Source organism: Engystomops pustulosus, chromosome 11 (assembly GCF_040894005.1).
Source record: "Engystomops pustulosus chromosome 11, aEngPut4.maternal, whole genome shotgun sequence".
NCBI classification, from domain to species: Eukaryota; Metazoa; Chordata; class Amphibia; order Anura; family Leptodactylidae; genus Engystomops; species Engystomops pustulosus.
Genome location: NC_092421.1, coordinates 9,128,889 through 9,189,836, shown reverse-complemented (window position 1 = coordinate 9,189,836; position 60,948 = coordinate 9,128,889). Strand labels below are relative to the sequence as shown.

The following is a 60,948-nucleotide window of genomic DNA, read 5'->3' as shown; positions in this document are numbered from 1 at the left end:
CGCTCAGGTCCGCCGGAGTTCACCTTCTTCTTCCTGGTGCATGTAAGTGCTTGGGCTTGCAACACAATTTGAAAATTAAATCCTGCGCTCAGTCCGAATCAGTCAGATCGCCCAGCGGCACCGCCTCTCGATTTGTGTCGCATAAAAGCGACACAATCGGATCACGTAAGACACAATCCCAGTGCAAACCCCTGTTAAATACCTGTCAAAGCCATGCAAATCTCGAGAAAAGGAGCAAAGTCCGTAGTGTGACCCTTAGTAAATAAGCCCCATTGTAACGACTTTAAATGAACTTAGACAGTGTGGCCATAGATCACAACCAGTGGCTGTGCCTACAACACTGACACCAAGTATCAAAATATCAATACCTCTGCTACTGGGTACATTAAAGCTAATTATCTACCATCACTCCTGCTACTGTGAATGTAATAACCAATCATTTACAGCATCTTAGTTCCCTAATTATCGCAAATTATGTATAGACCTTATCACTGGGCTAATACAAATAATAAACAAGCCTTTTCTAGTAACAACTGAATTACACACTATAGAATGAAATTGTGCCAAAAAAATGGTGCAACTGTGTGCAAAACATGAAATACATGTTAATTTGTGTGTGTTTTGTGTATGGCCTGTTTTTTTTATTGTTTTAGTCATTTTTTTTTTTTAAAGAAAGAATTAAAAAAAATAATTTATGCAAATAATTATGTATATATTATATTTTTTTGAAAAATATATTCCTTTACATGGTGGCAAAACTTTTTTTTCCTGAGTTTTTTTTGTGGTTTCTTTATTATTTTTTGGAAAAATAAATTCTTTTAAATAGAGGCACAACTTTTTAAAAATGTATTTACTTATTTAATTTTTTTTTTCTTTAATCGCCTTCAGTCCCACGCATAATCTGGAAGGACGTTTCGGATATTGGCGGGCGGAGTGTATGCGAGGCTCCTGCAGGTGGCGCTGCTGCGCCTTGTTGTGGGACGGTCCCTCCGCTCTGTAGTTTCTGTGTCCTTGGACTCTATGGTGCCGGAAGTCGCCGCTGTCCGTGTGATGCACGTGCTTCCGGCGCCGGCTCCTCTGCAGGTGAGTGCCATGTCCTACAGGTAGCAAAGACGGCGGCGCGGAAATCCCGAAACTGCTTCACTTTGTATTGGGTGTGGAGCTGCGGCCAGTGGGGTAATAGTGTAACTCGTAACATGTGCGGGTGTAGTATATGTATAGGGAGGGTAGTATATGTATAAGGGGGATAGTATATGTATAGGGGGTAGTATATGAATAGGGAGGGTAGTATATGTATTGGGGGGGGGGTAGTATATGTATTGGGGGGGGGTAGTATATGTATTGGGGGGGGGTAGTATATGTATTGGGGGGGGTAGTATATGTATAGGGGGGGGGTAGTATATGTATAAGGGGGGGTAGTATATGTATAAGGGGGGGTAGTATATGTATAAGGGGGGGTAGTATATGTATAAGGGGGGGGAGTATATGTATAGGGGGGTGTAGTAGTACATGGAGAGCAGGGGGGGGTGTAGTAGTACATGGAGAGCAGGGGGGGGTGTAGTAGTACATGGAGAGCAGGAGGGAGTGTAGTAGTACATGGAGAACATGGAGAGCGGGGGGGAGTGTAGTAGTACATGGAGAGCAGGGGGAGTGTAGTAGTACATGGAGAGCAGGGGGGGAGTGTAGTAGTACATGGAGAGCAGGGGGGGAGTGTAGTAGTACATGGAGAGCATGGGGGAGTGTAGTAGTACATGGAGAGCAGGAGGGAGTGTAGTAGTACATGGAGAGCAGGAGGGAGTGTAGTAGTACATGGAGAGCAGGAGGGAGTGTAGTAGTACATGGAGAGCGGGGGGGGCAGTGTAGTAGTACATGGAGAGCAGGGGGGGAGTGTAGTAGTACATGGAGAGCAGGGGGGGAGTGTAGTAGTACATGGAGAGCAGGGGGGGAGTGTAGTAGTACATGGAGAGCGGGGGGGAGTGTAGTAGTACATGGAGAGCAGGGGGAGTGTAGTAGTACATGGAGAGCAGGGGGAGTGTAGTAGTACATGGAGAGCAGGGGGAGTGTAGTAGTACATGGAGAGCAGGGGGGGAGTGTAGTAGTACATGGAGAGCAGGGGGGGAGTGTAGTAGTACATGGAGAGCAGGGGGGGAGTGTAGTAGTACATGGAGAGCAGGGGGGGGGGAGTGTAGTAGTACATGGAGAGCAGGGGGGGGGGGGAGTGTAGTAGTACATGGAGAGCAGGGGGGGGGGGGAGTGTAGTAGTACATGGAGAGCAGGGGGGGGGGGGAGTGTAGTAGTACATGGAGAGCAGGGGGGGGAGTGTAGTAGTACATGGAGAGCAGGGGGAGTGTAGTAGTACATGGAGAGCGGGGGGGGCAGTGTAGTAGTACATGGAGAGCAGGGGGGGGGGGGAGTGTAGTAGTACATGGAGAGCAGGGGGGGAGTGTAGTAGTACATGGAGAGCAGGGGGGGAGTGTAGTAGTACATGGAGAGCAGGGGGGGAGTGTAGTAGTACATGGAGAGCGGGGGGGAGTGTAGTAGTACATGGAGAGCAGGGGGAGTGTAGTAGTACATGGAGAGCAGGGGGGGAGTGTAGTAGTACATGGAGAGCAGGGGGGGAGTGTAGTAGTACATGGAGAGCAGGGGGGGAGTGTAGTAGTACATGGAGAGCAGGGGGGAGTGTAGTAGTACATGGAGAGCAGGGGGGGAGTGTAGTAGTACATGGAGAGCAGGGGGGAGTGTAGTAGTACATGGAGAGCAGGGGGGAGTGTAGTAGTACATGGAGAGCAGGGGGGAGTGTAGTAGTACATGGAGGGCGGGGGGGAGTGTAGTAGTACATGGAGAGCAGGGGGGGAGTGTAGTAGTACATGGAGGGCGGGGGGGAGTGTAGTAGTACATGGAGAGCAGGGGGGAGTGTAGTAGTACATGGAGAGCAGGGGGGAGTGTAGTAGTACATGGAGGGCGGGGGGGAGTGTAGTAGTACATGGAGAGCAGGGGGGAGTGTAGTAGTACATGGAGAGCAGGGGGGGTAAGGGAGATAACCAGGGTCTGGTAGGGCACATATGTGATGAACCTATACACCATATAGATCCAGAATGGAGGACGTCTGCTGTAGATGTGTGGTGGCTGGGTCCTCCATGCAGGAGATGACTAGCTTGTGGGTTATTGTAAGAAATGCATATTTTGATCTGTGAAATATGATGATTTTATATTTAAGTGTAGATTTATTATTACGGAGAGCAGGGGGGGAGTGTAGTAGTACATGGAGAGCAGGGGGGGAGTGTAGTAGTACATGGAGAGCAGGGGGGGGGGGAGTGTAGTAGTACATGGAGAGCAGGGGGGGGGGGGAGTGTAGTAGTACATGGAGAGCAGGGGGGGGGGAGTGTAGTAGTACATGGAGAGCAGGGGGAGTGTAGTAGTACATGGAGAGCAGGGGGGGGGGAGTGTAGTAGTACATGGAGAGCAGGGGGAGTGTAGTAGTACATGGAGAGCGGGGGGGGGCAGTGTAGTAGTACATGGAGAGCAGGGGGGGAGTGTAGTAGTACATGGAGAGCAGGGGGGGAGTGTAGTAGTACATGGAGAGCAGGGGGGGAGTGTAGTAGTACATGGAGAGCGGGGGGGAGTGTAGTAGTACATGGAGAGCAGGGGGAGTGTAGTAGTACATGGAGAGCAGGGGGAGTGTAGTAGTACATGGAGAGCAGGGGGGGAGTGTAGTAGTACATGGAGAGCAGGGGGGGGGGAGTGTAGTAGTACATGGAGAGCGGGGGGGGCAGTGTAGTAGTACATGGAGAGCAGGGGGGGAGTGTAGTAGTACATGGAGAGCAGGGGGGGAGTGTAGTAGTACATGGAGAGCGGGGGGGAGTGTAGTAGTACATGGAGGGCAGGGGGGGAGTGTAGTAGTACATGGAGAGCAGGGGGGGAGTGTAGTAGTACATGGAGAGCAGGGGGGAGTGTAGTAGTACATGGAGAGCAGGGGGGGAGTGTAGTAGTACATGGAGAGCAGGGGGGGAGTGTAGTAGTACATGGAGAGCAGGGGGGGAGTGTAGTAGTACATGGAGAGCAGGGGGGAGTGTAGTAGTACATGGAGAGCAGGGAGGGAGTGTAGTAGTACATGGAGAGCAGGGGGGAGTGTAGTAGTACATGGAGAGCAGCGGGGGAGTGTAGTAGTACATGGAGAGCAGCGGGGGAGTGTAGTAGTACATGGAGAGCAGCGGGGGAGTGTAGTAGTACATGGAGAGCAGGGGGGAGTGTAGTAGTACATGGAGAGCAGGGGGGAGTGTAGTAGTACATGGAGGGCGGGGGGGAGTGTAGTAGTACATGGAGAGCAGGGGGGGAGTGTAGTAGTACATGGAGGGCGGGGGGGAGTGTAGTAGTACATGGAGAGCAGGGGGGAGTGTAGTAGTACATGGAGAGCAGGGGGGAGTGTAGTAGTACATGGAGGGCGGGGGGGAGTGTAGTAGTACATGGAGAGCAGGGGGGAGTGTAGTAGTACATGGAGAGCAGGGGGGGTAAGGGAGATAACCAGGGTCTGGTAGGGCACATATGTGATGAACCTATACACCATATAGATCCAGAATGGAGGACGTCTGCTGTAGATGTGTGGTGGCTGGGTCCTCCATGCAGGAGATGACTAGCTTGTGGGTTATTGTAAGAAATGCATATTTTGATCTGTGAAATATGATGATTTTATATTTAAGTGTAGATTTATTATTACTGATCAGTCCTCCAGCAATCCCTGAACCTTTCAGGAGAAGACCACCTGAATTTGCACTTTTCACAGGAAAATTATACAAAATTCAGGATACAATGTCCAGACACACACACAACCTCAGCAACACACAAACAATGATAAAGAGCCAAAAAGACGTCATTTATCTTTGGATTACATCAGTGTGTTACATAGAACCCAATCTATAACTAATGAGATGAGATGCGCCCTGTGTCTTGGCCATCATGCTGACTTAGCCCTCTTCATGTTCAGATTTGCAGATTGCACTGTTTCAGCCTAATATAAGAAAATTCAGGGTTTTTTTTAGTATATTAAACCCAAGATGAAGGACCAGGTCACACCACGGTCATGACAATTGAAACTACACAATATGAGGGACAAATAGTATTAGGGGTTGATTGGTTATAGGGTGGTAACTGGGAGGCTTGTGCAGCCCCGTGTACGGTTGTTGTATTTTCCATAACCTACATATTTCTTTATTTTCTCAGTGTGACATAGACCATAAAGTGCAATAATATGGACCCTGTAAGAGCCCAGCAGCTGGCAGCAGAACTTGAAGTGGAAATGATGGCAGATATGTACAACCGGTGAGGAAGTTCTCTTCTTGTTTTTTCGGGATACACAGAATGCAATGGAGCAGCTGCTAATAGTAGACTTTCTAATATACCTTATTATAGAAAGAAAACAATCCTATAGTTTCCTATAATTTCCTGCCCTGCAGCAAGTCGTATATATGTGATTTCAGTTCTTATCAGGTAGATAAGGAGAGGAGGCTTAAGGTTTAACTCTTTACATACCTAGAAAATGCCTTACCAGATAATTCAGCTCTGTTAGTAGTTTATCAGACTTGTCTGTAAGGATATTCCCATTTCAGGAAATGAATGTTATTGTATCTATTGTAAGAAGTTATACAACTTCCCAATATACTTTCTGTATCAATTCCTCACGGTTTTCTAGATCTCTGCTTGCTGGCATTCTATAGAAAGCTTCTATGTTTACGTTGAGTGGACAGAAATCTGACCATGATCACACAGGTGCACGGCTCGTTATATCACACAGCTCCGATACTAACGAGCCGTGCACCTGTGTGACCAGGGTCAGATTTCTGTCCACTCGACGTAAACATAGAAGCTTCCTATAGACTGACAGCAAGCCATGAAAACCGTGAGGAATTGATACAGAAAGTGTATTGGAAAGTTGTATAACTCTTTATAATAGATACAATAACATTCATTTGCTGAAATGGGAAGAATCCCTTTAAGCATTTTAAACTTAAGCTACTTCGCATTATTTATCTGCATATAAAGGGAAAGTGTTGAGTGGAGTAAGAAAGGGAGAATTAAACGGGTTATCAGAGTTTACTAATAATTTATGGCTGGGCTGGGGAGGGCTATTTAAAAATAATAGTGTACTTACCTCCTCCGGCGCCGCCGATGTCCCGCGCAGTGGTCTGTCTGACCCGTGCCCCTACTGTGGCACAGAAGCCGCACACAGGGAACTCCCGGCTGGCGATGTGGCCAGCTCCTCCCACCCGTCACTACCTCTCAGCGTTGTAAGCACTGGGAGAAGGTGTTGGATGGGAGCTTCCGGCCGGTTGTAAACAAACCGGTGCACAGATCAGAGGGCAGCGCCCGAGGAGGTAAGTACATGTTTATTAATTTTAAATAGCCTGCGCCAGCCCGGTCCTTTATTATAAGTAAACTTGTATAACCCCTTTAATATATGACAAAGAAGTATTTTCCTTTAATGAATGTTTTTGTAATGTTCATGTAAACTACCATCAGATCTACCTTAAATGGGTATTCCTCCCATAAAGACAAGATTCTTAAATATACTCAAGATAACAAAATAACACATTCTCTAATTCACTGTCATTGACAAAAATGCAGCATTTCGCATATACAATTCCAACCTGCCTCTATCAGTCAATTGTATACAATTTTAGTTGCCCCTGGATGCGACCATAAATCTACTGACAATGGTTGGATTCTTCTCATGAATAGCTTCTCCTGTCTGCACACTGCAGTGCTCTCTGCCTCCTACCCCACAGCTCAAACATAGGCACTTCCTGCCGGTCAGCAGCAGTGTGCAGAGACTTGCTCTACTAGCTACAGAAAGATAAGGTCTTTATCCGGAAAGGAGGGTATGTTGCAGAGTTGACTGTGTGTTCTAGGTGAGGGAGTAGAGATGAGTGTCATTGTCTTTTATATCCATCTTATGGATCTCATCACATTTGATCTCTCATCTCTTTTTCTCTGAAATGAATGTGTGTATATAAACCCTGTACATTGATAATCTTAGCACATTGTCAGCACACAGCATCTCCCAGCACTAGAGGAATCATGAAGTGTCTGCTACTCTTGAATTTTATACTGACCATCACTGAGAGTTAGGAGCTCAAACAGCTATAAAACTCAGTAACATTGTAAAGTAAGGGGTCAAAAATTGTCTTTATTATGTAAACTTCACTAGGGGATTGAGATGCACACAATCCCTGGATATACCATCCAATCGGATAACATTTTGTCGGTTATTTGGAGATCACATCGTGTCTGTGTGATCAACTCATAAATTTGTGTTTACTATCTCATCTAGAATGACCGGTGCTTGTCACAAAAAGTGTGTCCCCCCTCACTACAAGGAACCGGAGCTCTCCAAGGGGGAGAGCGTGTGCCTCGACCGCTGCGTCTCCAAATATCTTGATATCCATGAACGAATGGGCAAGAAACTGACAGAACTTTCTATGCAAGACGAGGAGCTGATGAGGAAGATGCAGCAGGGAGTGGGACCTGCGCAGTGACCCTACTGGACCGAGCTCACCTGTTCCTGTGTTTTATTAGTTGTTTCTTTTTATGGTTGTACATTATGCAATGTATTTAATTTTTTTTCATATTTTGGTTGATTTGTTGCAAATCAATAGAAAACAATAAATATTTTATGTGAACGTTATGAAATGGTAATCGGTGTGTAACACACCGATGTCTTCTCGTCTGCTGCGGTCTCTGCAGGGCTGTATAATACAACTGCTGCAGCAGATTTATTTGTCTTTGGGTTGCGTACAATGTCATATAATTATGTCCTTTTTTTTTTTGAGTGAAGATGGATTAAAAGTCTCAATTCCACCATTTATTGATTTTAGTATGTTTGAGTGTGTTGTACAGAAATTCTTAAAGAGAACTTGCCAAATTTTTCAGCAATACAGCTAGTGACAGGACCATCCATTAATATTTGGGAATTGCTTTGTTTGCGCCAAGTTTAACATGTGAAAGGAAATCTCCCATCAAAATCCTTCCAAGCAACGTGATGTGGTAATCTTCTCATATTTGTTATCCATGGCCTCCTTCCTCCAAAAAGCAACTTTTGCAATTATGCTAATGAGCCAGACATGCTATGGGTGTGGAGACATTACCTGAGCCCCTCCGTTCTGCAGCTTCACAGGCTGTTATACTGTCCATCCTCCCTCTGCGTGGTGTAATCTCACACAGTAGGAAACAAGTGCTCCTGCACAGTGTAACAGCCTAGAAAGCAACAGCACACTATGGTAACACCCCCAGGACTCCTTCAGACTCATTAACATAATTTTCACAGTTTATTTTAGAAGGAAGGCGGCCATGGATAACATATATTAAATGGTCACAGTGCATGGAACTATGAGTAAGTGTCCCTGGTGTATCATGATGGATTATGATGGAGGTTTCTTTTAAAGTGCATCTACCACCAGGATGAGGAACTGTATGCAAATAGGCCTGAGGGGCTCCAGCCCCTCCAGGTGTTAATGGAGCCTGGTGCCACTCAGGCTCATTTGCATACACTCTTTCATCCTGTTGGTAGAAGGCTTTTAAATGAAATTGGTCGACGCTACAGTCGCCTACGGATTAAACTTGTGGCCTTGTATATACAGGCAGTCCCTTACTTAAGAACACCCGACTTACAGATGACTCCTAGTTACAAACGGACCTCTGGATATTGTAAATTACTGTACTTTAGCCCAAGGCTACACTAAACATCTATCACAGGAGTCTCTAAGCTTTAATCCTGCCTCCTATCACAATCCAACATTTGTAAGATTAAAATAGTCACAGAGACCAAAAAAATCTTTCTGGGGTTACAATTATAAACTATACAAATCTGACTTGCATACAAATTCAACTTGAGAACAAACCTACAGAACCTATCTTGTACGTAACCTGGGGACTGCCTGTATAAGCATGCAGAAAATTCATGTTGTGAAAGCAGGGAAACATAATTTTTGTTTATAGGTAAACTAGATTGTGGTGTGCCACGGGAGCGGCTTTGTGCTCTTTTGCCCCCAGGTATTGCAGGAGGAGAATAAGTCAGGAGTTGTAGTAGCCTGGCTCCCCTCTTCTGCAGTACCCGTGTAGCTATGCTGGTACTGGTACTGTGAGATGCAGAACCACTGTACCCAGGCAGCGTCACCATCCCCCTATACCCAGACCACATTTTCTACAACAATGTTTAATCCAGTTGGGAACCTTCATCCAAAGTAAAATTTGTTGATTCCTGGGAGCCTCGGTGATTAAAGTCAATGGGGCACATTTACTTACCCAGTCCCTCGGAGTTCCTGAAAGTGCATTGTCCGTGTGTAATGGCCTGTGCCGTGATTCACTTATATTGTGCGCCCGATATCCTGCATGTGTCGCTTCCCCGCTCAGGTCCCCGGAGTTCACCTTCTTCCTCTCAGTGTATGTAAGTGCATTGTCTGTGTATAATGCGCTGTGCGGGGAGTCACTAAGATCGTGCGCCCGATATCCTGCATGTGTCGCTTCCCCGCTCAGGTCCCCGGAGTTCACCTTCTTCCCGGTGTATGTAAGTGCATTGTCCGTGTATAATGCGCTGTGCGAGAAGTCACTAAGATCGTGTATCCGATATCCTGCATGTGTCGCTTCCCCGCTCAGGTCCCCGGAGTTCACCTTCTTCTTCCTGGTGCATGTAAGTGCATTGTCCATGTATAATGCGCTGTGCGGGGAGTCACTAAGATCGTGCGCCCGATATCCTGCATGTGTCGCTTCCCCGCTCAGGTCCCCGGAGTTCACCTTCTTCCTGGTGCATGTAAGTGCATTGTCCGTGTATAATGCGCTGTGCGGGGAGTCACTAAGATCGTGCACCCGATATCCTGCATGTGTCGCTTCCCCGCTCAGGTCCCCGGAGTTCACCTTCTTCCTGGTGCATGTAAGTGCATTGTCTGTGTATAATGCGCTGTGCGGGGAGTCACTAAGATCGTGCACCCGATATCCTGCATGTGTCGCTTCCCCGCTCAGGTCCCCGGAGTTCACCTTCTTCCTGGTGCATGTAAGTGCATTGTCTGTGTATAATGCGCTGTGCGGGGAGTCACTAAGATCGTGCACCCGATATCCTGCATGTGTCGCTTCCCCGCTCAGGTCCCCGGAGTTCACCTTCTTCCTGGTGCATGTAAGTGCATTGTCCGTGTATAATGCACTGTGCGGGGAGTCACTAAGATCGGGCGCCCGATATCCGGCATGTGTCGCTTCCCTGCTCAGGTCCCCAGAGTTCTCCTTCTCCTTCCTGGTTTATGTAAGTGCATTGTCCATGTATAATGTGCTGTGCAGCAATTCACCAAGATCCTGCGCCTGATATCCTGCATGTGTCGCTTCCCTGCTCAGGTCCCTGGAGTTCACCTTCTTCTTCCTGGTGCATGTAAGTGCATTGTCCGTGTATAATGCCCTGTGCCGCGATTCACTTATATTGTGCGCCCGATTTCCTGCATTTGCCGCTTCCCCGCTCAGGTCCTTGGAATTCACCACGTTCCTCTGTGTATGTAAGTGCTTGGCTTGCAATACAATTTTGAAGTTAAATCCTGCGGTTTGTCCGAATCTGTCGGATCGTCCGACGCCCCCCTGATTTGTGTCGCGTGAAAGCCAATATGCCAAAATCCGATCGCGTGCGCCAAAAACCCCTTTTAAATCCCTGTCCCAGCGGCGCAAAATGGAAATCGTCGGGATGTCTGCTGAAAGTGCGGTCCGCGGGGCCCTTAGTAAATGAGCCCCATTGTCCGAAACTCAGTTATCCATTTGTATCATATACATAAGGAGGGTTGTCCAGGATTGTAATAGAAATCCCACCCGAATTGAATTTAACATTTCTTTATTATATACCACTACCTTTCTGCATAATAATAATAAGATAAACAGAAGGGGGCGCTATATAGCAGTTGTTTCTAGACAAAGATCCTTTTATTGTTAATTATACCATTTGAGAAAGTTTCCTGCATTGTGCCATCTTATAGTAAATGATTGTATGGGGTCCGTCTAAGCCCCTCACTACTATGTGTGGACTGCTCGTGCAATGCTTGACTCATCAGCTAAGTGAATAGCTCCAGGGCAATGAGCCACATTTTTTCACATCTCAGACCCAATCCTTGTTCTTGGTTAGCCGGCAGGAATTTACTATTAAATTTGACCTCCTATCAAAAGGTCAAATTTTTCCAAAGTTTCTTAGTTCTGAGAAGAGAATTCTTTAATGTTCCATCCTTCTTATGCCGTGCTGTAAGTTTGAATCTATGTATTGGAGAGAAACAATGTTTCATTTTGTGAAAGGAAACAAACGTGATCTCTCTGTGAAGTTAGAAGGTGGAGCTTATTCTCCTCTCCACATATAGAACATATGGACAATAGGTATATAGGGTCAGGTGAGAGAGCTGCCGGCAAAACAAGTGATCACCTGACAACTTGCAACTCGGGACAACACAGGTTCCTAGAAAACCCATTACATGCAAGATAGGGTCCATAGGTTTGTTCTTAAGTTGAATTTGTATGTAAGTCGAAACTGTATACTTTATAATTGTAGATCCAGACAAAATTTTATTTTGCCCCAGTGACAATTGTACTTTAAAATTTTTTTTGCTGTAATTGGACCAAGAATTATCAATTAATGTTCATTACAGACACTTTACAGCTGATCATTGTAGTCTAGGACTATATTAAAGCATCCAGGGAGCTTCCCCAGAGATCACAGTGAGCACAGGGGGTCCGTCTTTAACTATGGGTCGTCTGTAAGTCGGGTGTCTTTAAGTAGGGGACCGCCTGTAGTTGCCGTTAGACCAAGTGCCCATGAAATCTCCTTCTAAATCGTGAATGAGATGTTGAGAGCGGTCATGACCTTGACATACATGCCGCCTTATGCTTTATGACATTGGTCCTATGGACTTGTGAAGACGTCTTGCATATCCTTCCGAAATCCTGCAGTATATTTTGGGAACAATGGGGACATTGTGTGACCTCTCTATATCTAATGTCCTTAATAGAAGAACATTTGCACATATTTATCGCTGTTACGTCACTTCCTCGCTGCTCTGACACTGTGTCACTTTTCGGGCAGTTGTCAGTTCTCCGTTTTTCTTGTCTCTGGCTCTCTTCTCTCTTCCACGTGTTAGTAGCCTCCGTTCTGTCCAGCACTCTTTCTTTCTTTCCTCTCTCCTCCCTTCCTTACCCTCCCACCCCTGTCCCCATACCTTATAAAGTAGTGTAGTTGTTTCCTGTGCCTGTTACCCCCCCTCCTCCCCTCCTTTTTCTCACTTTGTAGAAGCAGAAATTGGACATTGTAAATCCAGCGTGTGCTGACATAGGTAAGTACATGATGGACACTCTCTATGTTTTATTTGACATCCTCTATCAGGTTTTTCTTTTTCTTTGCTTTTTCATTTATTTGACTTTGTGGCAGAACTGTTACTGACTAGTATGTAACAACTTTGTATCACACGTTGCAAGCAGACAAAGACGATACTGTAACCGTAGGGACTGTGTTGTCCGGTAGTGAGTATAAATCAGAATACTTTTTGTGGCGCTGATGTAATGCTGTGGAGTATTACACGTGTCACTCGGGTGCATGTGCCTTTGTGTATAGACGCTCTTATCTCGGTGGAGGTGTTTATTTTACATGAGGCGGCTTTGACTTTCCTTCGCAGGTGGGTAAAAAAAAAAGTTAGAAAGTGTGAAATCGTATGGCCATTTGTAGCGTTATTTAGGGATTTGTGCCACGTGTTGGCAGTTGTGCGGCTCTCCATAGTTTCTGTACACGGTGGTGAATTTCTTGGCAGAACCTGTCTCTTTGGTGGGAGAAGGCGAAGGGTGTGTGACATGGTTGGAATGTGGGGGAGTAGAAGATCTAGTTTCGGCCACATGGGGATAGTGCAAGCCTTTCCATCTGTTACACTAATAACTAACCGCTCTGCCACTTTCTTCAGGTCAAGGAACTCCAAAATTGCTCATAGCTGACTTGTAGTATTGGAAAAATGTCGATTAACTTGCAGCACCTATTGAACTTATTACCTAGTGTGCGGCGTTTTTCTTTCGGAAAACAGAACTTTTAACCCTTTCCGTCCACTGAGGACTCCCTGTATATGTTTCATTCCATCGGCTTATGAAGTTGTGCAGCAGCTGCTTGATGTAGAGTGTAACTCGCCCCCAACCTCGCCGGGCAAACGGGCCGTCCGGTACTGAAGTAGAACATCTGTTTCACACGTTCCATTAAGATTTCATATTGTGTCAGGTATAAAGCTTTACTATTTTATCTAGTAAAATGACACACGATTATAGAGATCTGACTGTTTCCAGTGCTTGTTACAGAAATTGGACATTGTATAGACATCTGACTGATTCTTTGGGGTCCGCTGTGGGACGGTTTTGTTGTCATTTGTCTTGTACCCCATGGAGCGGTACGTCCCTTGTACATTACAAATATCCTTGGTCCTTCAAACAGCAGCTCTGCGTCTAAAAGAAACAAATTATAACTCAGGCTGATGCCACACATGGCGTTTTTGGTCCGTTTTTAGTCCGTTTTTCCCAATTATCTTAATAGATAAGCAGGTTGTAAGCAAAAAAAAAAAAAGCAGCCAAAAACGGACTGAAAATGGATGTTTAAAAACGGACCAAAAACGCCATGTGTGGCATCACCCTCATGGGGGGAATTGTTGAGAAATGAGGGGTTTTCCCGAGTCTTTAAAGGGAAACAGTTGGAAGAAATTGACCTAATAAACCCCAACCACTAAGTCATGAAACGGGTAAATATCTGTCAGTCCTTGCTACTTTCATGGCATCTTCCAAAAAAAATCATCTTTTGAAGTGGGAAGCAAATTAGTTTTTATAAAGTCATGGAGGCAGAGAGCTCAGCAAGGTCTAATTGAGGGTTTTGTGTCAAGGGACATTACTAAGCGGCTCTCCTGAAGTTTGGTACAAGATTACAATGGAGAGAGGGTGCTGAGGGGAGGAGAGCTTGACTTCAGTGCTGTGCTCTCCGCCTCCATGACTTTATATAAACAATATACATCTTTTCTCGATGATGGGCCATGAAAAGACACATGATCTGGAAGGCGTTAACCTGCTTCACAAAATTTGGTTGTGGTTTAGTAGGTTAATTTCTTCTGACAGGTTCCCTTGAGGGCGCATTTGTGGCGTTTTAGATGCACGCGTCAGAAGGCACACGTTTTCATGTTACATGCATCTGGCGGCTGCTTTGAAGACTATAGTGATGAGATGTAAGACGTTATCTCTTCTCTACATCCCAGTAATGGACTATGAGATTATAACCAAATACTTAACTATAATAAACAAACTCAGACAACAGAACGAGGGGGGTAAATATTAGGCCGCAGCCTTTACTTATTACCTTACCAAAGCAACTTTGTAAAACCTTTGAACAAACTTTATTAAAACTTCAAAAATTAATAAGCCACTTTATTTAACCAATGACAAATAAATACAAATATACATAAAATACAAATTTACAGGAAAAAAAAGTTATGGGGAATGCGACACGGTCCAGATGTCCGGGGGTTTCAGGGTAATAACATCAGTGAGTACCACAGCACAGCAGTAACCCCAGACATGTGACACAAATAAAGCTAGCCAATCACCTACTGTCACTGGACGGAGAGGGAAATCTCCCCCAGCGACAGGTGCCCATTGGCCCTAAGGCCCGACCAATTAGAACTGCTACCCTCCTGACAGAATCTAGCCAGGGTGGCAACAGCTTTCAGGCGGGAAAAAAATTCCCGCCTAAACTAATTGTGAGGTAAAGTATGGATGTCTAATAATCCCATGAGGAACTCTACCTATCTTCCGGGCTCCATACATTCTAGAGAGGCAAATTTTCATTCAGGCCTTGTGATATCATAGGCCCTGAGAGTGACGCAGCCACTTTAGGTAGCCAGGCAGCAGGGGGGTTGGCTTAGGCCTTAATTCACAACTTTTTTGTCAAAAACTTGCCCAACATGCTCCAAAGCTAAATCCCTTATCCTCCCTGTACATACTGCATGTACTGCATACTGCATGTACTGCATACTGCATGTACTGCATACTGCTGAGGTAAGTTAACCCTGACTTACAGTCCTAAAAACAACATGCGGACTTTCCTCTGAGAATCATCAGGAACCAAATGGCTCCTGGTGGGCTGAGGGATCAGCGGAGGCTACAACAGGGAGACACAAGGGACAATCACTGTGACTTTCCACTTACTGATGTTTTATTTTGCTGCTATGTATGGGACCTTATAATCAGTGTGTGAATTTGCCCTATAATTATGCGGCTGTTGCTGTATTCCTATGACCACTACAAAAGAAAATGTTTACCCTGAATGTCCATTAAAAGCTTCACATACAAATGTCTTCTAAAGCAAACACTTATATGGTCCTGTAAAAAAGTGGTCCCCAACCTTCTTTTTTTTTTGAGTGGTTGTAAACATAAATTTTGGGGGATGCAGTCTCGTTTCATAGCCAAAAATGTATCTTTGGATGCCACACCATAACTCCCTATGTGCCTAGCTTATATTGTCCCATCTCCTGAAGAAGCGCCCCCCCCCCCCCACTTATATTGTCCCCTTTCCTGCAGCATGCCCCCCTCCAAAGTCCCCTTTTTTGCAACATGCCCCCTCCCATGTCTCCTTTCCTGCAGCATGCTCCCCTTTCCTATAGCTGCCCCCACTCACTGCATCCAATGTCTCCTTTCCTTTCCAATACTCACCTTCCCCGTTCCCCTGCTGCAGTCTTCTCTTCCTTCACTTCTCTTCCGCATTATTGCATTGCTCCATTGTCGGAAGACGCGCCTGCAATAGTGCAGTGCATTAACATGGAAATGATTGAAGTAAAGGAAGAGAAGACTGCTGCAAAGGAACAGGGAAGGCGAGTATTGAGGTTTTTACAGAGATCAGCCACGGCCCGGTACCAGGCGTTCCACGGCCTAGTCTTGGGTCACGGACTGGTGGTTCCAATAATAGCCTGACCACTCCCCTGATTTGAGAAATCACACTCTATATACTGTATTAGAATACATGCAGATGAATTTGGTTGTACCTGAAAGTTCATGAAGACATAGAAGCGCCATTGGCAAGCTCTGTGCAGCGCTGCGTAATCCCTGAGTGCTATATAAATAAAGGGATTATTATTACTTATATCAAATGAGTTTCATACAAGAAATTCTTTCTTTATAGGAAATCTACCATGAAAATCCATCCTGATAAACCAGGGACATTACTCATAGATCCAGCACCGGGACTGTGGTAATCATTTTATATGTGTTATCCATGGCCTTCTTCCTTCTAAAATCAACTACCTTCTGCTCCCATTCTGTGCAGTGTAACAGCTTGTGAAGCTACATCATGGAGGGGCTAGAGCCCTTGTGGCTCTTTACTATAACTTTAAAAGTTGATGTAAGAAGAAAGAAGGCCATAGATAACAGATATAAGCAGATGACCTCAGTCACGGTGCCTGGATCTATGAGTAAGTGTCCCTGGTTTATCATGATGGATTTTGTTCCTTGTATGTGTGAATGTAGCGGTGATGAAACACATGCAAAACTGCTCCATTCCTTCTCCGTGGGACTGATGGAGACAGACAAGTAACAATGACCAGTGTCATTCGAAGAGGGGGCATAGTTCTCTTAATCACTGGGGGTCCCAGTGATCATAAATTTATGGCAGGTCAATCGCTTCAATCCTAGTAAAGAAAGAATTGCTTTATAGCCAAGCATCGTGTGATTTCAATGAGAATCATCTAACACTTACCTTGTGTGTGCCATGTGACATGTCTTTAGGGAGATACTTTAAGGAAATCTACCATCAAAATCCATCCATGATAAACCAGGGACACTTACTCATAGACCCAGGCACCGTGACTGTGGTCATCTTCTTATATTTGTTATCCATGGACTCCTTCCTTCTAAAATCAACTGTGAAAATTGTGCTTATGAGCTAGAAGGGCTCTGGGGGTGTTACCAGAGTTCTTCCATGCTGCATCTTCACAGTCCGTTAGGGTGTGTTCACATGTGGCATTTCGGGATGCCTCTAAACACATTTTACCATGCGTTTGGCTGCTTTGAAAGTATTTTTCTTCATTGCTGTAGGTGTAAGCAGCTGTGTTAACAATTTCACAGCTGCTTACAGTTCTACCAATGAAATAAAACACCTTCAAAGTAGGTAAACACATGGTAACATGTAAAACACGTGCCAAAACTCCTCGTGTGAATGCACCCTCACAGTGCCTCCTTGCTCTTTAGCACTGCCCCCCCCCCCCCCAACTGCTGCAATCTCAGGCAGCAGGGGAAGTTTCAGCACACAGTGGGAGGGGAAAAAGTGTAACTACACAGTGTAACATCCTGTGAAGCTATAGAATAGAGGGGCTCTGGTTACACCCTATCTTTTAAGACCCCTTGCCCACAAGCAAGTGCAGTCAGTATAATCGCTCTGTGCGATGAATGGATCTACCGACCCGAACTTCCGATCAGGAATGATCTCAGCATGTCAGTTCCTTACAGTCATGAAAGGTTTAAGTCAGAAGATCCCTTCTGTGTATGAAGCCATTTTTACTGACTCGTTCGTGGGCAAGAGACATACATTTTAGGAAGGGCTCTTTTCAGGTTGTCTAACAGTAAAGCGGCAGTAAACGGTAAAATACTACAAACATGGATTTCATTTCGGAGTAAATCAATGCAATTGATCAGAGAAAGCTTAAAGGACATCTACCACCAGGATGAAGAATTGTAAACCAAGCACACTGACATACTGGTGTGTGTCCCCTCTGGAAGGATCTTCTCTTCTTTTAGCTTCTTATGCCCTTGTTTTTTTTTTTTTTTAGAAAAAAGGCTTTAGAATTATGCAAATGCACCTGAGGGGCTCCAGGCTCCAATGGTGTTAACGGAGCCTGGAGCCCCTTGGGCTCATTTGCATAATTTTAAAGGCTGTTTTTCTTAAAAACAAGAGCATAAGAAGCTAAATGAAGAGCAGATCCTGCCAGAGGGGGCACACACCAGCAGGTCAGTGTACTTAGTTTACAGTCCTTCATCCTGGTGGTAGATGTCCTTTAATCAATAATAGATGTTATGACATAAAGCCAATAAAATACAAACACAATGACAAAATTCAGAGTGATGCTCACAGCACATCGAGTTCTCTGTTTACTGCCAGACATTGTTGAATTTGATCAAAGATCTGTTTACTCATTTCATTCCAAACCCATTGACGTCAGGTGTGTAACGGGGAAATCCTATATATATATCATAGTTTATACGGTTGAAAAAAGACACTTGTCCATCAAGTTCAACCAAGGAAGGGAAGGGATTGGATGAGGAAGGGATTTAGGGGAAACAATTCTATATAACATAACCATCAATGTTATTTAGGTGTAAAAATGCATTCAGACCCTTCTTGAAGCTCTCTGCTGTCCCTGCTGTGACCAGCGCCTGAGCTCTCTGCTGTCCCTGCTGTGACCAGCGCCTGAGCTCTCTGCTGTCCCTGCTGTGACCAGCGCCTGAGCTCTCTGCTGTCCCTCCTGTGACCGGTGCCTGAGCTCTCTGCTGTCCCTGCTGTGACCGGTGCCTGAGCTTTCTGCTGTCCCGGCTGTGACCAGCGCCTGAGCTCTCTGCTGTCCCTGCTGTGACCAGCACCTGAGCTCTCTGCTGTCCCTGCTGTGACCAGCGCCTGAGCTCTCTGCTGTCCCTGCTGTGACCAGCACCTGAGCTCTCTGCTGTCCCTGCTGTGACCAGCGCCTGAGCTCTCTGCTGTCCCTGCTGTGACCAGCGCCTGAGCTTGGCTATTCCACAGATTGACAGTTCTCATAGTAAAAAAGCCCTGTCACCTCCGGTGATTAAACCTTGTTTTCTCCAGACGGAGACAGTGCCCCCTCGTCTTTTGATTTGATTTAATCTGGAACAACTTTCCCCCAAATTTTTTATGTATGGGAAATTCATATATTTATATAAATTAATCGCCTCGTAGTCGTCTCTTTTCCAGACTTAATAAATCTTGTGTGTATATATATATACATATGTATGTAACGGTACAGGACTGGAAGGGTATTTGAGTCGAAAAATAGGTGCAAACATCCATGTGTGACCCTGTGACTGCAACTTAGTAGTTGTTTCTTATACAATATGCTAGACGTATATTGTGCTCCTCAGCTTTAACATGTTAAACCCTGCGTCTGGCTGGGCCCAGGACATATACTTGGCATTTCTGGAGGCCATTGTTAGGTTTCCAGCTGCCATAACAACCCCTTGGCACCCCACGATCACAGAGGGGGTAGAATCAGGATCTCCCACCAGCTAATCGCCTATGTGCTGTGATCAGTTTTTACTACGGTATTCATGAGGTTAATCTGATGGAATGAGATTTACTTGTGTATAATCCAGCAGTGATGGCACAAGCCTTGTACTAGGCCGTGTAATAGGAGAGGAGGATATTCTCACCTGCCTACAGTTTCCTGGCTCGTGTTTTACCCATTTTCAGAACTGACACCACATGACAAGCACCAGTCCTGTGGAACCGAACCTTTTTCCGTAAAACCTTTGGAAATAGGTCTCTAAAACTGAACATTAGGCCGGTGACATGCATTGCTTTGGGGGCTGACTATATACTGGTGGAGCTGGCTGGCTGTATACTGGGCTAGCTGCCTGGCTGTATACTGGGGGCAGGCTGGCTGTATACTAGGGGGGCTGGCTGTATACTGGGGGCAGACTGGATGTATACTAGGGGGGCTGGCTATATACTGGGGCAGGCTGGCTATATATTGGGGCAGACTGGCTGGATATATACTGGGGGGCAGGCTGGCTATATATTGGGGCAGGCTGGATGGCTATATTGGGGGGCTGGCTGTATACTGGGGGTCTGGTTGCTATATACTGGGGGCAGATTGGCTATATTCTGGGGCAGACTGGCTGGCTATATACTGGCTGGCTGACAGGCTGGCTATATTCTGGGGCAGACTGGCTGGATATATACTGGGGGCAGGCTGGCTGTTTATATACTGGGGGGCTGGCTAGTTATATACTTGGGGGGCTGGCTTGCTATGTACTGGGGGGCTGGATATATACTCGGGGTGGCTGGCTATGTACAGAGGACTGGCTATATACTGGGGGGGACTGGCAGGCCATATACAGGAGACTGGCTAGTGGTGTTATATGGCATAGTAGAAGTAAAAGTACAGGTGGTCCCCTACTTAATAACACCCGACTTACAGACAATACCTAGTTACAAACAGAACTCTGGATGTTGGAAACGCATTCAGATTTATCTATTGGCATCTCCTTCCTGCATGTGTAGATCACGGAGGGCTATCTCTGTTGTTCAGCACCATGGTAATAATTTCTATACTTATTTATGCTTTGTTTACACTGATACATCATAAGTGTGTAAGTTTACACCATAAATTTTCATGTTTATGGGCCCCTATAGAATATACCTCCCAGACATCCCGGATCGAACAGGGCAGGCGCAGGTTTCCCGCTGTCCCGCCTGGCGGGAGATATATCCCAGGACATTAAATTTGTGGGTGTCTACCGGACACTAAGTTGAATAAAGAGATATGGTAGAGAGTTGTTGGCATTATCTCTGAGCTTCTGCTATTGCTGTGTGCAGCAGATGCTGCAGGTGCCATGTGATGATGTCATCTGCCTGCGCAGGAGGAGATGCACTGCGCTGTTAATAACAATGAGTTATCACGGTCACAGTGACTGGATCTATGAGTAAGTGTCCCTGGTTTATCACAATGGATTTTCATTGATTTTAAAGGACATCTACCACCAGGATGAAGGATTGCAAACCAAGCGCATTGATGTACTGGAGTGCCCAATCTAGCAGGATCTGTTCTTTTTTAAGCTTCTTATGTTCTTTTTTTTTTTTTTAAGAAATGTATGCAAATGAGCATGAGGAGCTCCATGCTCCAATAAAACCTATGGAACCTGGAGCCCCTCAGGCTAATTTGCAAAATAAAAAGTCTTTTTTTGTAAAAAAAAAACAGGGCATAAGAAGCTAAAAGAAGAGCAGTTCCTGTCAGAGGAGGTGCACACCAGTATGTCAGTGCGCTGAATTTACAATCCTTCATCCTGGTGGTAGATGTCCTTTAAGCCATTTTTTTTTCCACTTATACTTTATTGCCAAACTGTAACCTAAGAGTCTTTGCCATATTTTGTTCCTTCCATAATTTCCATAAGATATTTGTATATTAATATTCACTTCTTTTTGTTTCCAGATACCATTTGTGCCTCTTCTTTCCCACTGCTGCTTTTTGCGCTGCAGATATGGCCCCTTCTCTGCAAACAGCTTACGCCCGCCGCTGGTGGATTGCTTGTACTGCAATTCTGGAAAATCTCTTCTTCTCAGCAGTTCTATTTGGATGGGGCTCCCTGCTCATCATGTTACAGCAGGAAGGATTTTATTCGCATCTATGTGCAGGTGGGTGTCATAAATCTGGAAGGAGAATGACGTAAGCTCCCCATGGAACGGAAAATGATGGTGGTTATGATTGTCACTTTAATTTTTTAAAGCATTGTTAACATTGATAAGGGGATCACATACATGACATGTAAGAATTACATGAATTAGTACGAAACACACAAAACTGAACTGATACAAGATAAGGGAAGACCATGAACACTCACAATGTAAATGGAGGTTATGGAAACAAAATGGGGCAGATTTATGTACCCGGTCCTGTCGCGATCCCGCGGTGCTTTGTTCGTCGAGGATTCGGGTCCGGCGCAATTCACTAGGCTCGTGCGCTCGAGTTCCTGCATCCATTGCTTCTGCACCAAGCTCCGCCAGAGTTCACCTGCTTCTTCTCGGTGCATGTGAGTGCACGTCTTGTGGCACATTTCTATATGTTAAATCGCGCGCGTTGTCCGAATCCGTCGGGTTTTCCGTCAGCCCGCCCCCCGATTTCTGTCACGTGCAAGCCGGCGCCGATGCGACAAAATCCGGTCGCGTGCGCCAAAATCCCAGGGCGCACAACGGACCCTTAGTAAATGAGCCCCAATGAGAAACAGCATAGCAGATGGGTTATGGTGATGTAGGCAATTCTCAACAGGGGGGTTTTCAGGTTATGTATGAAGGTCTGGAGGGTGGAGGACAGACTGACATGTTTTATTCCATAGTATGGGGGATGTATTGGCTGCAGGGACGGATTATGTCTTCCATGGCCATGGGCAGTATGAATATTATAGCCCCTACTAATCTGGAATCACTTCCTACATCTGGTGCTAGAAGCAGCTTCTTGGGGAATGGAGGACGTGTCCCTTCTGCTGCTTTCAATCTTAGGTTTCAGGACCTTTGGAGGACCTTCAAATGTCTGGAAATGGCTCTCGTGTACAGGTGTATTGAGAGCAGGAACAAATTTAGAAGGATTTCATTGGTGAAGGTCCTTCTCATTATAAAATTTGGATGGTGGTTTGGGTGCCCGTGGGCTCCCCAGAAGACTTGGGCCCTGGGCTATCACCCGAACTGCCTATAGTATAATCTGCTACTGATCGGCTGTGAGGAGAGCAGATGGTAATAGAGTGAAGCAGAAGGTCTTGTGAGAAATTGAGATATTGGGGGTCATTTACTAAGGGCATGAATCACGTTTTTCAGTTGGGTTACCCGAATATTACAGTTTTGTGCCAATTTTCCATGAATTGCCCTGGGTTTTTTGGCACACGCGATCGGATTGTGGCACTTCGGCACTGGCATGCATGCGACGTAAATCGGGGGCGTGGCTGTAAGAAAACCCGACGGATTCGGAAAAACCGACATATTTTTTTTAAAAAAAAAGTATCGCTTGACACGCACTTACCTGCACCCAGGATAGCTTGGTGAACTCCAGTGAACTCCGACGGACTTCAGCGCAGCAGCGACACCTGGTGGACATCGGGTGCACGACCTTACTGAATCGCCGGAAGACCCAAATCCTCCAAAGAGAACGCGCCGCTGGATTGCGACAGGACCGGGTAAGTAAATCTGCCCCTATATGTGCATTTTCCAGGTTAATTAGTATCTGAGATAAATGGAGCAAAATGTTTTGGACGGCATGTAAGTCCATCAGTATTTTAGTATGTTAAACTAAATTGGTTGTGCACGGGTAACCATTGGAGAGACTTGCTCAAAGAAGAGGCAAAGGAGAAGGGAAAGGAAAGATGGATTAGGAGAGCAATAAGGATAATTTGTGGTGGTGCTAGAGAGTTAGCTGGGAGACCACAGAGAAGAATATTGCAGTGCTACAAGGCTGAGACGATGAGGGCAAGGACTAGTAATTTGGAGGCACAAAGTAAACCTACCCCCAGTGCTTTGTAGAGGTTAAAGAGGACCTGTCACCCTCAAAAACTGCACTAGTCAAAAGATGCACCATAACTTGCATAGGGGAGATTTAGAAGATATACTCTGTTTTAGCTAGTGCTTAGAAATATCTTCACGTGCTGTAAGTGATTTGTGTTATCCCATTTATTTTCCAGAACCGAACTCATCTGATTCCTCACCTATGTCTACAACCGAATCAACGCCCACAAATGACTCCTTACCTAAGCCCTGGCTTTCTTGTAAAGAACAGGAAGCGATGCTGAACTTGGGTTTCACCATTGGTTCTTTCCTGTTGAGTGCAGCAACCCTGCCATTAGGAATTCTGATGGATAAATATGGACCTCGTCCACTGAGGTTGGTGGGAAGGTAAGTATGAGCTGCCTGCTTTGGAAAATGCTTCCAGTGTATTAAAGAAATGTCTACAACTTAGGCCTCTTTCACATTTGCGTTTTTCCCGTGCGTGTTCTGCGCGTGCTTTTGACGGGCAGAACTTGCATTGCACTCTGACCCATTGGGGCACATTTACTTACCCGGTCCCTGTGCAATCCCAGGGGTGCGTTGTCCGGCGAGGATGAAGTCTTCCGCGATTCAACAAGATTGTGCGTCCGATATCCTGCATGTGCCACTTCCCCGCTCAGGTCCCCGGAGTTCACCTTCTTCTTCCCGGTGCATGTAAGTGCATGTCTTGCGACACAATTTGAATTGTTAAAACCTGTGTTCAGTCTGAATCCGTCGGATCGTCCATGCCCCCCCCCAATTTGTGTCGTGTGAAAGTGCGAAAATGCGTCGAAAATGTGGCCGTGGGACCCTTAGTAAATAAGCCCCATTTTATTCAATGTTTTTTTTCAGACTTGCATTTTTTTCACACACATGCGTTTTTTTAATGCACGTTTAAATCTCAGCATGCTCTACTTTTGCAAGTCACGCGCGTGAAAAACGCACCATACAAGTCTATGGAGATACATCAAAAACGCATTGCACTCTGAGACACAGGCAAGTCCAATGCGTTTTTCACTGACCAATTGCCGTAGAAAAGATAGACCTCGGTCCTGCGTTATCTGCGTGTGAAAAATGCATTGAAATTGCATCGAAAACACCAAAAAAACGTGTGTGAAAAACTGAGACACTTAACAAACTCTGACCGAAAACTGATTGTACTGATGAAAAATGTCCGTTTTTCACTGACCAAATCCTGATCGCTCCCTGATCACACTCTGACGTCATCTGCAACGCAAGTGTGGAAGAGAACTAACTCTACTTCATAAGGTTTGGTGGATAGTCAGGGACATGCAGGGCATTCAGGGATTCTCACAATACTCCCCATTGTGGGATAGTTCTCAGCTTCCAAGTCTTCTCCTCCCTGGAGGAGTCCATAGGTGGAAGCAGAAACAGGTATGAAGGGTGTCAGACCTCTTTTTATCTGATGGGCTCAAAAGCTGCAGTGCAACCTTGAATTGCCCTCTATGGAATATTTTACTTTTCTCCAAGTTCAACACACCTGTAGATCTGATTGCACAGGGGAGAAGGAGAAAGTAATATCTAAGAATAAAATGATTCACATTATTGAGAAGGGATTAGATTCATCCGGAGTCATCTGTGTAGTGTATCAGTATATACCGGACCTCATTCTGGAAAGATTCCCTGACTTAAGTAGGGGATGTTGGGAGGAGGACGTAGGACCTATCAGTGGATAGAAATCTTTTTCAATTGTATCTACTCCACTGAGTCTATAGGACCTCCAAATTCATGTTCGACAGGGCCTGATGCCCATATGATACTATGTACAATTTGCTCTTCTATAACATGTTCTATAGCATGTAGCTTTCCGATAGGACTATATGTACAATCTATTCAGCTCCTCCTGCTCTATATCATGTTTATTGCACATTACACTGCAGTTTCAAGGTGTTTGCTTTGCCCTTAAGAAGTAGTACCACTAGGATTAATGTTCCAAAGTGAAAGTTGTGTTTTATGTGATTATTTTTCTGATTTATCGCAGCTTCTGCTTTGCACTTTCGTGTGCCCTGATCGCTCTTTCTGGATATGATCCAACTGGTATGTATATATGGTTTATTTTATTTTATATTTATTTCACATAAATTATATTCTGCCACCCCTGCATAGAAGTAAAAGCTGCTCATAAACAGTCCAACACATGTTGTGGGTAAAAACATGAACAGGGAAGGGCTGTATGTTATTTATCAAAACTTTCTTCATGTTCGGCTACTTTCACATAAACGAGAGCATTTCTCGGACGGCAAGCAACACTATGTGAAATCTGATCAGCTCTACAACATGCTACATACAGATAGCACACTGTATACAATGTCCTCAGCTCTGCTAAGATGAGCCGGCTCTCCTGGCTTTAACTATATAAGTTACTTCCAAAATATGACAGACACTCCCTGCTGGGTGGAAAATTAGGTCACAGCTTTATTTATTTTATATATTAACCCGTAATATCTAAAATCAGGCACTTGGAATAGAATCACGTTTTTGAGTTCTGGATGCTGTATGCCCAGCTGGCAAGTCGGCCAACCGAGCAAGCACCATCTCACATCTCCCTCCATTCCACCTGCTGTGACTTGAAACTAACTATAAAATATAAAGGAAAAACATTACAAAATGACATAACATCTTAATAACATAGGGAGGGAGGGACAGCTTGAGTGTCGCCTAAAAGAGGGAGTTTACATTGAGTCATCAACCATATAAACCCCCACGTCCTGTAGGAGGGGAGGATGTCATAAGGTAACAGGGGAGGAGTAATAACGTTAGCCCCCAGACATGCAAAGTCTGACAGAATTGTGTTGCACGGCCCATGTTAAAGGTGCACCAAAAACAAGTTGTGCCCTCTGTCGGAGCTATGCAGGGAACACCAGATTCATGTAGATCGTGCACCAGAAATTGTGAATCTGGCGCCCCCTGCACACTACACAGGTAACTGCACATAGTACACACTGCACTGTTCTTAGTAAATGTGCCCCAGAACAATTTGCTCCTCCTGTTCTAGAAACAAAAATTGTATTGTAGACAACGGGCATATATGAAGGAGAAACAACCTTCAAAGGGAACCTGCCATGACATATGAAGCCCTTCAACTACGACCAGGGCTTCATATAGAATTATGGTAATACCGCCCACATGACTAGTTACTGCTACGTTGTGCCGTACATTGTCTCCCTGTTGCTGTAGGTAACAGTTTAGAGCGTGACATTGTTACATAGTTATTACATTCCTGTATGACAATGTGTCGCCTCTTTAGTGGCTTCATATTTGAAAGTAATTTCCGTTTTCTGTCATTCGGAAATTCTCCTACGACTTGTCATATTGTCATGTTACTCAATGAAGATTTTTTCATCTTTATATGTTTGACACCATAGATACACCCGTCGTCAGACATTCTTATCTTATTAAGAATATGTTGTGTGTGACTCTTTTCCATCCATATTTCCATGTTTTTGTACAGTTTTGGCCCCGGTCATATTTCTTGCTCTGTCTCTGAATGGATTTGGAGGCATCTGCTTGACCTTCACATCTCTAACAGTAAGTACTTATTCATGCCATTGTGATGCCTGTCATGTAACTTGACTCTTTTTAATGACTCCGGTGACTCAAAGGACATCTACCATCAGAGGTAGACTGTCCTCACTTACCTGCTCGTCCTGTTTCATGTTCTGGAATGGTAGAATTCTTCTGAAAATAACTTTATAAAATCTGGAGCGCCACTTGGCTCTGCCATCTTGTGATCCACGCACGCCCCCATTCTCTTAATATAGCCTGGTTATTCCCTTCCGAAAGACGTCAATGGCAGTGGGCCCTTCTCCTTCTTCCCTGGCTTCAGAAATGGCAGCTCTTCCCTTCTCCTTTGCTTCTTTTACTGCAACCAATTTACTGCGTAATTTTAGGGGGTGCAGAGGTTGCAGTCGCCCCTGGGCCCATATGAGAAGCATATTACTATAAACCATACATTATAGTCGGGGGCCTGGCACTTTGCACTGGGGCCTATCAGCTTCTAGTTACCCCACTGACTACACCGTTTTGGTGACTGTAAACCTGCCGGTGCACATACACACACACATTCATTCAACTTTAAATAGATTAGATTTTCAGAAAAAAAGATCCATTCTAGAACATGAAAAAAAACCCCAATTCCATTCCCTAGTAAACAGGACAAGCACGTAAATGAGGACAGCTTATGGAAGAATTAACCCTTTAGGGCCAAAAAATGAGGGGCGAGATTCTTCTATAAGCCTAGCTGTGACTACCAACAAAGCAGGAACAAAAAAACAGCGAAACAGCCTGTGAATCTACAGCACGGAGGGGCTCTGGGAGCCACCCTTGTAGCCCTTCAGGCTTATTAGTATTATTTAATTTAAAAAAAAGTTTTTGAAGGAAGGTGACCATGGATAACACTTATAAGAAGATACCACAGTCACGTTGCCTGGATGCATGAGTAAGTGTCTCTGGTTTACCATGATGGATTCTGATGGGAGATTCCCAGCCACAACTAATAAAAAAGGGATTGATTACACGCCTAAATAAGGCTACATAGGTATATTTATATAAGAGAATGTGTGGAAATGGTAATGTACCATGAGATGTATTCATTTCTATGTAGAAAAATAGGAATGACTTATAGGGCTTTACCCCATCTCCTCGGGAAGTGGTGGATGCCATTATAAATGAGTTGCTGACAGGTGGTGTAATCCATGTTCTATCTCTGTATTTAGTAATCCTTGCATCGCTTCCGCAGAGTACAGGCTGCTGACACATACTAGTGGAGCAGTGAGCATAAGTTTTCTTACTGAAAGTCCAGTCTATCTCATATAATTGAGTAGCTGGTTGGCTCACACACTCTTCCCTCTGCTCCGGCTCCCTGCTGGAGCTTCACTTTCGGAGTTGTTGAGGCGATATTTACAGACTTTGCTTGACATTATCAGTTTTGTTTACTCTGAAAATAGTCAAGCTCTTTTTCTCTTTCATCATAAGACAACGCTCCTGATCTTGGTAGCGCTGAAGATTAGAGAAACTTTTTGCTCAGGACATTAGTTCGTATGAGATGCAATGTTATTGCTACCTCCAATGAGCGGAGGAACTCTAGGGTCCAGAATTGGGTTAGAGCCTGGGTCCAGCAGAGGATCTTTTGGTACTCTGGTGGGCCAGTCCGACACTTTGTTAGATCACACCTTGGATCTAGAATCTGAGAACTGTTCCAAAGAATCAGGGGACATAGATTCCAGATAGATGAGACATCTATATAGAAAAAGAGATCATCTGTGAAATACAGCATTTAGAAAAAGGGGTAGATTTTTCATTACAAACTGTTATTCAGGGTTAAAATTAATCAAAGAAGGAATGTTGTGTCATGGCAGATCTGTTAGAGTTCTTGCTACACGTTCTAGTAATTGGAAGTCCGGAGGTGAATGGTTGATCCATAGATTATTTAAAGGATTTGATTCATTATGAAGCAAACATACCTTGAGAACGCTGTAGCTACACTGATGCAGGATCATATCTTGGTTAATCCCTGTGCTGAGTGGTTTTGCTGATAAAACAGATATAACATTATGATAATGAAGCTCTGACACTTCTATGTCTGCTCTGGCGCTTGCTTTGCTGCTTCTCATAGCAGGAGAGTTTCTCTCTGATTGCATCTTCATCTCCTGCAGTTGTCTTCCTGCCAGACAGAATAATCAATTGCTGCACCATCCCCCAGCTGCTGTGTATGAGTGATCCAGCTCAGGTTCATTAGTCATGTCTTGACTAACTTCCATTTGTAATTCCAAGCTCCCTTGTGTAATGTGTTGATCGAGACAGCCATACTGACCCAGCTTTCCCAAGGTCCTGAATGTTATTATTGTTTTTTCAGCAAAACCACTCAGCTCAGGAATTGTTCCTGCATCAGTGTAGCTACAGCATTCTTACGGTATGTTTTCTTCATAATGCATGAAATCAAATGGTAGGTTTCTACCATTTGTTTTTGTGCATTGTGATGGAAACATATCTTGAGAAGGCTGTAGCTTCAGTGATCCCTGTTTCGTGGCTGCTCCGGTGCTCTCCTCTTAACCTTATGCGCTGCTCCAGCCTTGTCTTGCCCAGCATAATCCCAGAATACTGTGTTGTCCCTGACAGGCAGAAGTAATCAATTGCTGCTCCATCCCCCAGCTGTTGTGTATGAGTCATCCAGCTCACAATGATTAGTCCTGTCTCAGTTCAGGAAGCTCTGTGTGATATGTTTATGTAAGCATCTTGGCAAACCCAGCTTTCCCAAGCTCCTGAATTTTATAATTGTTTTTATGAGCAAAACCACTCGGACCAGGGATTAAACAAGATATGTTTCTGCATGAGTGTAGCTACAGCATCCTTAAGGTATGTTTGGTTCACAATGCATACAAACAAATGGTAGATTTCCTTTAATAGTATGATTGGTATCATAGGTGTTTTGTCTTTCTTTGAATCAACCCTGTGAAAAAAAAGGATCTAAAAGCGATCCTGGAAACTACAGACCTGTGAGTGTAACTTCTCATGTGGGGAAAATATTTGAGTGGTTTGTTAGAGATGCTATCCTGCAGTATCTCACAGTACGAAACCTTATAACCCAGTATCACCATGGGCTTACGAGTAGATAAGTTCTAGACTGGACCTGGGGGAGGCTATGGATGTTGTGTATCTGAACTTTTCCAAGGCATTTGATACAGTGGCGCATAAAAGGTTAATCTCTGTATTTAAAGTTGCCAGTGGTTTTATATCTACAATAAGGCTACATTGACACTAACACATCGGCGCACCAGAGCGGAGTTGGGGTTGAGCGCTCACTGTACTAAGCTTGTGCGCCATAGCCGTCTATGGGGGACATATGTACGGCCAAAAGCTTGCAGCCCTACATTTGTTCCCCCGACAGTCATGTGAATGAGCCTTAACTGAAAGAGATTGAGAGAATCTATTTTACTGACACAGAGAGGTGGGGGAAACAGGATGAGTCATAACTTTCCTGCTACAGCTCCTCCTATTCATCAGAGCTCAGACGTGTAAACAAAGATCCACAGAGAGTTTGGTAATGCTGAATCACTTGATGAACATACAGGGATTGTTATTAAGGCAGTAAAGGCACATTGGCAACGTATGTAAATAAGTGGCCAACCCGATTAATGGATTTAAAGGAAATCTACCATTTGATTTGATGCATTATTAACCAAACTTACCTTGAGAATGCTGAAGCTATACTGATGCAGAAACATATCTTTTTTAATCCCTGTGCTGAATGGTTTTGCTAAAAAAACAATTATAAAATTATGATAATGAAGCTGGGTTGCTCCTTTGCCTGACTCAGCGCTTTTTCTCTCACATTAGTTATGCACTGCACCAGAGAATGATGTAATCACTGTGTTGTGCCTGACAAGCAGAACTCAACTCAGGTTGATTAGTCCTGTCTGGACATTGCAGGCAGCTCTATGCAATGTGTTTATGAACTGTAAGCAGCATGCAATCCAGCTTTCTCAAGGTCCTGCATGTTATAATTGTTTTTTCAGCACAGACTAGCAATTCTGATCCCCTCATAAGTCATCAGGGGAGAAGAGTTTTATGTGCAAAAATAAGTGGGTTTTTAAAACATCCGAATTCCTCCCCATAGTTCAGGCGCAACACAAGAAAACTCATTTGTAGCAAACTTTGGTGGACGGGGGGAAAAGTTGCAAAATCCACCAATGTGCCACAAACATAAGTGCAAACAAAAAAGGAAAGAATGTAATAAATCCACCTCATTTTTGTGTTTGTTGGTAATAAAAATCTAATATGTAGAGTAAATGGATGTAAAAGTGATGCAGTTATGAATCCGCTTACTATACTGGTGGAGGGGGAGCAGCTGGAAATAGTTGTACATGTTCCTACGTGTCCCAGAATACTAAATGTAAAGCAAGTGGCGTTTCGCACATGATAGATTTGAACCAATATTAACTCCACTGACCTCAGCATCAAGTCATTTTGATATATTCTAAAAATACATGAAGCCAGCGCAGGTAAACACTGCAGATAAGCAGTAAGATTATTTTTGCTTACCTTTTACTAATAATGTACATGCTGTGTTTTATTTTTCCGTCCGTCTCCGCTCATCTCTAGTTATTAGAAATTGAGCAAAAAAAAAGCAAATAATTAAAAAAAACAACACAAAAGTAGGTATTGAACAACATTTAATGTTGTTTGTTGGGTTAGATTTGTTTGCTTAGCTCTATGTGAAAAGTTTAAATAGTTGTGCAGTTGCGTGTCAGAAGTGGATGTCTTCAGAAATGACAACCATGTGACTCTAAATGTGACAGCCACACGCTCCAGGTGACGCTTTTTGCTTATAAACAGTAGTAATGTCACCCTGAGCCTGGGCAGACCCTCATCACATACAGGGGGGGGGGTTGTTTTTACACATCCAGTTCTTTCCTGCCAGTGACTCCCTGTGTCCTTGGAGCATGTGGAGGGGCGTGGAGCCACAACAACCTCCTGATTGGCTGAAAGTTACCTACCCTCTGCTTCCTTAACCCCTTGTAAGGTGCAGATGTAATGTAAGTTGTGAATGTAAAATATTTCTGTAACATTTGCAGACGCATGGGTTTCCCTATATGTATTAGAGAGATTTATTCATTCATCTTATGCGGTGACAAATGTGGAAAGTGCTCTGTATGAACACAGTCCTATAAACATGGACAAGGACTGGAGTTTTGCGATCTATTTGGGAGTAAAATCCCAGTCTAATAAATTTGTAATAACAATTTGTGAGCCCAAAAAAAAAAAAAAAAACAGACCACACAACACTATGAATTGAATTCCCTCCTTATAGTGTGTAAATATCTAGGAGACAATGGGGCACATTTACTAAGGGTCCGCCGGACGCATTATCATCGGGTTTTGCGTTTTTTTTTTCATTTTGCCCTGAATTGCCCCGGGTTTTTGGCGCACGCCTCAGCGGGGGAAGCGACACATGCAGGATATCGGGCGCACGATCTTAGTGATTCCCCGCACAGCGCATTATACACGGACAATGCACTTACATGCACCAGGAAGAAGAAGGTGAACTCCGGGGACCTGAGCGGGGAAGCGACACATGCAGGATATCGGGTGCACGATCTTAGTGACTCCCCGCACAGCGCATTATACACGGACAATGCACTTACATGCACCAGGAAGAAGAAGGTGAACTCCGGGGACACTAAGATCGTGCACCCGATATCCTGCATGTGTCCCCTCCCCGCTCAGGTCCCTGGAGTGCACCTTCTTCTTCCTGGTGCATGTAAGTGCATTGTCCGTGTATAATGCGCTGTGCGGGGAGTCACTAAGATCGTGCACCCGATATCCTGCATGTGTCGCTTCCCTGCTCAGGTCCCCAGAGTTCACCTTCTTCCTGGTGCATGTAAGTGCATTGTCCGTGTATAATGTGCTGTACGGGGAGTCACTAAGATTGTGCGCCCGATATCCTGCAATGTGTCACTTCCCCGCTCAGGTCCCTGGAGTTCACCTTCTTCTTCCTGGTGCATGTAAGTGCATTGTCCGTGTATAATGTGCTGTGCGGGGAGTCACTAAGATCGTGCACCCGATATCCTGCATGTGTCGCTTCCCTGCTCAGGTCCCCGGAGTTCACCTTCTTCTTGGTGCATGTAAGTGCATTGTCCGTGTATAATGCGCTGTGCGGGGAGTCACTAAGATCGCGCGCCCGATATCCTGCATGTGTCGCTTCCCCGCTCAGGTCCCTGGAGTTCACCTTCTTCTTCCTGGTGCATGTAAGTGCATTGTCCGTGTATAATGCGCTGTGCGGGGAGTCACTAAGATTGTACGCCCGATATCCTGCATGTGTCGCTTCCCCGCTAAGGTCCCCGGAGTTCACCTTCTTCTTGATGCATGTAAGTGCATTGTCCGTGTATAATGCGCTGTGCGGGGAGTCACTAAGATCCTGCGCCCGATATCCTGCATGTGTCGCTTCCCCGCTCAGGTCCCCGGAGTTCACCTTCTTCTTCCTGGTGCATGTTAGTGCATTGTCCGTGTATAATGCGCTGTGCTGGGAGTCACTACGATCCTGCACCCGATATCCTGCATGTGTCACTTCCCCGCCCAGGTCCCCGGAGTTCACCTTCTTCTCGGTGCATGTAAGTGCATTGTCCGTGTATAATGCGCTGTGCGGGGAGTCACTCAGATTGTACGCCCGATATCCTGCATGTGTCGCTTCCCCGCTAAGGTCCCCGGAGTTCACCTTCTTCTTGATGCATGTAAGTGCATTGTCCGTGTATAATGCGCTGTGCTGGGAGTCACTAAGATCCTGCACCCGATATCCTGCATGTGTCACTTCCCCGCTCAGGTCCCCGGAGTTCACCTTCTTCTCGGTGCATGTAAGTGCATTGTCCATGTATAATGTGCTGTGCGGGGAGTCACTAAGATTGTGCCCCTGATATCCTGCATGTGTCGCTTCCCCGCTCAGGTCCCCAGAGTTCACCTTCTTCTTCCTGGTGCATGTAAGTGCATTGTCCATGTATAATGCGCGGTGCGGGGAGTCACTAAGATCCTGCACCCGATATCCTGCATGTGTCGCTTCCCCGCTCAGGTCCCCAGAGTTCACCTTCTTCTTCCTGGTGCATGTAAGTGCATTGTCCGTGTATAATGCGCTGTGCGGGGAGTCACTAAGATCGTGCACCTGATATCCTGCATGTGTCACTTCCCCGCTCAGGTCCCTGGAGTTCACTTTTTTCTTCCTGGTGCATGTAAGTGCATTGTCCGTGTATAATGCGCTGTGCGGGGAGACACTAAGATCGTGCCCCTGATATCCTGCATGTGTCACTTCCCCACTCGTCGGGAAACCTGACGAAAGTACGCAATTCGGACACTTATAAATGAGCGCCGATATGATTTGTAATGTTAGTGAATGGGTCACCTGCTATGTGCGCTATTCTCTAATATATAATTTCTCGCTTTCTAATACCTTCGTAGTTTATAAATTCTTTGTAGAAGACAGAGTAGGAATTTTACAATGCTCTGAAACTCCTTTCAATTAAAATTCTTCACTGCCCAAGGCACAACAAGACTTATGTCATGTGAACATTTACTGGTTTTTCAAGTTTCGGTGGCAGGTGTTTCCTTTTTGCCTCTCTGTAGATTAATGTATATAGCTAAGCTCCTTAGGGTTACCTGGTGTTAGCACTGACTTCACTTAGGCATATTACAAGGTTTGTAATCCCTGTACTGAATCAAGATCATATGTATATATATAGATTTTCCCTTGAAACAGTAATTTTCTCTCTAGGATTTAATGACATTATTCACATTCTTGACAGGTTTCATGTTCCTAATACCTGTGTGTTTCACGCATAGGGGGAAATATATTAAGACTGGCACCCGTCACTCCGGATTTACTAAGTTAAGGCCTCTTAAAGGGCACCTACCACCCCAATTCTACCTATAAAGGTAGAAGGGGTGGTAGGTGGATGAATGGGAATTGAGGATAGCCCTCTTTTGGGCTAATCCTCACGTCCCGAGTATCTTTTAGAAAACTTTATAGCAGGTATATGCAAATTTTTTTATGCGTAACCAATTGGTTACCCAAATACACAGATTTTCGCCTAGTCCCAGCAGTCTCATTTTATGTACCAACCTTTTATGCGGCACTGTATCAAATGCTGTGCAAAAGTTGCCCCAACCTCTCCCAGGTCCAGTCTGAAACTTACCTCCTCATATAAGCCAATTAGACAGGAGCGATCCCGCATATGTACAGTGAGATGCTCCATGATAGGATCTCTAACCCCTCAAATATTTTCCCCACCACAGAAGTTAGACTCACAGGTCTGTAGTTTCCAGGATCGCTTTTTGATCCTTTTTTGGATGTTTATACCACATTTGCTATGCGCCAACCTGTGGAACAGAACCAGTCTTTAAGCAATCATCAAATATTAAAAATAATGGTCTGTCTTCATGTTGAACCCGGGGGTTTTTGCCATCTGGCCTCGGTGATTTGTCTATCTTAGTGCATGTGGGGCAGCGCTGTACCTCTTCCTGGGTTAAACTGTTGACATTCCAAAGAGAATTTACATTATTCCTCATCGTGTCTTCCACCAGGGGATTTTCCTGATCTCCTTCCACCATGACCCCTACGCTATTCCTGTACCCCTACGCTATTATCTGTTTTTTTACAGAATTTATAATCCTTTAACGCCTCAACGCTACACCTTATCTTTCTCGCTTATTGCTCGCCTTACAGTTCTAGTTACCACATTGGCTTTTACTTGTTTCTGTTATGCTTTTTCCCATATGGTATGTGTTTATCCCAGGCCTTTTTTAGAATATTTGTGAAAATGTCCCATTTTTTTGAGCGCTTTTGTCTTTCAGAACATTTTCCCAGATTATGCCTATAAAATCCTCCTTTAGCTGCTGAAAATTTGCCCTCCTGAAGTTCAGAGTGTTTGTTGCTCCATCTACTAACCTTCTTAGTAAAGCAGAATATAACATTTTGTGATGATTTTGTGGTCACTTTTACCTAAGTTCCCCCCAACCTGTATTTGTGTTACCCTGTCCGTTGTATTGGTTAGGATAAGGTCCAGCAGTGCCCCTCCTCCCTTGTTGGCTCCAGGACTTTTGTTGTTGACAAGAACCTGCTACCTTTAAAGGACCTGCAGTTTCTGCCCCCCAGTCAATATTGGGGTAATTGAAGTCCCCTATGTTCACTTTTTCTCTGCTGCCTCCATTATATTTGGAGCCTTATAACAAACTCCTAGTAATATTTCATCCCCTTATCTCCACCCATAGGGACTCCACATTTTCATTTGCGTCACCGATGTCATCTCGCAGGACGGGCTTGAGGCAAGAATTCACCTATAAACAAGCCCCTCCCCCTTTTTAAAAAGACTCCACCCATCTATAGTAACAGCCCAATCATAGCTACTGTCCAGCCATGTCTCACTGATATCATATTTCCCTCCAACATTAAAGGGGTGTTCCCATTTCAGCAAATAAGTTTTATTTTATGAACTAAGGAAAGTTATACAATTTTGCAATATACTTTCTGTATCAATTCCTCCTGGTTTTCTAGATCTCTGCTTGCTGTCCTTCTATAGGGAGCGTCTATCTTTATGTCCAGTGGACAGAAATCTGACCCTTGTCACACAGGTGCGCGACACGTTAGCAAACTATACTAGCATAGTATAGAAGCATCCTATAGAACATCAACAAACAGAGATCTAGAAAACCGCAAGGAATTGATATAGAAAGTATATTGGGAAATTATATCATTTTTCATCATACAAACAATAACATTAATTTGCCGAAATGGGAATTGCCCTGTAAGACTTCCAGTTCCTCCATTCTGTTAGTGAGGCTTCTTGCATTTGTGTACATGCACTTTATATGGTTTTCCCTATCTCTATTCCTTTGGTTCTTATTCCCCCGATTCCCCCATGGACTACGACTCTTCCCAGTTCCATAACCAAACTGTCTTTTTGCCCTGCACAAGTGTAGTTGCCCTACCCCCAGGAATCTTCTAACCTTTCAGCCATTTTTCCCCCAAAACAGCTGCCCTCTCCCTATTGAGGTGCAGCCCATCCCTACTGTAGAGCCGACAGCAAAGTCAGCCCAGTTCTCCATGAACCCAAACACCTCCACCAACTTTTGAGCCACTTATTTACCTCCCTGACCTCCCGCTGCCTTTCTGGTGTGGCAGGTGGTACAGGGAGTATTTTAGAGAAAAGTACATTGGAGGTTCTTGCCCTGAGCTCATTTTTAAGGACTTTGCACTTACCTCTTACTTGGTGCCAATATGGACCATGACTGGTGGGTCCTCACCAGCCCTTCCCAGTAATCGGTCAACCTGATCCGCAACACGCCGAACCCGAGCACCCGTCTCATGCTCACTTTCAGGAGGACCCACTGCTACTACTAATATTAAGTTTTTGAATAATGTGGTGGAGGGCATTTAAGATGTTTCTGGCACAGATGATGTGGGATACAAATTGATAAACTACACTCTATAGAGAAAATGTAGGTCAGGTGAACACTTTCTCTGTTGGAAAGTCAGGAAAGCGGTCCTGCCAGGGTTGGTATCTATGAATGTGATGTGAAAGGTGGTAAATTCATTATTTCTTGATTCTCGGTGATAACTCTACCGTTGACACCCACTTTTAACAAATATTTGATTTACAACATCCATTTCTGCTAAAGAACAAAAACTTCCCGAAAGGCTGCTAAAGTACAGCAAATAGAGATACCCAGCAACAGTTAAGAAATAATCAACAATTGTCTTCTTTCAGTTGCCTAATATGTTTGGAAACCTACGTTCCACCATGATGTCTTTAATGATTGGATCATATGCATCATCTGCCATCACTTTCCCTGCCCTGAAGGTAAGTTAGTAAGAAAATAAAACTGGATGAAAAGTTTAGTTAAAATTCAAAGTATATTTGTTAATATAAGAAAATAGCAAGGGCCGACCTGTGGTCCTCAACTGACCCAACTTGCAGCAGTAACCAGCACTGGACTCAATGGTCTCATGCTGTACATATAGGCACCACCATTGAGGCCAGTGATTGACTGTAGCAGTGATTTGGGTAATGGTATGTCATTACTGCAGGAAAATTAGTCCATCAGGGATCAATGGATTAAAAACACTAAGGCCTCTTGCCCACGAACCTTACCATCAAGCATGACTTTCAGGAAGCCTAATCACAAGATGCAGGATTCCATGTCTTTGCATCTCAACAGTAGAGTGTAGGAAACTGGTTTAGCTGAGTACAAGGCTTTGACTAGGTCACTGAATCACAAGGTAATCAAAAGAGGCAACGTTTTTCTTATCCCATCCAGGAAAAAGTATTTGCTTACTTCCCAAAATCCCCTAGTGGAGCGTCAATGGCTGTCGCCAGGTTTCCTTAATTGCCAAATTTTCCAAGAGAACTTACTTCCCAACCCCATTCACAAGCCTCCAACTCAGCTAAACCAGTTCCCTACACTGTACTGAACAGAGTTGGGAATCTGTTCCTTCGGTAATAAATATACTGGTTTGTTGTAATCCCACATCATGGCACTAGGCTTATTGAAAGTCATGCTTGATCATAAGGGGGCTGCTTTACAAGGTAGCTAAGAGGTCATGTTTTCCCATTGTGCATGCCTCTTGTTTTGGAAGTGAGCACGTGAAAGGATTTTTAAATTTTTTTTGGTAAAGTCAATCCAGAAGGTAACCAAAAAACGACACCATTATTAAGTCTAGTAATCTTTATTCAGACCTAAATACGGCAAATATTTAAAGGATATAATATAGTACAATATGAGTGTCCATCCACTTAAACCTCTCTCCTTTTTCTCCCAACATTCTGCAGCTCATATATGAAGCAGGAGTCTCTTTCATGGCGATTATGTTGGGATGGTCTAGTTTGGCCTGTCTCATTTTTCTCAACTGTCTCATCAACTGGCCCAAGGAATCCATCCCATCTCCAGAAGAGTCTGACTATAAGTGAGTGTGTAATGACTGAGCAGTGTTCTTGTTTTTGACAGCTAGAGGGTTTATTGTACTACAGAAGATAATGGTCATCACTTCTGAAATATGGCCCAGTCTCAAAAAACGCTTGGAAGGGGACATAGGACGGAAGCTTATGAAGTGAAGTGACAATGAGCTACGTAAAACATCTTGTAATTGCTTCTCACACGCTCTCTGATGATCTCACAGGAAAAAGGTCACATTACGCACTCTTGCACTAGACCATAAAGTCACAGGAGACCAGTTTTACACCCACGTGACCACTGTTGGTCAACGGTTAAGTCGGAAAGGTGATCCTCAGGATGAGCATTTATCCAAGGAAGACTTGTCGAAACCTACAGTTACTAGTGGTAAGAGTATAATATAAGATAATGTAATGCTTGGGTCCTAAAGATGTATTCTTTGTAGGACAGCAAAGATTCTGTCATATTTATCATATAAGTCCCAAGGGGGGAGACCTATCATATGTTACCCAACAGGGCAGTTCTATACTAGGCCCGGGCTGGCGTAGTATCGTGCCATAGCCTGAGCCGGAACCGGCGAAGGAACGCCCCAAACCGCCTTTACGCCCACTGGGCATGGAGGTAGTTTAAGGGAGGAAATTCCTAGCCATGAGACAGGAATTTCACCTATTTCAAGGCTTTTACGCCATGTCCGGCTTACAAGCCCGGATAGCTCTGTCCCGATACCAAAAATGGAGTGGTTCTTTAAAATTATTAGCATAAGGCTACATCCACATGAACGTCGTCTTCTCTGTGTGCTGTTTTTTTAACTGATGACACACTGGGGCAGACAGATCAAGCTGTCTGAAAGTCAGAATATTCTTAGCTGCCCAAGTTAACCAATCAAAGCTCCCCTTTAAAATATTCATGAGCACTGGTAAAAAGAAAGCTGAGCTGTAATTGGTTGCCATGTGCAACAAAGAATATTCTGACTTTCAGACAGCTTGATAAATCTGCCCCAATGGGGCCCCAATGGTGCAACTAAGAATATTCTGACTTTCAGACAGCTTGATAAATCTGCCCCATTATTTCTTTGGACATGCTTTTCACGGATGCATTTGAAGGATGTAGAAAACTTAGAGCAGGTCCTATTCCTGCCTGTGTTTGTGGCTCGGACCTTCGCTTAGATCCACATGGGTTTCATCTGTGTGCTGTCCGTATATTCACAATCATGTTAAAAATTAGGGTGTTCTAGCAAGTTACTGACATAATTTGCCAGTCTTTCTGGAACATCCGGATGACATATGGACTGTCTCTGTGAACATGTAGCTTGACAACATATTGTACAATAATGACACATGGACTGCAAAAACAGATAACGAAATCCATTCTTTGCAGCCTGAGAACAGCGCAGTTTGTGTGCAGGTAGCCTGAGGCCGTGTTCACATTGTGCATTTTGATTGCATTTTGAAATGCAATCCAAAGGCTCCATCCGTGATCACATCTTGGAGTAACATTGCATTTCCATTGCACATGTGCATGTTTTGTTTTCCCTTCTCCATGTTTCTCCTAATTTGTGCATCTATAATTGATGCAATAATCATGCAGGAAGTGTACATAATATTAACGAAGTTTATATTTATAGTTGATTTTTTTTTTGGTGCATTTTTGAGAGATTTTGCACACCTCAGTTCTTATCCCATAATTTTTAGGTGTGCACATAAAGCGTCACGCTTTCTATCTTTTTGATGATAATGTTGCTGCAACATGTGAACACGGTTGGAGCCTTTGAATTTCTTCTAAAAATGCAGCAGGTGAACGCGGACTGAATGCTATGTTTTATCTCTATATGAATTTTGGTCAAATCAACATTAAAGAGAACCTGAAAGGTCGATTTGGGACCCTACTACAGATCTATATGGATCCATGGCTTAAGGTCCTAAATCAAACCTTTATATTACCTTTGCATCGCCTCAATAAAAAACAAAAATATATATATTTGTGCTCACCTGGATGTGAGTCCAATAAGTCACATCGGACTTTCATCTGCATCTCCTCAAGTGAGAGCAAGTGAAGCCGGGACAATATCATCTTCATTGCTTCATTGCTGCATGTGCTGTACCTACGGAGCATGCGCGGTGAAGCTGCGGTGTCCTATGTCAGTTTCACTTGCCCCAATGCGTAGGAGCTGGGAGGTAAGTGTAAATGTTTGGTTTTTTTATGTGACCACTTCATACATATTTAGGAAGCTAAAGCCCTGATTTATAGGGGCCTGTGGGAGGTTTAAATGTTCCGCATCGCCCTGACAGGTCGCCTTTAAATCACTTCCAATAAGTTTAGGATACCACGAGGTGAAATGTTTTTTATGTCCAGAATATCTTATAAATGACGTAAACCTTGACGATTCTATTGTTGCCTCCGCAGGATCTTCTCCAACGTTTCTACAAAGCGCATGCTCCCCCATCTTCCTCTTCTCTCTCATCACAATGACGATGACCCAGCTCCGTATCATTTTCTTCATGGCATCAATGAACAATATGGTAGAATATTTAGTGCTCGGGCCACAAGAAAATGGTTAGTGCGTGCAGTGTGTATGTATGTTCCAATCATAGATATTGGAAACACTTCCATTATAAATGGCCATGTTTTTAGTCGTCAAGGACTTTGCAGTGTCCAGTACATCACTATCATCGTCTGATTTATGAGGGGTCGACTCCGAGCCCCCGCAACTATGAACTGTAACTGCATAAACACAGGGCACAAAGTCCCCTAATTTGTGTGGCATGAAACCCGGCGCAGCTGCCTCTAAAACAGATTGCGTGCGACACAATCCCCTGTTAAATACCTGTCACAGCGGAGCAAATCCCCAAAACGTTGGAAAATCCGACAAAAGTGCGATCCACGGAACCTTAGTAATTAAGCCCAATTATTCCAGATACCCCTAGCAAATAATAGCTTTGTATATCTAATGAAGAATGCCACAACATGAAATCGGAGACAAATAGAGGCATAACGGAACTCTATAGAATTCTAATTGTGTCCTATTACAGCAGTCAAGTCTCTGGAGACTGTAAGGTGCCTTGTGAAGTTTAATAGGGTTGTCCCCTTACAGCAATTAATACCCTTGTTAATTGATCTTGTTTGTGTAGGGAAATGTTATACAATTTTCCATTATACCTTCTGTATCAACTCCTCACTGTTTTCTAGATCTTTGCGGGCTGTCCTTCTGTATAAAGCTACTTATGTTAACCTGTGCACCTGTGTGACATCACATCAGCGGGGCTGTAACGAGCCGTGCCCCTGTGTGACATTACATGACCAGGTATATAACTAGCTGTGCACCTGTGTGACATCACATCAGCAGGGCTGTAAAGAGACATGCCCCTGTGTGACATCACATGACCGGGGATATAATGAGCCGTGCCCCTGTGTGACATCACATGACTGGGCATATAACGAGCCGTGCCCCTGTGTGACATCACATGACCAGGGATATAACGAGCTGTGCACCTGTGTGACATCAGATGACCTAGGATATAATGAGCTGTGCACCTGTGTGACATCACATGACCAGGAATATAAAGAGCTGTGCACCTGTGTGACATTACATGACCAGGGGTATAGTGAGCCGTGCACCTATGGGACATCACATGACCAGAAGTATAATGAGCCGTGCCACTGTGTGACATCACATCACCAGGGGTATAAGGAGCCATGCACTTATGGGACATCACATGACCATTAGTATAAGGAGCCATGCACCTGTGTGACATCACATCACCAGGGGTATAAGGAGCCATGCACTTATGGGACATCACATGACCATTAGTATAAGGAGCCATGCACCTGTGTGACATCACATGACCAGGGGTATAATGAGCATTACACCTGTGTGACATCACATGACTAGGGATATAATGAGCCGTGCACCTGTGTGACATCACATGACCAGGGGTTGATTTCTATACACTGGAAGTAAACATAGAAGCTTTCTATAGCAAGACAACAAACAGAGATCTAGAAAACTGAGGAATTTATACAAAAATTAACCAACCCTGGTAAAGTAACCAACCCCTTTAAGTCCTTAGAGTAGTTGCTATTCACGCTTATCATGAGTAAACTCCTACATAAATGACAAATGCATGTTGCTTCTTTATATTTTAGTACCTGCAGATCTGAAATTACATGCAGAGTACACAGGTAGGTGCATTTTTTTAAATCTTTTTTCTATCTTTTATGGCATCAGTATTTTTATTTTGCTTTGTAAAAGAAAATGTGATTTTAATCATTCAAACATTTTCTGCCTGAAGAATCGGAGTGGTGATGACACGTCAGTATTATTATACATACCTGATCACTTTTGAGATGAAGAAAGAGGGAAATATGAGGAGTCAGCTGGCAGAATATTTTTATGTCCCACACCCTTTACCCCATTCCCCCCACCCCTAGTATTCTTACACTGTACAATAGCCGACCTTAATGGACCCCACATAGTATAACTCTCCTCTAGCTACCACGGTATAATGCCTCCTGTGGCCATCCCCTAAAATTGTATAATGCCCCCATGAAGACCCCATATTTAATTTGGGGTACCAACATATAAGTCCTACAAATTTTAGCTGCCACATATAATAGCCCCTTAACTTATGTTCCATTTTCTGTGACATCCACTCATAATAGTCTTTTCTGTTGGCTTTACTTTTGGTCCCCCACTTAGTAGGCCCATTTATCTATCATCTCTTCTCCCCACTGATAATAATGTTCTCCGTCACATCCGCTCTTTACAATGTTTCCCATCTGCTCTCAACTTTTTATCATCCCTTCTCTTTCCTGAAAATGGCCTTTCCATTGTGTACCTAAGCTCAGACTGTGACAGCCCTCGCTTACATTGCTTCCCCATTCCTCACACCTTGCACCTCACTACCTTACCTCCGAAGCAGAAGGCCGGATGACATCATCACATCGATCCTCCCGGGGCATCCCACACAAAGCCCCCGGCTCACTGCATCACCACGGCATTCAATCTTATCTACACTGATTGCATTTTAAGGTGGCCAAAAACCTAAGAGAGGACACATTTACAGGTAGAAAATCTACAGAAAGTTTTTTAAGTAGCAGGGACGTAACAAGGAAAGACAGGGCCCCATAGCAGACTTCTAAATGGGGCCCCCTTACCAATTTAAAATATCCATATTACACTCATATATATATATATATATATATATATATATATATATATATATATTTATATACAACATATAAAGTTCTTCACTCTTACATACAACATATACATATACACATAACATATAAACCCACATATAGTGCCAGATACAGATGTACAGCAGATATACACACCATACACACAGCATATATACATGACATATATATGTACAATGTGCAGCAAAATATGTATGTAATGGTGCACATCCTCCATTCTTTAGTGTTAGGTTGGATGATGGGGCCCCCTGACACTGTGGGCCCCATAGCAGCTGCTTTAGCTGCTACCACTGTAGTTACACCCCTGTTAAGTAGAGAAACTAAAGGAGGTTAAAACACATGGCTCCTGTCTTGCAAAAACAGTTCCTTCTTCTGATCATGGGTAGTGTGTGGTATTGCAACTTAGCTCCATCCATCTCTATACAGCAGAACTGCAATACCAGCGCACACCATGGCCAGCCGTGGCGCTGTATTTGGAAGAAGCAGCAAATGTTTTCCAATTGACAAGCCCTGTAAGCTCCAACATTTGTTTCAAAGTCATCACTTGTTGGGGTTATATTCTTATAATGGAGAAGGGTCCAGTTTGCATTCAGATCCATGTGACTTTTCACTTCACCATAAAAACCCTCTATGTATGATGTGTTTTTGCTAGAAGATCGGGAAAGTAGTTGTCTTGCTGATACCCTTTAATGTTTTACTGAACTTTATAAGTTCATTATATGTTATAATATCTGTTCTAAAGTTCCCATTTTCCTGCAGTGGGGTTATACTCATCAGTGTTTGGGGTGATGCAGCTGCTGTGTCTTTTTACCTGCCCTTTCATTGGATTCGTGATGGACTGGAAGATGAAAGACCGCGATGAAGAGTGAGTCCCCCATAACCAGGGACAATGAAATCATGTCAATAAATAACTTCCCAATACCATGATGTTTTGAGATCAGAAATATACAGTGAGGCTACATTCACATGGACGTATGGCGGGTGGGCGTATACATCCGGCGTGCTGGAGAGGAGGAGGCGTGACCACTCCATAGGGATGTATGTCGCACGGCCGTATATACGGAGAAAGATAGGACATGTGCGTCTATCATGCGCGCCACTGTATCGCTCCGTACGCCTATTGCCATCTTTGGGGATGTATATACGGTCGTATGAATGCAGCTTGATTCCCAGTTTTTTTCCGCAGGATAGGGCATAACTTGATGATTGGTAGGGGTCTCAGTGATGAGGCCATCTCATATGACGAAAACGAGGGGTCTGATGGGGTCCCACATACCCCCGTCGGACCCCTCATCGCTCCGTCATACTAATTTAGCTTAGTGATTAATGGAGCAGAACGCTCAAGCGCAGCCGTCTGCTTGGTTAGTCTGATGGAGCAATGAGGGGTCCAACTGAGGTACGTGGGACCCCATCGGACCCCTCGTTTTTGTGATCTGTGGGGGTCTCATCAATGAGACCCTCACTGATCAGCAAGTTAGGCCCTATCCCGTGGATGGGCCTAACTTTTGTTCGTGGGAAAACCTCTTTAACGTCAACGCCACATATGTGTGCAGTCAATCGGAGCAGCCCACTGATGCTTCTATCCATGGGATTAGAGCCACCAGTCTTCAAAAAAAAAATAAGAGTTTTATTGATGTCTTCTGTTCCAGTCATGGAGGTGGAGAGCTGCAGTATACAGTCAGGCTACCTCGCCCTCCTCACTGATGTTGATACTGCCAACCCGGCCAAAGAGAATTCCTGAGGGAGGAGTGAGGAAAAGGTGATAGTGACGGCAGCTCTGTGTGACCCGGCTCTATTATATCATTAACCAATCCCTCACCGGAAGGGAAGCTGGCTGTGTGCAGAGTAATCAACCTCGCTCCTCACCCCTCCCTTAGGACTTCTCTTCAGGGTGAGACTGGCAGTCTTCTGCAGCTTCCGGCCTCCATGACCGGAGCAGAGAAATCAATAAAAGTCTTTTTTTAGAAGAATGGTGGCTCTAATCCCATGTATAGAGGCATCAGAGGAACATGTGCAAAGACTTTTAAAAGATTCCCTGTGTGGCTGGGGAGAAGGGGTCGCTGGTGACAGGTTCCCTTTAAGCTGATAAAGTCGTGTTATATAATCTTTCTCATGTTTTCATCTTTTCTTTTTGTTTAGATCTAAGACTGTGCAGAAACTTACCAATGCCACCAGGGCCTTTGTCTTTACAAATATCTTACTCATTATCTTTGGGGTTATGTGTCTGATAAGTAATCTTCAATTACAAGTAAGTGATCAAAATTGTCAGCATTTTTCTATTATATGCTTCATAATAATAATCTTTCTTTATAGATTCCATTCCGCTTTACAAATCATAGGAGACATATACAGATATAATATTACATTACAGAGGACAGACAGTCATATGGAGCAATAGGAGGGAGGGCCCTGATCACAAGAGCTTACAGACAATGAGGATGAGGGGGAACACAAGAGCTTACAGTCTATGAGGATGAGGCGGTGACACAAGAGCTTACAGTCTATGAGGATGAGGGGGTGCCACAAGAGCTTACAGTCTATGAGGATGAGGGGGTGACACAAGAGCTTACAGTCTATGAGGATGAGGGGGTGACACAAGAGCTTACAGTCTATGAGGATTAGGAGGGACACAAGAGCTTACAGTCTATGAGGATGAGGAGTGACACAAGAGCTTACAGTCTATGAGGATGAGGGGGGACACACGAGCTTACAGTCTATGAGGATGAGGGGGTGACACAAGAGCTTACAGTCTATGAGGATGAATGGGTGACACAAGAGCTTACAGTCTATGAGGATGAGGGGGTGACACAAGAGCTTACAGTCTATGAGGATGAGGGGGTGACACAAGAGCTTACAGTCAATGAGGATGAGGGGGACACAAGAGCTTACAGTCTACGAGGATGAGGGGGTGATACAAGAGCTTACAGTCTATGAGGATGAGGGGGTGACACAAGAGCTTACAGTCTATGAGGATGAGGAGTGACACAAGAGCTTACAGTCTATGAGGATGAGGGGTGACACAAGAGCTTACAGTCTATGAGGATGAGGGGGTGACACAAGAGCTTACAGTCTATGAGGATGAGGGGTTGACACAAGAGCTTACAGTCTATGAGGGGTGACACAAGAGCTTACAGTCAATGAGGATGAGGGGTGACACAAGAGCTTACAGTCTATGAGGATGAGGGGGTGATACAAGAGTTTACAGTCTATGAGGATGAGGGGTGACACAAGAGCTTACAGTCTATGAGGATGAAGGGGAGGACACAAGAGCTTACAGTCTATGAGGATGAGGGGGTGACACAAGAGCTTACAGTCTATGAGGATGAGGGGGTGACACAAGAGCTTACAGTCTATGAGGATGAGGGGGCGATACAAGAGCTTACAGTCTATGAGGATGAGGGGTGACACAAGAGCTTACAGTCTATGAGGATGAGGGGGTGATACAAGAGTTTACAGTCTATGAGGATGAGGGGTGACACAAGAGCTTACAGTCTATGAGGATGAGGGGGTGATACAAGAGTTTACAGTCCATGAGGATGAGGGGTGACACAAGAGCTTACAGTCTATGAGGATGAAGGGGAGGACACAAGAGCTTGCAGTCTATGAGGATGAGGGGGTGACACAAGAGCTTACAGTCTATGAGGATGAGGGGGTGACACAAGAGCTTACAGTCTATGAGGATGAGGGGGTGACACAAGAGCTTACAGTCTATGAGGATGAGGGGTGACACAAGAGCTTACAGTCTATGACAGTGATGGCTAACCTATGGCACTGGTGCCGGAGGTGGCACTCGGAGCCCTTTCTGTGGGCACTCAGGCCATCACCAGAGATGACTCCAGGTATCTTCCTGCAGTCCCAGACAGCCCAGGACTTGCTGTGCACAGAGGTATTTTATATATATTAAAGTGACAGCTCTACCTGGGACTATTTTCTGCTTTATTGGTGTCCTCAGGTGCTGGTATCAATGAAAACTGTGACAGAGAAGGGAGTATAAATCACAAATTACATTTCCGTGTTGGCACTTTGCGATAAATAAGCGGGTCTTTGTTGTAGTTTGGGCACTCGGTCTCTAAAAGGTTTGCCATCACTGGTCTATGAGGATGAGGGGGTGACACAAGAGCTTACAGTCTATGAGGATGAGGGGGTGACACAAGAGCTTACAGTCTATGAGGATGAGGGGGTGACACAAGAGCTTACAGTCTATGAGGATGAGGGGGTGACACAAGAGCTTACAGTCTATGAGGATGAGGGGGTGACACAAGAGCTTACAGTCTATGAGGATGAGGGGGTGACACAAGAGCTTACAGTCTATGAGGATGATGTGGTGACACAAGAGCTTACAGTCTATGAGGATGAGGAGTGACACAAGATCTTACAGTCTATGAGGATGAGGAGGTGACACAAGAGCTTACAGTCTATGAGGATGAGGGGGTGATACATGAGCTTACAGTGTATGAGGACGAGGGGGGTGATACAAGAGCTTACAGTCTATGAGGATGAGGGGGTGACACAAGAGCTTACAGTCTATGAGGATGAGGAGGTGACACAAGAGCTTACAGTCTATGAGGATGAGGCAGTGACACTACATATGAGCTTGTATAATAGTCCAGCCATTCTAATAAGGGAACAGTATGAAATAATGTGTGAACACTAAGGGCTCTTTCACACTGGCATTGTCAAATCAGTGGCTCAATTCCTATTGGAAAACATCTAGATTCCATACACCATACCAAAGTATCTGGTAGGGCTGAGGGCTCACTGTTCTGCCACAACCATACAGGTTAAAAGTCCGCACGCACAAGACCCTAATGGTGGGTGTCATCTGGCCACACCAGATTGTGGCCCCAATAGAATTGTAAGGCACTTTCTTTATTGATACTAATTTTTAAATCATTTTATTCACATTTGAATTGATAACAGCAGAAGGGGGAGCATTGGGGTCTGGTCGCAACTGTAGCTGTTAGATAATGGGTGGCATTTATCCCAAACTCGTGCGCCAGTGTATGATAAAGTCCCGGCCCCTCTGGACACATAAGACGCCTGCATACAACTCTACGTCAGACCCTAGCTGGCCAAGAATTACTCCGCAGCCTGCAAACTATCCCTCATGAATGTACATGGGAGTGCGTAGGCTCAGGAAAGCCTCGGCCCAGTGTTGGGTCTGGTCCCAAGCCGACTGGTACCAACCGGCTGCACCGGCTGGTGCACCTCCCTGCGCTCCTCTCCACACCCCCTCCATGTTCACATACATTGCTGCTCTGCATTGTACACATCACACAATACTGAATATGTCATTCCTGATTATGTCATCTTTTATCTTCTGCAGTTCTGTACATTTATTCTCCATACAATGGTCAGAGGCTTCATTCACTCGGCTTGTGGAGGATTGTACGCCGCAGTGTAAGTAGCGTTATCATATTGTGTAATATTTATCTGGTGGCTAAAGAAGTGCACGTGTGTGGCCCTAATGTAAGGCACTTAGTCCTTTAAGGAGGAGGAACCATCCTGTCCTGCATTGCGCATCTTTCAACTTTTTTTAGGTCCCATTTTGAGTTACATCTTCGCTAGTAGTTAATTGTTATATACCAGGCTACCTCACAATCTAGGTAAGAGGCCCTGAGTCCTGAAAGGGATAACCAGGGTTTTATCTCAGGTTCCTTAATAATAATTCCTTTATTTATATAGCGCACACAGATTACGCAGCGCTGCACAGAGTTTGTCAAATCGGACCCTGTCTTTAATGGGGTTCACAATCCAGTCCGACACAGTGGGGAACATTTACTTACCCGTTCCTGTCGCGATCCCCGCTATGGGTTGTCTGATGATCATGGAATCCGTCGGATCGTCTGATGGCCCGCCCCCCAATTTGTGTCGCATGAAAGCCATGCGCCAAAATCTGATTGCATGCGCCACAATACCCTTTTAAATGCGGCGCAAATCGGTAATCGTCGGAATATCCGGCGTTTGTGCGGTCTGCGGACCCTTAGCAAATGAGCCCCAGTGTGTGACACTCATATATTCCTCAGCTTTCTGGAATTTTAGCAGATATTAGCAGCATATGTATATTATTATGTAGAGAAGACGCTAACAAGATTTTCTTATTTCTCCATTATAGGTTTCCGTCAGGTCATTTCGGGACACTCACAGGACTGCAGTCACTACTAAGTGCAGTATTTGCTTTACTACAAGAGCCGCTGTATAGGGCTGTGCTTGGACCCCTGAATGGAGATGCATTTTGGGTAAGACCATAGTAATTGTTAAAATAGTGAATGCGATGGCTAGAAGTTACTATTTATCACCACCTAGTGGTTGACTCTCATTTACATAATTGCTAGATATGATTATTATATCCAGGCACTTACCTATCACATGAAAACATATAGGGGGACATTAATCATAGTCAGTTAGACTGTTTTGTGCAAAAATCTGGCGCATCTGATTAATTTGGGGCACGGCAAAGTTTGGCACTTAGTGGTTTTGAGTCCCTGCGCCTTATCTGACCTAGTGAGTGCGTCCTAATCAGATGTTTGCACAAGATCTATCACAAATTTGCGCCTAAAAAGGTGCAAAATAGGCGCAAAAATGCACCTACTCTGAGCAGATGCACTTCCAAAAAAAATGCAACATGGAAAATACTTCGGGGCAGTTTTAAAATGTAACATTTCTCCAGTAACGACTTCATCATTGTCTATGGGATCATCTCTGGGAGTGATTATTGGGGGACATTAATCATAGGGGGTCTCAGGTTCGCCTATTTTTGCGCCTGGTTTGCTCTTCTTTTTGGCTCCTGATCTATGATGGATCTAGTTCTGGATTAGTAAATGCACTTTGGAATTGTTGCATGTCCCATTTATTTGCGCCTAAATTAGCGGCAAATTTGGTGCAATTGTTAGATCTCATTTGTGAGCAATAACGAAAGCAGACTGAATAAATGTGACGGAACGTTCAGGGCGTCATCTCTGCACATAAACCTATCATTGTGATGTAACTGCAGGGACTAAAAGTGACAGAGATGGAAAAAAAAAAAAAAATTCTTGCTGAAATGAGACTTTTCCTTTTTTATTATAATGTACAGTAAATGGAGACTGATAATATTCTCAGATCTGTACAATAAGACAATAATCACTCCCAGAGATGATCCCATAGACAATGATGAAGTCGTTACTGGAGAAATGTTACATTATAAAACTGCCCCGAAGTATTTTCCATGTTGCATAGAGGGAATTCTTCATTTGGGAACCTAAAATGTATGTTTTTAGTAATGAAAAGGGAAGTTTTTTGGAAGTGCACCTGCTCGGAGGAGGTGCATTTTCTGCGCCTATTTTGTGCCTTTTTAGCAAACATCTGTATAGGACGCACTCACTATGTCAGATAAGGCGCAGGGACTCAAAACCACTAAGTGCCGAACTTTGGCGTGCGCCATAAATGCGCCTAATTAACGAGATGCGCCAGATTTTTGCGCTAAAAGACGCTCAAAACAGTCTAAGAGACTATGATTAATGTCCCCCATTGTCTTATTGTACAGATCTGAGAATATTATCAGACGCCAGGTAATGTGAATAAAACTTAATGCTGCCCAAGGCACTTTTTAATCAGCACATTGGAAGCTGTCACCAGCTATATATATCACTTTCCTGGTGACAGGTTCTGTTTAAATGCATTAATTATTTATTTTTATAATTTTTTAAATTTCGTTTTGTCCACATTATAAAACGTTTTGTCTTGTAGGTGAACTTGGGACTTTTAATATTTTCCTTTGCCGGATTTGTTCTTCCCGGATATCTATTAATCTATCGTCGCCGTCTACTTAAAGAGAGAACAGCCAAGGAAAAGGATCCCGCTGCGGCCCAACTACAAGACTCGAACCATTCCAACGGAGTCCTGGAGACTACGGCTTAGACAAGTCCAACATATCAGCGTGGTGCAAAGGCGTAAGGAGGACACATGACCGCGAGAGTCATTCTGTATTTATTGTAATATAGTGTAAGGTGTTATATGCTGATCTGACATATCGGAGGAGACCAGCCTCTTGTATATTGACAGGCCTTGTGCTCGCCAATATGCTAACACTTAGGTCAAAGCATTGGCTCCTTTTGTTCTTTTGTTCATGTAAAATACATTGTGAATAGTGTTGACAAGTAGGGAAAGATGTTAAGTGCTCCATCTGTAGACGGGTTAAACAACTAATAACTTCAATGTGACCATAAACATAGCAAGGAATCAAATGTTTACACGTCTGAATATAATATATATATATATATATATATGTGTACTATAGAATGAACAGGCCGAGACCTATGACCATGGACCGGGCTGCTACTGCAACACAGGCTGCTACTTCATGGCTGTCATGAAGGAGAGACTTCTATAGAAACCATTGTAAATAAACTGCATTATAGCTCTCTCAGGGTTATGTCGTGTATAGAAAACCCATTGACCTACAAGGAAATGAAGCATTAAAACTGGAATTGTAAACATTCTCAGTCCAAGATTTGGGTTAATATAATGAATGTGCTCCTAGCCAATGCCCATTTCTAAAAATTTGAGCTTTCAGATGAAGTTCCAGTGTTCAGTATGTATTAGCCATAAGGGAGAGCGGCCACAAAGAACACCCCCTCACTTTACAAGACCCCTTACATATCCAACCCATGGGTTTCATTTCGAAGACTTTATGGGGCTCATTTACTAAGATTTCCGGGTTTGTGCCGCATTTAGAAGGGTTTTTTGTTGCACACGATCGGATTGTGACGCCGCTGCGCCGACTTTCATGCGACAGAAATCGGGGATGGTTCAGGGGGTTGCGTGGGACTATACGACAGATTCGGACTAAGCGCGGGATTTAACATCTAAATTTGTTTCACAAGACAATGCACTTACATGCACCGGGAAGAAGAAGGTGAACTCCGGCGGACCTGAGCGGGGAAGCCTCACAACCATGAAATCGGGCGCACAATCTTCTTGAATGGCGGCAGATGTGCATTCCAGCGGACATTCCAAAAAGGGGATCGCGCAGGACCGGATAAGTAAATGTGCCCCTATGTCTTCATTGGTGGCTCTGCCAAAAAAAAAAAACATTTTCCTGCTAAATTTAGATGATTGTTGGCATTTTTATGACTTTAGCTCATCAAAAACTCCCAAAATCTACAGATATCTGAGAGCGTGGATGTAAGATACAGTTGCTGGAAGATATATGGTGCTTTTTGCATTTACTGGGCACATTTTTATTTTTAATTTGTACCCCTGGTAAAGGTGTATGTGACTCTAAAGTTTCTTAGGTAGTTTAGTGTTTCTAGTTTTTTTTCAGTACAAACATCGTAATTCATTTCATAAATGAAAGTGTAACCATTATTTGAGATAATTTTGTATATTTCAGTTGGAGGGGATGTGGTGAACATTTTTACTAATATAAATCGTTAACAGTGTGTCTATGGAGGCAGCATGATCTCACATCTGATCCCACTGGGGCACATTTACTTACCTGTCTGAGTCGCGATCCCCGAGGTGCGTTCCCCGACGATGATGCACTGTGAAAATGGGCAATCTCCCACCAAAATCCATCATGATAATCCAAGGACACTTACTCCTAGATCCGGGCACCGTGACTGTGATAATCTTTTTATATTTGTTATCCATGGCCTCCTTCTTTCTAACATCAACTTTTATAATTATGCTAATGAGCCAATTAATGTGTCAAGTTACATCATGCAGAGAGAAGGGGGGGGGTGTTAAGGGAGAAGAGGGGTGTTTCCCTCACATCACCATAGATTCACTTTGTTGTCTTACCCGGCATAGAGCCAGATCCAGCAGCAATCCAGAGTGGTTATGTCCTGCTCGGCCAGCCCCTCCCATCTACTCCTCTCTATTCAGCACTGCATGTCATGTGACCATGGTGAGGTCCTTTACTCATTTACATGTATGTATCTGATGGCATGAAATCAGGAGGAAAATAAGTCTGCAGAGCCATGCTGTGATCAGATATACACATCGGGTAGATTTTGCAAATGTTAGTTGGTAAAGGACCTTAGATGATATCACTCTGGTCACATGACATGCAGTGCTGAATGGTGAGGAGGTATAGGGAGAAGTAGATGTGAGAGGCTGGCCAAGCAGGACACACCCCTCTGACCTCACTGCAACAAAGTTAATGTCATGGGATTGTGAGTTAAATAATTTTTAGCTAAAAGAAGGGAGTCATTTAGTAAATAGGCTCTATGGGAACCTGCCATTAGCTGCATTTCAAAAAAGATGTGGTGACAGGTTCCCTTTAATGTTTAATAGAACCAACCGGCACAGGAACTCATCCAGAGGCAGGGGAGATATAAATGAGCAACAAACTATCTCAGGGATATTCTATTCTGTCCATGTCTGTTGTACCCTGAACTGTCTTAGTAACATATCTTAGAATTCCTTAAAGGGGCTGTCTGGGTTTAAATACTACATATATATATATATGAAAATATAAAAAATATATATATAAAATTCATAGCTGTAGCAACTTCCTCTGTAAAAAAAAATGCAGAGAGACGTTGCAGGACAACAGGGGTGCCAGCGATGGGAAGTAGAAAATCTTTTTAGCCCCACCTGGCTGGTTATATATTTTTGTTGAAATGTGGACACAGGGCTGGCACCAGCACCCAGGCAAGTGCCAAGGCCCACAGGTGACGGCAGGGCCCACTCTATGCAGGAGTCCCAGGGATATAATGGTGGTGCATAGAGCGGTCACTCTCTGTATGATCAGCGCCTGTGTTGCAGCCTTGCACCAGGTTCCCGTAGGGGCCCACAGCCCAAACCTCCCAATGTGTGTTTTACTTACGAGCACTGCCTCCAGCACTGTCCAGGGGTCGGGCCGCAGTATTAGCAGATGCGTGGAGGAACATCTCTTTAGGATAGATGGAGGCAGGGAGCAACATGTTCTATACCATGCACTGCAGTGCGATGTATAGTGACCCTATGTGAGGGGGCTCCAATGGACAGCATCTTCCCTCTGTCTTGCCTCTGACAGTCAGCGTTTGTCATGCCACTGCCTTATTTCTTACTTTTGTAGTCCATCCACGTCTGCCAATCACATTCTCCCTCCTAGAGTGTAGACTATTACCCACGTTCTGCCATTGTACCTGTGTGACACCGGTTCCACCATTTTTCCATTGTCTCCCTTCCTGCCCCTTCCCCTCATACAACCACCTACCTAGATTTGCCCGGTCACCTATGTCCTTGCTGTCATCCCATCAATGTTACCTTTCAAACATTAACTCTAAGGGTGCATTCACACATTGGCCCATTGTCTTCCGCGCCACGAAATTCTGCACATAAAGGGGTGTTCTGGTGCCGAGTCGGACCGTGTGCCACATTTATTACTGGGACTCTATAGGATTGTGTTGCAAGAAATAGCTGGTGACACTTCCTGAGAAGTGCAGGGGGCGCCAGATTATTGAGGAAACCGCACATACTACTAATAAACGTGGCCCACAGTGTATCGGGCATCTGTTTGGACGCATGTGTTTTTCATGTGACCATGTGTTTGGCTGCTATGAAAGCTTTTCCTTCCATTGCTAGAAATGTAAGCAGCTGTAAAGCTGTTAACGCAGCTGCTTACACTTCCTGCAATGAAGAAAAAGGCTTTCCAAGCAACTAAACACATGGTTACATGAAAAAGGAATGGTGGGGTAAGAGGAGGGGGCAAAAGCGGGGCCGTAGGACATGTTCTACGCCAAAAAATTTGGGAGCGATAGCAAAGGGCAGTTGAGGCTGTCTCGCCCAAGGGCCCAACTAAACCTGGAGCCGGCCCCGCCTAGACAACCCCTCTTTGGCCAGTGGATACGGATCCTGTATGTTCTGAGTTCTGGTTTGCACCACAGCCGTCAGCCATGATTCCTATGCGGCTGGTCTAGCATTGATTTGCCCTAATACCTGGAGCACAGTCATACTGCATTGTAGTGCATATGTGGGATCTGTCCCAGCTGCTTCTGATAATTGTCACCCTAGCACTAAAAGCTTGTTACTCCATAACGATGGCACCGCTGTCAAGTATTAAAACTAAGAGACCTGCTCTCTTCTCTATGGGGCACTACTGGTCCTAAAGCCAGGTCACTGGGACTACTGGACCCCACTGGGCAGTCCTAGCATCATTCTATATCTTACTATGGTGGGAAATCCATTTTGTTTTCCCAACCTGTCAGCAGGGTTCACCCCACTAAACCGCTATCCCCTCCGGAGTATAAAATGTTCTTTCTGGAATTCCCTTTTATATATGAAATTGTATCCATTTACCTGCACAAAGGTCAGACAAATGTATCTTTAATATGGCATTAGCATGTTTCTAGGTGCTACAGAACAGAGGATGGGATTCTAAAGTGACACGACCCCCGCAACCTAAATTTTTGACTTGTGTGAAAATTTGCCTGATTTTGGAGGAAATTTTTTTTTTTGAGATTTCACATAAAAGAGGGAATTCTAGAAAGGACATTTCATCCCTTACATAAGGGGGGGGGGTAACAGTTTAGCGGGGTAAAACCTGCTGACAGGTTCCTTTTATTATCTACTTCTGTAGGCTCTTGTGGTTACCTATCACCAATACAAAATGCTACATATTACACTGCGTCTCATTGACCAATTTGGACCCATTAAAGCGGTGATACCTCCTTGTCATATAGGTACCACCTTCCACCCCCTCCCCCCCCCCAAATAATAAGTCCCACCCTCTGGGCTAACATGAACCATTTCACCTATGAACTTCCAGGGGTCATATCTTTTGGACACATTTCCCATTATTTTGCATTTTTGGTACTTGGTGACACGTCGTCTCCATCAGGTCACGGCCGGAAGGGGATTTAGTAAATTATTTACAGATCTTCCATATTTTATTTTTAGTTAAATATTATTTATGCTGATATCTCTGTTGTGTTGTGATGGTGTTTAGATAAATTAAAATATAAAATAATTTTTTGCAGAGAATAATCGTGTGTCATTTATTAACCCCTTCTTGCGTCACAGTGTACAGAGTGCATACCGATGGGTGCTGGGTTAGAAATATGTGAATAGGGCTTTCCAGGATGGCCGAAGGAAAACTATCTCTCTAGTGCTACCTTAAAGGGGTTGGCCACTTTTCATTGTTTTTTGTAATGTATGTGTGTGTGTGGGGTGGGGCAGGATATTAGATAAATTACCAATTTACATCTAGTAATAATTCTACACCGTTTTCTTGATATGTAAAGTGAAGCCTCCTGTCTGTTACATCACCAGTCGGACATTCCTGTCCATAAAATGGCCACAGATGGAGGGTCATGTGATCTCTGACAATGAGCAATCACCCTGCCTTATGATTAGTATTCATGAATATAAGACCAAGGCCCTGGCAGGGCGATTGTTCATGGACAGATAAGGTCACATGACCCTCCATCTGCGGCCATTATATGTGTAAGGCCTATGTGATAGAAAATGAATGAAGTTGAAAAATAAATGGAAGTGAAATTACGGAAATTTCCTTTTTATTAACATTATATTAATTGAACGCTAAAATTTGCACCTTCACAAGGGGTTAAAAAGGAAAATGCATTTACAATGTTGAGGGCAATTCCTCCTGAGTATTCCAATACCCATTGTATCACTGTACACTGCTGTACGGGCACAGGAGGCACTTGGAAGGTAAAGAGTGTTTAGTTTTTGGAGGACAAATAAGGCCGAAAAACTTTTCATGTGTCAGGATGCATTTGGAGAGCCCTAGTGGTACAAAACAGAGGGGAACCTCAACAAGCGACACCATTTTGGAAAGTACACCCCTTGGAGAATTTAGTAAGGTGTAATAGGTGTATTCGCCCATAAAGGTGTTTGATTCAATTAGGCCCAAAAAGGAAAAAGGTGAAAATTTTCCCCAAAAAAATTAATTTTACCCCTAATTTCCGTAAGACGAAACAACCCTCCAAAAATCCTGGCAGCTGCAGGTCCCTCCTGTGCCCCCATAAAACAAGTAACGGCCACATGTGGGGGGTCTCTGTACTCGGGAGAAGTAACGGCCACATGTGGGGGGTCTCTGCACTCGGGAGAAGTAACGGCCACATGTGGGGGGTCTCTGTACTCGGGAGAAGTAACGGCCACATGTGGGGGGCCTCTGTACTCGGGAGAAGTAACGGCTACATGTGGGGGGTCTCTGCACTCGGAAGAAGTAACGGCCACATGTGGGGGGTCTCTGCACTCGGGAGAAGTAACGGCCACATGTGGGGGGTCTCTGCACTCGGGAGAAGTAACGGCCACATGTGGGGGGTCTCTGTACTCGGGAGAAGTAACGGCCACATGTGGGGGGTCTCTGTACTCGGGAGAAGTAACGGCCACATGTGGGGGGTCTCTGCACTCGGGAGAAGTAACGGCCACATGTGGGGGGTCTCTGCACTCGGGAGAAGTAACGGACACATGTGGGGGGTCTCTGCACTCGGGAGAAGTAACGGCCACATGTGGGGGGTCTCTGCACTCGGGAGAAGTAACGGCCACATGTGGGGGGTCTCTGCACTCGGGAGAAGTAACGGCCACATGTGGGGGGTCTCTGTACTCGGGAGAAGTAACGGCCACATGGGGGGGGTCTCTGCACTCGGGAGAAGTCACTGCCACATGTGGGGGGTCTCTGTACTCGGGAGAAGTAACGGCCACATGTGTGGGGTCTCTGCACTCGGGAGAAGTCACTGCCACATGTGGGGGGTCTCTGTACTCGGGAGAAATTGCAGAACAAATTGTAAGATGAGTTTTCTCTTTTTATCTTTTGGAAATGTGTAAATTTTAGGGCTAAATGAACGTATAACCGGCACAATTTGACCATTCCAAATTTCACCTCCATTTAGATTCAATTACTATGCAGATCTCAAGGAGTTAACAATCTTCCTAAAAGCTGTTTCTGATAGTTTGAGGGGTGCAGATTTGAAAATGCGTTGATTATATAGGGGGTTTTTGATGTTAAATATGTAAAATTTCATTCAAAACAGTATTTATCCCCAAAATAGTAAATTCTGAAAATACGGAAAAAAAAAAATCGGTATTCAATTTGTAAGCCGCGTGGTGTGTGCCCATCGGGCAAGATCCGCTTTTCTTCTAGCTTCCTATGCTGTTGTTTTTAAGAAAAAAAGGATTCATAATTATGCAAATTAGCTTGAGCGGCTCCAAGCTCTATTAACATATATGGAGCCCAGAGCCCCTCAGGCTCATTTGCATAATTTTAAAAGCCTTTTTTTAAAAATAAAAACGTACATAAGAAGCTAAAAGAAGAGCAGATCCTGCCAGAGGGGGCACACACCAGTATGTCAGTGTGCTTGGTGTACAATCCTTCATCCTGGTGATAGATGTCCTTTAAGTACTTAATAAAATTAAATTAATATTAACACAAATACTGTATAATTACAGAAATTATCTGGCCTGTGACATTGGTGTATATAATAATAACTTCAAGACACTATTTTAGCTTCAATAATACTTTTTTTTTAATTAAATATTTGTGGTTCAAATGTTTAGCCTTCACAATGGTAGATACAAGATATATAAAAATATAAGAGATCAAAATAAATACAACTTTTCGGATCATCCCAAAGCGAACCCGTCACTAGAAATGTCATTTTTAGATGGTGACAGGTTTCAGTAGCCTGTGCTGTGCTTGTTATCAAAATGCCTTTGTTTGCATTCTGAATCATTTCAGTACCTTATCATAGTTTATTTCACATTACTTGGCTCCCTGCCAGCATCATCTGGTGAGTCTAGGGTGGGAGGGGCACGCAGGCTGTACCGCAGGCTGCAGGCAGGGAACCAGGTAATGTGAAATAAACTTATATAACATAGGGCTAATGTCACTAACTAATAATGACATCCCTGGTGACAGGTTCCCCTAGGATATAACAATATCCCCTAGGATTGTTAATGATGCACTTTTTCACACTATTTCTTTGTAATAGTGTAACCCTTTCAAGATCAAGGGTCTTTGGTGCCTGAATATTTTGCAGTTCTGTTTTGCTCCTCTATAAATGACAATATCTTTGGAAAAAAATTATATATCATAACAATTTGTAACAATTTTTTCAAGACATTTAGAGACCTTAAAGGGAACCTGTCATCAGAAACTGACCCAATAAACTACTACCAGTGTGTTGTCTAGCAGCTCTTACACCTTACAGATCATCTTTCTTTCACTGCCCAGCCTGGTTCCATCACCCAGAAGATCGACTTTGAAGTGAAATTGGTAGCACAAAAGTCAAGAAGGCGGAGAGTTTATCAGTGAAGTCAAGCTCTCCCCGCCTCTGATCACCTCCTCCTGGTACTTACATCATGCACCAGACTTCAGGAGATCTGGTTAGTGATATCTCTGGGTGCAGGGCCATCAATCACAGTGAAGGGGTGTTTTGAGATTGGGAAAGCTTGACTTCAGTGTTCAACTCTCCGCCTCCTTGACTTTATGCCACAAATTTACACCTCACTTTAAAGTTGATTTTCTGCATGATGCCACCGCACTGGGACCATGAAAGAAACATAATGTGGAATGTGTAAAGCTGCTTGATGACATAATGGTTGTGGTTTTGTAGGTATATTTCTGTGAAAAAATATTTTTTTAATCAGCTTTTCTTTAAGTAAAAAAAAAAGTGTAAATATAAGTATAAAATGTATTTTTTTTGCAAAAAAAATGTTAAAAACATATGTACATGTTATTATATCTACATGATAGAAATAAGCCCGACAGATTTGTGGCCTGGATAGTCGGCCATCTTTTTTAGGCAATCCGAAATGTACAGAAGATCGACCTCCGACTATTTTTTTTTCTGTTTTGTCAGCGCAGAGGGCACTTTAAGAGCAGCATATTTCCAATCTACAAAATCTAGCACTACTTATGAGGAGGTAAGTGACAAATTCCCAGCGCTGGTGGGACGGCAGGAGCACTCGCCCCTCCCACTGTGTGAGATTACAGCAGGAAAAAGGGAGGGGAGATAGTGTGTAACACCCCCAGAGCCCTTACGTCTCATTAGCATAATTGTAAAAGTTGA

At 44.2% G+C, this 60,948-nt stretch overlaps 2 protein-coding genes across 6 annotated transcripts; both read left to right on the top strand.

Moving 5' to 3' along the window:
• Positions 1–897: 897 nt before the first annotated feature.
• On the top strand, positions 898–7,827 carry TIMM10 (translocase of inner mitochondrial membrane 10). 2 transcript variants are annotated; one of them, XM_072130444.1, is made up of 3 exons: positions 898–1,083; positions 5,218–5,316; positions 7,325–7,827. In XM_072130444.1, exons 2-3 carry the CDS (start codon positions 5,246–5,248, stop codon positions 7,527–7,529), a joined length of 276 nt encoding a protein of 91 aa, XP_071986545.1. In that variant the 5' UTR covers positions 898–1,083; positions 5,218–5,245; the 3' UTR covers positions 7,530–7,827. The 2 variants fall into 2 exon arrangements, with proteins under 2 accessions (XP_071986545.1, XP_071986546.1); XM_072130445.1 differs by having other exon boundaries at positions 1,076–1,176.
• A 4,357-nt stretch (positions 7,828–12,184) lies between these two features.
• Positions 12,185–56,899, top strand: SLC43A1 (solute carrier family 43 member 1). 4 transcript variants are annotated; one of them, XM_072130298.1, is made up of 15 exons: positions 12,185–12,332; positions 21,222–21,424; positions 23,455–23,665; positions 25,299–25,354; positions 26,769–26,845; positions 37,567–37,659; positions 38,629–38,762; positions 38,976–39,136; positions 41,153–41,302; positions 42,893–42,928; positions 44,705–44,810; positions 46,085–46,193; positions 49,272–49,345; positions 50,061–50,184; positions 51,674–56,899. In XM_072130298.1, exons 2-15 carry the CDS (start codon positions 21,271–21,273, stop codon positions 51,842–51,844), a joined length of 1,656 nt encoding a protein of 551 aa, XP_071986399.1. In that variant the 5' UTR covers positions 12,185–12,332; positions 21,222–21,270; the 3' UTR covers positions 51,845–56,899. The 4 variants fall into 4 exon arrangements, with proteins under 4 accessions (XP_071986399.1, XP_071986402.1, XP_071986400.1 ...); XM_072130301.1 differs by lacking the exon at positions 12,185–12,332 and adding an exon at positions 12,651–12,671; XM_072130299.1 differs by lacking the exon at positions 12,185–12,332 and adding an exon at positions 14,755–14,776.
• Positions 56,900–60,948: the final 4,049 nt, after the last annotated feature.

Coding starts and splice junctions, on each gene's coding strand:
- SLC43A1 (XM_072130298.1), top strand. CDS start 21,271: ATGGCCCCTTCTCTGCAAACAGCTTACGCCCGCCGCTGGTGGATTGCT. Junction 39,137..41,152: donor GAAACCTACAGTTACTAGTG/GTAAGAGTATAA, acceptor TTGCCTCCGCAG/GATCTTCTCCAACGTTTCTA. Junction 42,929..44,704: donor ATTACATGCAGAGTACACAG/GTAGGTGCATTT, acceptor ATTTTCCTGCAG/TGGGGTTATACTCATCAGTG.
- TIMM10 (XM_072130444.1), top strand. CDS start 5,246: ATGGACCCTGTAAGAGCCCAGCAGCTGGCAGCAGAACTTGAAGTGGAA. Junction 5,317..7,324: donor ATGGCAGATATGTACAACCG/GTGAGGAAGTTC, acceptor TATCTCATCTAG/AATGACCGGTGCTTGTCACA.